The sequence below is a fragment of the Heterodontus francisci genome, chromosome 12 (genome assembly GCF_036365525.1).
Source record: "Heterodontus francisci isolate sHetFra1 chromosome 12, sHetFra1.hap1, whole genome shotgun sequence".
NCBI lineage: Eukaryota > Metazoa > Chordata > Chondrichthyes > Heterodontiformes > Heterodontidae > Heterodontus > Heterodontus francisci.
Window position 1 is genome coordinate 108,553,340 of NC_090382.1, and position 72,089 is coordinate 108,625,428.

The 72,089-nt window shown below is 44.8% G+C and overlaps 1 protein-coding gene across 1 annotated transcript; it reads right to left on the minus strand.

The window, feature by feature from the left end:
• Window positions 1-33,720: 33,720 nt before the first annotated feature.
• On the minus strand, window positions 33,721-59,146 carry LOC137375723 (protein NDNF-like). Its single transcript, XM_068043108.1, has 5 exons — window positions 59,072-59,146; window positions 58,651-58,853; window positions 54,516-54,640; window positions 34,734-35,222; window positions 33,721-34,595 (listed from the first exon to the last, which is right to left on the minus strand). Exons 1-5 carry the CDS (start codon window positions 59,144-59,146, stop codon window positions 33,721-33,723), a joined length of 1,767 nt encoding a protein of 588 aa, XP_067899209.1.
• Window positions 59,147-72,089: the final 12,943 nt, after the last annotated feature.

Here is a 72,089-nt window from a genome sequence, read left to right on the forward strand (position 1 = left end):
ATCCTCGGCATCAGGTGGCAGGACCGTATCTCCAACACAGAAGTATTCGAGGCAGCCAACATCCTCAGCATATACACCCTACTGAGCCAGCAGCGCTTGAGATGGCTTGGCCATGTGAGCCGCATGGAAGATGGCAGGATCCCCAAGGACACATTGTACAACGAGCTCGTCACTGGTATCGGACCCACCAGCCGTCCATGTCTCCACTTTAAAGATGTCTGCAAACGCGACATGAAGTCCTGTGACATTGATCACAAGTCGTGGGAGTCAATTGCCAGTGATCGCCAGAGCTGGTGGATAGCTATAAAGGCGGAGCTAAAGAGTGGCGAGTCGAAGAGACTTAGCAGTTGGCAGGAAAAAAGACAGAGGCGCAAAGGGAGAGCCAACTGTGTAACAGCCCCGACAACCAATTTTATCTGCAGTACCTGTGGAAAAGTCTGTCACTCTGGAATTGGCCTTTATAGCCACTCCAGGTGATGCTCCACAAACCACTGACCACCTGCAGGCACTTACCCATTGTCTCTCGAGACAAGGAGGCCAAAGAAGAAGAAGAAGAAACTGGATGACTTGATTCAAAACTGAGATTGGTTTGATTAGGAAGCATAACAGATTCTAATGCCTTCCCTCCTTTCTCCTCTCCACTGCTCCTCTGCACCCCATCTCTCCTCGCTTCCACCCTCTTGCTCTTCCTTCCCTTCTCTTCCTCCCTGCCTCTTTACCCCTTTTCCTCTCCCCTTTCTCCTTCCCCTCTTACAGCCCTCCATCTTCCCCCTCCCATTCTGCTTCTTCAACTCCTCATCTCTCCACCACCTCATCTCTGTTCCCTTCCATTATCCTCCCTATATCCATCTGTCCCGTTTAACCTTCCTCCTTCCTCTCTCCCCTTGAATTCTCCCCTCTTCCCTCCCCAACTGTTTGTTGGGACAGTTTAGAGGGAGCTTTACTCTATATCTAACCCCTGCTGTACCTGCCCTGGGAGTGTTTGATGGGGACAGTGCAGAGGGAGCTTTACTCTGCATCTAACCCCATGTTGTACATGTCCTGGGAGTATTTGATCGGGACAGTGTAGAGGAAGCTTTCTTTTCTTTTGGGCCTCCTTATCTCGAGAGACAATGGATACGCGCCTGGAGGTGGTCAGTGGTTTGAGAAGCAGCGCCTGGAGTAGCTATAAAGGCCAATTCTGGAGTAACAGGCTCTTCCACAGGTGCTGCAGAGAAATTTGTTTGTTGGGGCTGTTGCACAGTTGGCTCTCCCCTTGCGCCTCTGTCTTTTTTCCTGCCAACTACTAAGTCTCTTCGACTCGCCACAATTTAGCCCTGTCTTTATGGCTGCCCGCCAGGAAGCTTTACTCTGCATCTAACCCTGTGCTGTACCTGCCCTGGGAGTGTTTGATGGACACAGTGTAGAGTTGTACTCTGTGTCTAACCCGTTTTTTATTTGTATCTAATCCTGTTTGTTTTTCTAAGGTGGCCTTTATACCCCATTTGTCGAGAGGGCTTTATTCCTCAGGCCTCTGTTATGTACATTTTATAAAATAAGTTTATTAAAATTGAATAAATAAGACAAAAATTCGAATTAAAATAGTATTGTCTGTATTGATGATGCATTCCAGCCCCTGCGGTGCCCACCAGTCGCGGAAGACCTCAAGCGTACCAGCAGACACCACATGCTCCTTCTCCAGGGACATCTAGGTGCGAACGTAACCTCAGAAGAGTGACAGGCAATCAGGGTGGACAGATCCCCCGATGGCCTGCAGTCTGGACCTGTGAATTGCCACCTTGGTCAGGTCCAGGAGCGGACCGACGAGGAGATCTTCCTGTATCTGTCCCGGGAGTGTTTGATGGGGACAGTGTAGAGGGGACTTTACTCTGTATCTAACCCCGTGCTCTACCTGTCCTGGGAGTGTTTGATGGGGACAGTGTAGAGGGGACTTTACTCTGTATCTAACCCGTTGCTCTACCTGTCCTGGGAGTGTTTGATGGGGACAGTGTAGAGGGGACTTTACTCTGTATCTAACCCGTTGCTCTACCTGTCCTGGGAGTGTTTGATGGGGACAGTGTAGAGGGGACTTTACTCTGTATCTAACCCCGTGCTCTACCTGTCCTGGGAGTGTTTGATGGGGACAGTGTAGAGGGGACTTTACTCTGTATCTAACCCGTTGCTCTACCTGTCCTGGGAGTGTTTGATGGGACAGTGTAGAGGGAGCTTTACTCTGTATCTAACCCGTTGCTCTACCTGTCCTGGGAGTATTTGATGGGGACAGTGTAGAGGGAGATTTACTCTGTATCTAACCCCGTGCTCTACCTGTCCTGGGAGTATTTGATGGGGACAGTGTAGAGGGAGATTTACTCTGTATCTAACCCCGTTTTTTTTTTATTAGTCAGCTGATTGACTCTCAGTCAGCACCTTCTGTCTGCCCCCGCAAAACAAGGGCAATCACAGTGTAGAGGGAGCTTCACTCGGTATCTAACCCCGTACTGTACCTGTCCTGGGAGTGTTTGATGGGGACAGTGTAGAGGGAGCTTTACTCTGTATCTAACCCCGTGCTCTACCTGTCCTGGGAGTATTTGATGGGGACAGTGTAGAGGGAGATTTACTCTGTATCTAACCCCGTGCTCTACCTGTCCTGGGAGTATTTGATGGGGACAGTGTAGAGGGAGATTTACTCTGTATCTAACCCCGTGCTCTACCTGTCCTGGGAGTGTTTGATGGGGACAGTGTAGAGGGAGATTTACTCTGTATCTAACCCCGTGCTCTACCTGTCCTGGGAGTGTTTGATGGGGACAGTGTAGAGGGGACTTTACTCTGTATCTAACCCGTTGCTCTACCTGTCCTGGGAGTGTCTGATGGGGACAGTGTAGAGGGAGCTTTACTCTGTATCTAACCCCGTGCTCTACCTGTCCTGGGAGTGTTTGATGGGGACAGTGTAGAGGGAGCTTTACTCTGTATCTAACCCCGTGCTCTACCTGTCCTGGGAGTGTTTGATGGGGACAGTGTAGAGGGGACTTTACTCTGTATCTAACCCGTTGCTCTACCTGTCCTGGGAGTGTTTGATGGGGACAGTGTAGAGGGAGATTTACTCTGTATCTAACCCGTTGCTCTACCTGTCCTGGGAGTATTTGATGGGGACAGTGTAGAGGGGACTTTACTCTGTATCTAACCCCGTGCTCTACCTGTCCTGGGAGTGTTTGATGGGGACAGTGTAGAGGGAGATTTACTCTGTATCTAACCTCGTGCTCTACCTGTCCTGGGAGTGTTTGATGCTGACAATGGTTCCCTGGAATGTGAAAGATTTCTATTCTCCAAGACTGACAGCCCTCACTCTAATGAACACAAAGTTCAGTCCAAATATTTCTGTAATATAAATTTAAATGACCAGTTTATGTAAACCCCAATATCATGTGGAAAGGTGGACAAAAGTACAAAAGAAGAAGCAAATTTCACTGTAAAGATAATGTCAAATCCCACTTTCTCCTTTGAACAGGTTAACACCTCTTTTAAAATGGAAAGAAACTTTGTAAATGCTTGTTATATGTCTGTGTGAGGATACAACATAGAATAATAGAACCAGAGTAAAAATAGGGAACAGAAGGAGGCCATTCAGCCCATCGTGTCTGCGCATGCTGAAAAAACTAGCCACCCAATCTAATCCCACCTTCCAGCATCTGGTCTGTAGCTTTGCAGGTTACAACACTTCAGGTGCAAGTCCAGGTACCTTTTAAATGAGTTGAGGGTTTCTGCCTCCACCACTGATCTGGGCAGTGAATTTCAGACACCCACCACCCTCTGGATGAAAAAGGTTTTCCTCATGTCCCCTCTAATCCTTCTACCAATCACCTTAAATCTGTGCCGCCTGGTAAATTGACCTCTCCGCTAGGGGAAACAGGTCCTTCCTGTCTACTCTTTCTAGGCCCCTCATAATTTTGTACACCTCAATTAAGTCACCCCTCAGCTTCCTCTGTTCTAAGAAAAACAACCTTAGCCTATTCAATCTTTCCTCTTGATGCAATTTTCAAGCTCTGGCAACATTCTTGTAAATCTCCTCTCCAAAACAATTATGTCCTTCCTGTAATGTGGTGACCAGAACTGTACACAACACTCCAGCTGTGGCCTAACCAGCATTTTATACAGTTCCAGCATTACATCCCTGCTTTTGTATTCTATACCTCAGCCAATAAAGGAAAGCATTCCAAGTGCCTTCTTCACCACTCTATCTACCTGTCCTGCCACCTTCAGGGACCTGTGGACATGCACTCCAAGGTCTTTCACTTCTTCCACCCCTCTCAATATCCTCCCGTTTATTGTGTATTCCCTCGCTTTGTTTGCCCTCCCATAATGCATTACCTCACACTTCTCCGAATTGAATTCCATTTGCCACTGTTCCGCTCACTCAACCAAACCATTGATATCATTCTGGAGTCTATGGCTATCCTCTTTGCTATCAACTATACGGCCAATTTTTGTGTCATCAGCAAATTTCCCAATCATGCCTCCCACATTTAAGTCCAAATCATTAATATATACCACAAACAGCAAGGAACCCAACACTGAGCCCTGTGGAGCACCACTGGAAACAGCTTTCCATTCACAAAAACATCCGTCCACTACTACCCTTTGTTTCCTGTCATTGAGCCAATTCTGGATCCAATCTGCCACATTCCCCTCTATCCTATGGCCTTTCATTTTACTGACCAGTCTGCCATGTGGGACCTTGTCAAATGCCTCACTAAAATCCACTGCACTACCCTCATCAATCCTCCTTGTTACCTCCCCTAAAAAACTCAATCAAGTTAGTAAGACACGACCTTCCCTTAACAAATCCATGCTGACTATCCCTGATTAATCCGTGCCTTTCCAAGTTGCAGTTTATCCTGCCTCTCAGAATTGATTCTAATAATTTACCCACCTACGAGGTCAGACTGACCAGCCTATAATTATTTAGCCTCTCCCTCGCACCCTTTTTAAACAATGGTACAACGTTCGCAGATCTCCAATCGTCTGGTACCTCGCCTGTATCTAGTGAGGAGACGAAGATGATCCTCAAGCGCATTCACTATTTCCTCCCTGGCTTCCTTTAACAACCTGGGATGCAATCCGTCCGCAATTTCTAACCTGTAATTTGCAAAATGACTAAAAATTAATAAGGGTTGTGGATGATGTGATTAACAAATGATGGCTTTGCAATCCTATTTCAATGTGGTTTCCTGTACAGATGGACAATGAAAACTGCTCTCTGCTGTCCTGTCCAGTAACTGCCCAGGAATTGACAGCATGTGGTAACGGGACTGGTGGTTTGGACCGTTAGATGTTTCAGGATGATAATCAGTGTTTACAGAGGGCGGAGAATGCAATGGAATTTCGAGTTCAATCTCATGACGATATTTCAGTTCACCCAAAACCCTGCAACCTGTATCCTAACTCGTACCGTGTACTGTTCATTCATCACCCACTGTGCTCACTGACCTACATTGGCTCCCACCCAGCAACACCTCAGTTTTAAAATTCTCATCCTGTTGTTCAATTCCTTCCATAGCCTTGCACCCTCCACCTCTCTGTAACCTCCTCCAGCGATACAACCCTCCGAAATCTCTGCGTGCCTCCATCTGACCTCTTTCTCATCCTCCATTTCCTTCCCTCCACCATTGGTGGCCGTGCCTTCAACTGCCTGGGCCCTAAGCTCCAGAATTCCCTCTCTAAACCTCTCCGCCTCTCTCTCTCCTTTGCTAAGACGCTACTTAAAACCTACCTCTCAGACCAAGCTTTTGTCGTAACCTCTGTCCTAATATCTCTTTATGTGGCTTAGTGTCAAATATTATCTGATGATGCTCCGATGAAGCGCCTTGGGATGTTTTTCTATAGTAAAGGTGCTATATAAATGCAAGTTGTTGTTTTATAAGACTTGTAAGAAAAGATGCAACTAAGGTTGTCATTGGAGTCTTGTGTTGTTGATGAACGAGGAACTGCATCGATTTTTGGACTTTTACTCGTCCTTCTCTCCTCTAACATTCTCAGATTCTAATTGCACGCAAAGTGAAAATGAAATACCCGGAAATCGCTACCGACAACACCTGCTGGTTAGGCCCCATCTGGAGTATTGTGTTCATTTCTGGACCTTATAATTTAGGAAGGATGTCAAGGTCTTAGAGAGGGTGCAGGGCAGATTTACTAGAATGGTACCAGGGATGAGGGACTTCAGTTACATGGAGAGACTGGAGACGCTGGGATTGTTCTCCTTAGAGCAGAGAAGGTTATTGCTTATGTTCTTATGTTAAGGGGAGATTTAATAGAAGTGTTCAAAATTACGAGGTGATGTTGAGAGAGTAAATAAAGAGAAACTGTTTCCTGTGGCAGGAGAGTCGTTAACCAGAGGACACAGATTTAAGGTAATTGTTAAAAAAAATCCGGGGGGGGGAGATAGAGTCACAGAGTCATGGGGGGAATTTTGCGCTCTCCCCCGCGGCAAGTTTGAAGGTGGTCCATTTCAGCTCAATTAGCTGTAGATTCAGCGGGCTGTCCAGAGCAGATGCGATGTGAAGATCTTGGTGTCACTTTTTCCGGACGTCCAGACGCCCACCACCAGGATAAAATTCCCTCCACAAAAGGAGGCCACTTGGCCCATCAAATCTATGCTGGTATCTTCCTGGGTGCAAAGATACGTACCGGTCTGGCATCTTCTTTTAGTGTAACTTTAGTGTCTTCAGCCTTCCTAGACCCGAAAACAGTTTGGGATAGTCTGCTTGAAAACGACTGCTTGGCTTTGGCTATTTGATGTCATCCGCCTTTTTGAGTAGATGTAGGTCTAAGCATGCTTCTCTGCTTAACAGGGAAAATTTCTGGTTTTTCAAAATGTATAGGGTTTCCATAATCTACTTTCCTTTATATTGGAGAGTTGCTTGAAGTTTACCCTTCACCTTCAATTGAATCCCACCTGGATCATACAACTGTGTATCCGCTGGTTGTCAGTAATATCTCATCACCCATAGCTCTTGGTCTGACAGAACTGTGACACTTGCACCTGTGTCCAACTTGAAATTAGTAACATGTCCATCGACGTCTATGTCTACCATCCAAAATCCTTGACTGGGGTCATTAATTTCCCCTAGGAAGTCTCCTGGTTTATCCTCCACTGGAAGTTGTTTCACCTCATTCACCATTCTGTGTGTGAAGGCTTTTTATTTCGTAAATTTGAGAGACGAGGGCAGGAATTTTATGGCCCCAGCAACCCGCCCCCGTGGGAGCAGACTGCCATTCACATCGCCTTCCCGCTCCCGCTGCAATTTTGTGAGCAGCGGGGGAGGTGACAAATGGCTCCCCCGCCCCAGACCAATTAAGGCCCTTAAGTCGCCAATTAATTGCCACTTAAGGTACATTACCAGCGGCGGACGAGCAACTCAGCGCTTCAGGAGGCTGCTCAGTAAAACCTGGCGGCCTCCTTGTGGGTTGGGGGGTCCCTCCTGATCGAGCATATTGTGCCCTATGGAGGGCCCCACCCACAGTATAAGCCATGCCTGCTGGAGTACATTCCCTCCCCCTCAACTGACCCACCAGCCTCCCTACCTCAACAGGGCCCAGCCGATTGTCCCCAGTGAGGTCCCAACACTTACCTCAATTCCGGTGCCTCCTTCATTGCTGCTCCTCTCGCTGGGTGCAGTCCCAGCAGTGGCCACCACTCCAGGTACCGTCGGTACTTTTGCTTGCCCGATCGCTGGAGTCGTCTTGCAGGCCACCACGCTTCTGTGGTGCAGCCTGTATTTCTGTGCACTGACTCCCCGACTGTCTGCGTCAGAGCAGCTGCGGAGAGGTTCATAGCCTCTTCTGCAGGTAAGCAGTTTTTTCAGTCTTCAGGCTTTACTATACCGGCACGTATTTTTCTTTAAATTCTTTGTTTACCATTGCCACCGCTGCCACCATATTGTGTATTGTTGTCGTGTAGATCGAGTGTTGTCGAAAGAAGTCTAGGGTTCTTTGCATATATATAGATATAACTATTTACACTCTCCACAAGGCTATCTAGCCAGCAAACCTCATGCTGCTCCTCGCTTCTTCCCAGCCTAGTACCCATTTGTCTATTACATTGTCCGCACTATAGTGAGAGGGGTTTACTCTCACTGTCTCAAACATTAACCCTTTCAGGCCCTTATACAACAGAGTCAACATTATATTCATAACCAGAGTGATCACCATTCTCATTGAACACCAGACCTAGGAATTACAGTCTCCAATTTTTCTGAGCTGTCGCCTAAAGGCTTTGGTGCCTAGCCTGTGGATGAAGTCTGCACTATAATGAGCAGAATCTCGTCCTGCACAGCCTATGCAAGTCAGATCCTCAAATCACAGAAATGTTACGTACAGAAGGAGGCCATTCAGCCCATCGTGTCTGCGCTGGCTCTCTGAAAGAGCAGTTTACCTAGTGCCACTTGCAGCCTTCTCCCCGTAGCCCTGCACATTCTTCCTTTTCCAATAACAATTCAATTCCCTCTTGAATGCCTCGATAGAATCTGCCTTCACCACACTTTCAGGAAGTGTATTCCAGACCCTAACCACGCGTTGTGTGAAAAAGTTTCTCCTCGTGTCGCCTCTGGTTCCGTTGTCAATCACCTTAAATCGGTGTCCTCTGGTTCTCGATCCTGTGAATGAGAACAGTTTCTGCCTATCTACACTGACCAGATCCCTCAGGATTTTGAACACCTCAATCAAATCTCCTCACAACCTTCTCTTCTCTAAGGAGGACAACCCCAGATTCTACAATCAATCCACGTAACTGTGACGTCCCTGATCCCTGGAACCATTTCCTTAAATCTTTTCTACACCCTCGCCAATGCCTTCACATCCTTCCTAAAGTGTGGTGCCCAGAATTGGACACAGTACTCTAGTGGATGCCGAACCAGTGTGTTATAAAGGCGCGTCATAACGTCCTTGTTTTTGTACTCTATATCTCTATTTATAAAGCCTAGGATTCCACATGCCCTAGCAACCACTTTCTCAACCTGCCCTGTCACCTACAACAATTTGTGCACATATACTCCATGTCCCTCTGCCCCTCCACCCACTTTAGCATCATACCTTTTATTTTATATTGCCTTTCCTCATTCTTTCTACCAAAATGTATCACTTCACACTTCTCTGCCACTTGTCCGACCATTACACCCACCTGTCTATGTCCTCTTGAAGTCGATCACTATCCTCCTCATATTCGCAATACTTCCATGTTTTGTGTCATCTGCAAGTTTTGGAATTTTACCCTGGACCGTCTTTCTGATATCACAAACATGTACTGAACCAAGTAGCCAGACTCAAAAGAATCCACTTCCTTCGTATTGATCTAAGGCGTCAGTTTTGTTACCTCAACTCCAGATTACACCATTAATGAGCTGGTTCTTAAGAAATCTGTTTGCTTCGGGCCACATAGTCTTGGTTTTCCATCATTCTTTGCGTTTGAGCACAAGTGGAGGCACAATGAGGTAACATTTCTCTCCTTATCCCAATGAATGGAAGCCATTGAGCCATAGGTCAGTGTCTAGTGCAACTACCTTTCCATCAGAAGGATGTGAGTTCAAGTTTTACTCCAGAGGTATGAACTCAAAACCTAGGTTGACACTCCCAGTGCCACAACTGACGGAGTGCTGCACTGTCGGAGGTGCCATCTTTCAGATAAGATGTTAAAGCAAGGCCCTGCGTACCCTCCCAGGTGGCTGTAAAAGATCCCATGGCGTGAGTTTGAAGAAGAGCAGTGGAGTTCGACCTGGTGCCCGGGTCCAATATTTATTACTCGACCAACGTCACCGAAAGAGATTATCTGGTCATTGTAACATTGCTGTTTGTGGGATCTTGCTGTGCACAAATTGGCTGCCTTGCTTCCTACATTACAGCAGTGATCACACTTCTAAAAGTACTTCATTGGCTGTAAAACGTTTTGGGACGCCCTGAGGTTGTGAAAGGTGCTATAGCAATGCAAGTTCTTTATTTCTTATGGCAGCGACCCCTTCCCTTTCCTGACTTTAGAGTCAGAAGCTCAACACCAAGGCCCCAGACAGAGGGTGAGGCATCACCTGACCTGTTTGGACCAATTCCTGAAGCATCAGTCCTTAAAGACGTGAAATGTGGTGAACCAGAACAAACCAAAAAAAAAACAAATTGATATAAAGTGGTTATACGTCTTGCACACCTAACGTTTCACTCCATGAAAAGATGTGCAGTGGAGAAGGAAAGAAAAGACTTGCATTGATATAGCATCTTTCATGACCTCAGGATGCCGCAAAATGCTTTACAGCCAATGAAGTACTTTTGAACTGTAGTCACTGGCGTAATGTAGTGAACATGGCAGCTGATGTGTGCACAGCAAGATCTCACACTATCCCATAATCTGCTTTTTTTAAGTGACATTGATTGTGGGGTAAATATTGGTCAGTACACTGGGGAGAACTCCCCTGCTTTTCTTCGAAATATCGGTCATGGGATCTTTTGCTTTCACCTGAGGGGGCAGACAGGGCCTCAGTTTAACGTCTCATCTGAAAGACGGCACCTCTGACAGTGCAGCACTCCCTCAGGAATGGGTTAATTCTGGCTCAGTGATTATAGTTGAGGAGGTCAGCGACTGCTTAACTTAATATATTTTGGGTGCCAAATGATGCCAGAATTCCTTGTTTATGAATCCTCTGTTCTTCCCTCACTGGATTAACAACTCTGTACTTATTTTATTTCTGGAATTTCTCCCCTTTCATATCTGGATCCTTGTTTGTTTGTCCCAGAATAACATTTCAGGAGAACGAAACTCTAACTGGGAGTGCATCCAGCACCAATAGGTGACTGCCCTGTTAAGCCAGCCTGGAATGAATGTCAAACCTCATGCTAGAACATTCTGTGACCAGCTCAAGGTCACAAGCCACGTCTGTGCCTACACTTCAGTTCAACGGATGTTCCCTTCTACTGTTTGCGAAATTCTTTTGATCCAATTTTCTCCCTTGATGTACTGACTCATTCTGGGGTACACCACTGTCCAGATCTGTGAGCCGACAAGGTAAGCATCAGGAGAATAGTCAACAATTGAAACTGAATCCCAGTTGAGTCGGAATCCATCCCCAACTAACATTTCCGCACATTTTCCAATAAAGGTCATTGATCTGGGAGCAACGATTCGGAAATAAAAAGTTGGCATCATTGAAAGTAACCACGATTGTTATATAAACTGTTAACTGCTTCACGCGTGTTGATTAGGGAAGGAAACCTGCTGTCCTTATCCATTACTCCAGTCCCACACCAACCTTGCCAGTGATGCCCACATCAAAGAATGAAGGGAAAAATTAGACCAATTGTAGTGCTGTCTGGAAAGAACAAAGAACAGTACAGCACAGGAACAGGCCATTCGGCCCTCCAAGCCTGCGTCGATCTTTCCGGTTCCAGTTTCAAAGAAGGGTCACTGACCCGAAACGTTGGCTCTGCTTTTCTTTCCACAGATGCTGCCAGACCTGCTGAGTGAATCCGGCATTTCTTGTTGTTGTTGTTGTTGCGTCGATCTTTGATGCCTGCCGAAACTAACACCTTCTGCACTTCCGGGGACCATATCCCTCTATTCCCATCCTATTCATGTATTTGTCAAGATGCCTCTTAAACGTCTCTATGGTACCTGCTTCCACCATCTCCCCCGGCAGCAACTTCCAGGCACTCACCACCCTCTGTGTAAAGAACTTGCCTCGCACATCCCCTCTAAACTTTGCCCCTCGCACCTTAAACCTATGTCCCCTAGTAACTGACTCTTCCACCCTGGGAAAAAGCTTCTGACTATCCACTCTGTCCATGCTGCTCATAACTTTGTAAACCTCTATCATGTCGCCCCTCCACCTCCGTCGTTCCAGTGAAAACAATCCGAGTTTATCCAACCTCTCCTCATAGCTAATGCCCTCCAGACCAGGCAACATCCTGGTAAACCTCTTCTGTACCCTCTCCAAAACCTCCACGTCCTTTTGGTATTGTGGTGAGCAGAATTGCACGCAATATTCTAAGTGTGGTCTAACTAAAGTTCTGTACAGCTGCAGCATGACTTGCCAATTTTTATACTCTATGCCCCGACCAATGAAGGCAAGCATGCCGTATGCCTTCTTGACTACCTTATCCACCTGCGTTGCCACTTTCAGTGACCTGTGGACCTGTACGCCCAGATCTCTCTGCCTGTCAATACTCCGAAGGGTTCTGCCATTTACTGTATACTTCCCACCTTCATTAGACCTTCCAAAATGCATTACCTCACATTTGTCCAGATTAAACTCCACCTGCCATTTCTCCGCCCAAGTCTCCAACCGATCTATATCCTGCTGTATCCTCTGACAATCCTCATCACTATCCGCAACTCCACCAACCTTTGTGTCATCCGCAAACTTACTAATCAGACCAACTACATTTTCCTCCAAATCATTTATATATACTACAAACAGCAAAGGTCCCAGCACTGATCCCTGTGGAACACCACTAGTCACATCCCTCCATTCAGAAAAGCACCCTTCCACTGCTACCCTCTGTCTTCTATGACCGAGCCAGTTCTGTATCCATCTTGCCAGCTCCCCTCTGATCCCGTGTGACTTCACCTTTTGTATCAGTCTGCCATGAGGGACCTTGTCAAAGGCTTTACTGAAGTCCATATAGATAAAATTCCACTGCCCTTCCTTCATCAATCATCTTCGTCACTTCCTCAAAAAACTCAATCAAATTAGTAAGACACGACCTCCCCTTCACAAAACCATGCTGCCTCTCGCTAATAAGTTTGTTTGTTTCCAAATGGGAGTAAATCCTGTCCCGAAGAATCCTCTCTAATAATTTCCCTACCACTGACGTAAGGCTCACCGGCCTATAATTTCCTGGATTATCCTTGCTACCCTTCTTAAACAAAGGAACAACATTGGCTATTCTCCAGTCCTCTGGGACCTCACCTGTAGCCAATGAGGATGCAAAGATTTCTGTCAAGGCCCCAGCAATTTCTTCCCTTGCCTCCCTCAGTATTCTGGGGTAGATCCCATCAGGCCCTGGGGACTTATCTACCTTAATGCTTTGCAAGACACCCAACACCTCCTCCTTTTCGATAATGAGATGACTGAGACTATCTACACTCCCTTCCCTAGGCTCATCATCCACCAAGTCCTTCTCCTTGGTGAATACTCATGCAAAGTACTCATTTAGTACCTCGCCCATTTCCTCTGGCTCCACACTTAGATTCCCTTCTCTGTCCTTGAGTGGGCCAACCCTTTCCCTGGTTACCCTCTTGCTCTTTATATACGTATAAAAAGCCTTGGGATTTTCCTTAATCCTGTTTGCCAATGACTTTTCATGACCCCTTTTAGCCCTCCTGACTCCTTGCTTCAGTTACATTTATACATTTACATTTATATAGCACCTTTCACTACCTCAGGACATTCCAAAGTGCTTTACAGCCAATGAAGTGCTTTTTAAGTGTCGTCATTGTTGGAATGTAGAGAAACTGGGCAGTCAATTTGCACGCAGCAAGCTCCCACAAACAGCAACCAGATAATTTGTTTTTATTGATGTTGGTTAAGGGCTACGACATCGGGGAGAGCTCTCTTGTTCGAAATCGTGGTCATGGGATCTTTTACGTCCACCTGAGAGGACAGACGGGACCTTGGTGTAGTGCCTTGTCTGAAAGTCGGCACCTCCGACAATGCAGCACTCCCTCAGTACTGTGGATTGTGTACCTGTTCACATCCCGACCTTGGTCAAATTAATAAACTCAGCACAGATCTGGGCCAATCCAGATCTGTATGACTCAGTACAACACTGGACAGGTTCCTTCAGTAAGGTTAATGTTTGTACACTGTTGATTTTTGTAACCAATTTATTCTGTAATGTGACCTGATCACTAAGGGGTTGTGTCTGTGATGTTACTTGCCGTTGTAACTACGCTCCTTCATTGCCTTACTGATCTAGTGTAACAGAAATGGTTGTGGGATCATTTCTGTGTTGTTACGGCCACATGTGTGATGTGGATGGTGTCTACTGTTCAACTCCCCCATCTGACCACAGCAAGCATGTTTTGTTATTAGGATTTTACCCCTTGGTGTTTTATTTATAATTAAACTGACAGCAACAGGTTTTCTTGTAGGTTTAAAAACAGAAAATCAATTGTTTATTGATCAATGCACCCTATCCTGAAATTGTCACAACCTCATCCACTCACGCATTCACTCGCGCACACACACACACACACACACGCACAAAAGAAGGGACGGATAGTGAGGGAAAAAGTGGAAAACGATTATCAGTGGGAGTGGGGGGAGGGCATGATAAACCTGTTGAATTCTTTTGGAATTCGAGTTCTCATGGGTTCCAGGCCTGAGGTGATTGTAGATTTCTCTCTTGGTTAAACATTCAGTTGAAGATGGTGGATCACTTCTAGTTCACTGCAGAATTCTACAGCAGGGCACATGCCTTCTGGTTTGCTGGAAGCAAACTTCTGGATGTTGCTTTTCTGCTTTCTCTTTCTGCCAGTGTCTTTCTCTGGGCTGCTTTTTTTAAGATAAAGCTGTGTTATGTCTCACCTCCTGAAAGGAAACTTGATTCTGACCCTGGACTGTTGCAAGTGAAGATCCCACCATAATAAATGATAAAATTCTCTGACCTCCTCAAGGCCATGCAACAGGGCAATGCCCCAACTTTCAGTTCAACAGGATGTTCGCTTCTGGTCTTGCTTAATGTTTCTGATCCCTGTTTTCTCCCCTGAAGTGCTGGCTTGTGCTCAATATATAGTGGGCCCAATTCTAACCCATTCAAAACCCATCCAATTACACAGAGTTAAAATCAGGCCCATTTCTCAACATAACAGCAGTGTCTAAATTTCAGAATTAGAACAGTGACTACTCTTCAAAATTAATACATTGGCTGAAAACGGGGGCATCCTGAGATGAAAGGTGCGGTGGGAAAAAAAGACTTTTTTGCTTTCTCTTTTTCCTGCTTTTCTTTTAGAATGGTGGAATTATACAGCACAGAAGGAGGCCATTTGGCCCATCGTTCCTCTGCTGGCGTTCTTAAAAAGCTCTCCAATTGGTCCCACTCCCCTCAGTGGTTAACAACCTTTGGGATCTGTCTGTGGATGGTAATGGTTGTGATTCTAATGGATTCTGTGTCCCTAAGGACTCTGACCAGTGAATGGGGAGGTGTTGCTTTAAGTTGCCCCGAAATTTTGCAGGCTTGCTCATTGTCTGCTGCTTCTGGTGGAAGGTCAATGGAAAGCACCCACCTCCCCCACTCCCGAAAACCATGATGGAAACCTGGCTCAGAGTAAACCTCCAACATTGCAGCCGAAATTCCCCAAACTGATTTGCCTGGATGTGTTATTCGCAATCAGAGCCCAGGATCAGGGAGCCACCTCATAAACCTTCTCTGCTTCAGATGCCTGTGTTTTAACATAATCCAATCCAATCCAAGAAAAAAAAAATTGGATTTATATCACACCTAACACGGTCTGATGATGTCCCAAAGCGCTTTATACCCAATGAGGTACTTTTCAAGTGTAGTCACTGTTGGTAATGTAGGAAACATGCAGTCAATCTGTGCACAGTAAGCTCCCACAACAGAAATGTAACAATGACCAGATCATCTATTTTTATTTATATTTTATTCATTCATGGGATGTGGGTTTCACTGGTCAGGCCAGCATTTATTGTCCATCCCTAATTGCCCTTGAGAAGGTAGTGGTGAGCTGCCTCTTGAGCCACTGCAGTCCATGTGTTGTAGGTACACCCACAGTGCTGTTAGGAAGGGAGTTCCAGGATTTTGACCCAGTGACAGTAAAGGAACGGCCGATATAGTTCCAAGTCAGGATGGTGTGTGGCTTGGAGGGGAGCTTGCAGGTGGTGGTGTTCCCATGCATCTGCTGCCCTTGTCCTTCTAGGTGGTAGAGGTTGCGGGTTTGGAAGGTGCTGTCGAAGGAGCCTTGGTGCCTTGGTGTTAGTGTTGGTTAAGGGATTAACATTGCTCAGGACACATGAGCTGTCAGCTTGATGGGGCCAAATGGTCTTGACTCATTCCACACTTATTCTGTGAATCTGACATATTATGAAGAATAACTGGCTGCAGATTATGTTGCAAGGCAGAAAGATTTTGTGAGTTTGAAATAAGTTGATTAACAATTCAAAGCAAAGGCTTTGTGGTTGGTGACGTCATCTGAAATCCTTGGCGTGCTGCCAGTCAGGCTGTGTGTTTATAGTAAGAATGATAGCTTTAATGGTTGTATTCTGTGTTACATTACCCAGTGACTAATGCAGCAGATGCTTTGAGATCTGACCATTTTCTCTTCTCCTTCACGCCACTATACTGCACCGAAAAATAAACCGCTTTTGTTGCCTCACTGAGGAACTGTTCTGCCTTCCCTCATTAGTCATTAGTTAATGGATTAGGGATGAACGACTGCTGAAGGGATTTGCAGTTGCTAATAGTAATCTCCGACATTCCAACCTCTGTATTCACAGTCCAAGCACAGAGATCAGCCCCTGTATAATCCCCAGGTGTTGGAAGTAGCTTCACATGACTGCACTGTTTCCTGATTGTTTCTGACCCTTATATACTCTCTGCCTTTTATTTGACAGTGTATGTGCAGAGTTTAACGGGTGATCACTATACTGCTTATTCTTCAAAGTCAGCTGTGGCTGGTGGAGATTTTTACTTTAACGGGAGGATCATCACATCAGATAGTATTGAAGGATGCCATTCGGCCCATTGAGCCTATATCAGCTCCCTCAAAGAGCTATCCAATTAGTGCCACTCTCCTACTCTTTCCCGACAGTGCTGCTATTTTCTTCCTTTTTAAGTATTTATGCAATTCCTTTTTGAAAGTTGTTATTGAATCTGCTTCCAGACAGTACATTCCAGATCACAACATCTCTCTTATTAAACAGAAATCTCCTCATCACCATTTGGCTCTTCTGCAGACTGTCTTAAATCTGTGTCCTTTAGTTATTGACACTCGTGTTAATAGAAACTGTTTCTTCTTATTTCCTCTACCAATACCTCTTGCAATCTTTAACACCGCTATTAAAACTCCCCTTAGCTTTCTCTACTCTAAGAATAAACACTTCTCCAGCCATCCCACATAACTGAAGTCCCTCATTCCTGCTACAATTCTAGTAAATATCTGCACCTCCTCCAAAGACTTGACATCCTTCCTAAAGTGCGGTGCCCAGAATTGGACAATACTCCAGATGAGGTCTAACTAGTGATTTATCAAGGTTTTGCACAACTTCTTTGTTTTTGCACCCGAACCCTCTATACATAAAGGCAAGGGTCCTGAATGCTTTTTCAACAGCCTTCTCAACTTGTCTTTCCTCCGTCAAGGCTTTGTGCAAGTGAACCCCTCGGTTCCTCTGTTCCTGCAACCTTGTAAAACATTTCTGACAGACAAATAAGCTTTCTAGCTTGATTCCCATGCCAGGGTACAGAGAGCGGTATGATCTCCCCTCCCCCTCACACTCCCCATCTTCTACACTCCATAAACGTAAGCTCATCCAAAACTCTGCTACCCATTCACCCATCAACCCCTGTGCACGGTGACCTATATTAGTTCCCAGTCCAGCAATACCGTGATTTTAAAATTCTCATCCTTGTTTTCAAATCCCTACATGGTCTCATCCCCCTATATCTCTGTAACTTCTACCAACTCTTGAGATCTCTGCACTCCTCCACTTCCTGCCTCTTGTGCACCTCCGATTTCCATCTCTCTGCCATTGGGGGGGGTCATAGCTTGAGATGCCTGGGCCCTAAGCTCTGGAATTCCTAAATCTCTCTGCCACTCTACCTTTCTCTCTTCCTTTACAATGCTCCTTAAAAGCTACCACTGACCAAACTTTTGATTATCTGTCCCAATACCTCCTTACGTGGTTGGGTGTCAGATGCTTGTTTAATAGTCACTCTTGTGAAATGCCTTGGGATGGTGCATTATATTAAAGGTGCTCTATAAATGTAAGTTGTTGTTTAAACTAGTTTGGCAGGGATGGGATATATTGGGATGGGAACTTGAGCGCAGTCTTAGGACAATTTCAGGGCAGCGAACAGGACGCTGAAAATTAGTGAGTGACTCTGAAAGACAGAAGAAGCAAAGGTTAAAAAGTGTGCAGCACAGAAAATTGGCAGTGTTAACATGTATTTATTTAAATGCAAGGAGTATAGTAAATAAAGCCGATGAGCTGAGGCACAGATAGACATATGGCAACACAATATCATTGCTATAACAGAAACTTGGCTTAAAGAGGGGCAAGAATGGCAGCTCAACATCCCAGGATATAAAGTTTCCAGGTGGGATAGAGAGGGAGATAAAAAAGGAGGGGGTGTAGTATTATTAGTTAAGGAATCAATAACAGCTTGAGGAGGGATGATATGCTAAATGAATCATCAAATGAGGCCATATGGGTGAAGCTCAGAAATAAAAAAGGGGCAGCCACATTACTGGGGCTGTATTATAAACCCCAAAAATAGTGAGAGGGAGATAGAAGAACAAATATGTAGGCAAATTTCTGAGTGCAATAATAGTTGGGGATTTCAACTACCTCAATATCAACTGGGATACAAACAGTGTGAAGGGCACAGAGGGGACAAAACTGCGTTCAAAACTTTTTTAGCCAGCACATAACAAGCCCAACGAGAGGGGGCGCAATTCTAGATTTAGTCTTCGGTAATGAAGCTGGGCAAGTGGATGAAGTAACAGTGGGTGACCATTTTGGAGATAGTGATCATAATTAAGTTAGTTTTAGCATAATCATGGAAAAGGACAAAGATAAAACAGGAGTAAAGGTTCTAAATTGGGGAAAGGCAAATTTTACGAAACTGAGAGGTGACCTGGCAAAAGTAGACTGGATACAACTGCTTGAAGGAAAATCAGTGGCAAACCAGTGGGAGGTATTCAAAAGTGAGATACTACAGGCACAGTGTAGGCATGTCCCCACAAAGATAAAGGTTGGTACTGCCAAATCTAGAGCCCTCTGGTTATCCAGAAGCATACAAGGTAAGATAAAGCAGAAAAGAAAGCTTATGACGATCACAAAAATCTTAATATTTTAGAGAGCCTAGAGGAGTATAGAAAGTCATAGAGAGATACAGCACAGAAACAGGCCCTTCAGCCCATCGTGTCTGTGCCGGCCATCCAACTATTCTAATCCCATATTCCTGCACTTGGCCTGTAGCCTTGTATGCTATGGCGTTTCAAGTGCTCATCTAAATACTTTTTAAATGTTGTGAGGGTTCCTGCCTCCATCACCTCTTCAGGCAGTGAGTTCCAGATTCCAACCACCCGCTGGGTGAAAATTCTTTTCTTCAAGTCCCCCCTAAACCTCCTGCCCCTTACCCTCAATCTATGATGGATGTACTGAGGATCATCTGCAAATCCTCACTAGATACAGGTGAGGTACCAGACGATTGGAGGTCTGCGAATGTTGTACCATTGTTTAACAAGGGTATGAGGGATAGGCCAAATAATTAAGGGCCGGTCAATGGGTAAATTGTTAGAATCAATTCTGAGGGACAGGATAAACTAAATTAATTGAGTTTTTTGAGGAAGTAACAAGGAGGATTGATGAGGGTAGTGCAGCGGATGTGGTCTACATAGATTTTAGTAAGGCATTTGACAAGGTCCCACATAGCAGACTGGTCAGTAAAATGAAAGCCCATGGGATACAGGGGAATGTGGCAGGTTGGATCCAAAATTGGCTCAATGACAGGAAACAAAGGGTAGTAGTCGACGGATGCTTTTGCGAATGGAAAGCTGTTTCCAGTGGTGTTCCACAGGGCTCAGTGTTGGATCCTTTGCTGTTTGTGGTATATATTAATGATGGGACTTAAATGTGGGAGGCATGATTGGGAAACTTGCTGATGACACAAAAATTGGCTGAAAGTGAAGAGGATAGCTGTAGACTCCAGAATGATATCAATGGTTTGGTTGAGTGGGCGGAAAAGTGGCAAATGGGATTCAATCCAGAGAAGTGTGAGGTAATGCATTTGAGGAGGGCAAACAAAGCAAGGGAATACACAATAAATGGGAGGATATTGAGAGGGGTAGAAGAGAGACTTTGGAGTGCATGTCCACAGGTCCCTGAAGGTAGCAGAACAGATGAATAAAGTGGTGAAGAAGGCATATGGAATGCTTTCCTTTATTGGCCGAGGTATTGAATACAAAAGCAGGGATGTAATGCTGGAACTGTATAAAATGCTGGTTAGGCCATAGCTGAAGTATTGCGTACAGTTCTGGTCACCACATTACAGGAAGGACATAATTGCTCTGGAGAGAATACAGAGGAGATTTACAAGAATGTTATCAAGGCTTGAAAGTTGCACCAAGAGGGAAGATTGGATAGGCTAGTGTTGTTTTCCCTAGAACAGAGGAAGCTGAGGGTGAACAAAGAACAAAGAACAAAGAAAATTACAGCACAGGAACAGGCCCTTCGGCCCTCCACGCCTGCGCCGATCCAGATCCTCTATCTAAACATGACGCCTATTTTCTAAGGGTCTGTATCTCTTTACTTACTGCCCATTCATGTATCTGTCTAGATACATCTTAAAAGACGCTATCGTGCCTGCGTCTACCACCTCCGCAGGCAACGCATTCCAGGCACCCACCACCCTCTGTGTAAAGAACTTTCCACGCATATCCCCCCTAAACTTTTCCCCTTTCACTTTGAACTCGTGACTCCTAGTAATTGAATCCCCCACTCTGGGGAAAAAGCTTCTTGCTATCCAACCTGTCTATGCCTCTCATGATTTTGTACACCTCAATCAGGTCCCCCCTCAACCTCCGTCTTTCTAATGAAAATAATCCTAATCTACTCAACCTCTCTTCATAGCTGGCGCCCTCCATACCAGGCAACATCCTGGTGAACCTCCTCTGCACCCTCTCCAAAGCATCCACATCCTTTTGGTAATGTGGCGACCAGAACTGCACGCAGTATTCCAAATGTGGCCGAACCAAAGTCCTATACAACTGTAACATGACCTGCCAACTCTTGTACTCAATACCCCGTCCGATGAAGGAAAGCATGCCGTATGCCTTCTTGACCACTCTATTGACCTGCGTTGCCACCTTCAGGGAACAATGGACCTGAACACCCAAATCTCTCTGTACATCAATTTTCCCCAGGACTTTTCCATTTACTGTATAGTTCACTCTTGAATTGGATCTTCCAAAATGCATCACCTTGCATTTGCCCTGATTGAACTCCATCTGCCATTTCTCTGCCCAACTCTCCAATCTATCTATATTCTTCTGTATTCTCTGACAGTCCCCTTCACTATCTGCTACTCCACCAATCTTAGTGTCGTCTGCAAACTTGCTAATCAGACCACCTATACTTTCCTCCAAATCATTTATGTATATCACAAACAACAGTGGTCCCAGCACGGATCCCTGTGGAACACCACTGGTCACATGTCTCCATTTTGAGAAACTCCCTTCCACTGCTACTCTCTGTCTCCTGTTGCCCAGCCAGTTCTTTATCCATCTAGCTAGCACACCTTGGACACCATGCGCCTTCACCTTCTCCATCAGCCTACCATGGGGAACCTTATCAAACGCCTTACTGAAGTCCATGACTTCATGGTGACTTAATTGAGGTGTACAGAATTATGAGAGGCCTAGATAGAGTAGACAGGAAGGACCTGTTTCCCTTAGCAGAGAGGTCAATTACCAGGGGGCACAGATTTAAGGTGATTGGTAGAAGGATTAGAGAGGACATGAGGAAAAACTTTTTCATCCAGAGGGTGGTGGAATTCACTATCAGAACAGTGGTGGAGACAGAAACCCTCAACTCATTTAAAAGGTACCTGGACATGCACCTGAAGTGCTGTAACCGGCAAGGCTATGGACCAGGTGCTGGAAGGTGGGATTAGATTGAGCAGCAAGTTTGTTTGGCCGGCACGGACACGACGGGCTGAATGGCCTCCTTCTGTGCCATAATCTTTCGATGGTTCGATGGTTGTTTCCCCTCACTCCCAGTACCTGCGATGTGAGGAATTGTTCATTCAGTGCAGATGGTTGTGGTGTGCACGATTGGGGCTGTGGGAGAACAGGAGGTGAAATCAAATCCGTGAAAGGTTTTAAACTGAATAAGTTGAGTTTTTGTTGCCGGTGGGGGGAGTGGAATGGAGGCAAGAGTTCTCTTGCTAAAAGAATGGGAGAGCTCAGCAACCAGTGTTTGTGACCTGTCCTGCTGTATCATTCTCCTCACCAGTCTGCCTTCAGGCCCTTTTGAGAGACACACTTTGAACCGTGTACGCTGAAAGAGAACTGCTCACACAGGCGTGCAAATCAATCCTCAGAGTTCAGGGGCCGACGAAAGCAGCGTGAAGGAGCAACTTGTGCACCTTGTTTCACGCTTTTCCAAATAACCAAGTGTGAAGAGGAAATGAAAGCAAAGATTACCACGGCTCCCACTTAGTGCCTTTGATCTCAACTTTTCAAACTTTGTTTTGACTCCTGTGTTCAGGAAGCTGCTGAATGATTCATTCTTAACTGATGCCCAACTCTGTAACACGGAGTCAAAGTTGAACTGTTTTCATTCTCCCACATTATGAAGCTGATGGGCCTCCGCAAGAAGCAATGTTCCTGTTCTAATAGAATCGTAGAATGGTGCAGTGCTTAATGAGGCCATTCGGTCCACAGTGCCTGTGCCAGGCCTTTGAAAGAGCTATTAAATTAGTCTCACTCCTCTTGCTCTTCCCATAGTCATGCAAATTCTTCCCTTCCAGTATTTATCGAATTCCCTTTTGCAAGTTACTATTGAATCTGCTTCCACTGTCCTTTCAGGCAGTGCATTCCAGATCACAACAACTCACTGTGTAAAAAACAATCCTCATCCTCTCACCTCTGATTCTTTTGTCAATCACCTTAAATCTGTCTACTCTGATCAGCAATCTTCCTGCCTTATTTACTCTTCTGAAAGCCTTCATGATCTTGAACACTTCTATTAAATTTCCCCTTAACCTTCTCTGCTCCAAGAAGTGCCAGGTGATGCATTTTTGCAGAAGGGCTAGGGAGAGGTAAAGGTCTGCTGCCCGACCCGAACCCGACGGGACCCGACGACATGTGTCTGGTTCGGGTCGGGTCGGGTCGGGTCGGGCCCCTCTTCCGGGTCCGGCTTTTGGGCTCGGGTCGGGCCGAGTCCGAGTCGGCTGTGTCCAGGCCAGGCTGGACACACACGGTAAGTGCTCTGCTGGTAAGCATTGAAATTAAAAAACTTACCTGAGCTGGGAGTCTGGGATGAAACTGAGTCTGCGCAGTGAGCGAGTGACGTCACTATGACGTCATCGCGCATGCGCTGCAGCTTCTTGCAGGTTCGGTGTCAGGAAGGTAAGTAAAGGGACGGTCGGGTCGGGCTCTGATTGGCTCGGGTCGGGCTCGGGCTCGGGTCGGGTCGGGCTCGGGGCAAAATCGGAGGGTCTCCGGCTGGGTCGGGCTTGGGTCTGCTGTGTTTTTATCGGGTTCCGGTCGGGTTCTTTTTCCCAATCTGAGCAGGCCTTTAGGGAGAAGCAATATAGACTTAATGGTGCAGTTTTAAAGAGTGTGCAGGGACAGAGGGACCGCGGGGTGCATGTGCATTGGTCTTTGAAGGTGGCAGAACATATTGTGACAGTGGTTAGTAAAGCATATGGGATCTTGGGCTTTATATAAGTGGAGGTATTGAGTACAAAAGCAAGGAAGCTATGTTGAGCCTTCATACAGCTCTGGTTCGCCCCAACTGGAGTATTGTGTCCAGTTCTGGTCACTGCACTTTAGGAAGGATGTGAGGGTCCTTGAGAGGATGCAGAGGAGTTTTACCAGAGTGGTTCCAGGGATGAGGGATTTTAGTTACAAGGTTAGGTTGGAAAAGCTGGGGTTGTTCTCCCTGGAGCAAAGGAGATTGAGGGGAGATTTGATAGAGGTGTACAAGATTATGACAGGTAGACAAAGAAAAGCTGTTCCCAGTAGCTGATAGTAGACGGACTAGATGGCACAGATTGAAGGTTTTGGTTAAGAGATGGGGTGTGAGGAAGAACTTTCTTACGCAGTGGGTGGTAATGACCTGGAACTCGCTGCTTACGAGAGTGGTGAAGACAATCAATGATTTCAAAAGGAAATAATTGGATGGGCACGAAGGAAGTAAATTTACAGGGCTATGGGGATAGAACAGGGGAACTGGACTGACTGCATTGCTCTACGTAGAGCTGGCATGGACTCGATGGGCGAATGACCTCCTTCTGTGCTGTAAATGACTTTATAACCTTCCATTCCTTTCTTCCTTGTGTGGTTATTGAGTTTCTGATTGTCCTTCCACCCAGTATCCAGCCGTGATCTGATAGAATGGTGGTATTACAGGTTCGAGGACAGCAGAATGGACCACACCTGGTCAAATGATTGTGGCTCAGTGGACGACAGCCTTGCCCTCGTGTCAGAAGGTTGTGTTTCCAGTCCCACTGCAGAGATTTGAGCACAATAATCTGGGCTGGCAGTACTGAGGGAGTGCTGCACTGTTGGGAGGTGCCGTCTGTGATATTGGGGCATTATGTTTTAAAGAAAGAGGGATGGTATATATTGTTATAATCAGAGCAAAATACTGCAGATGCTGGAAATCTGAAATAAAAACAAGAAATGCTTGGAAATGCTCAGCAGGTCTGGCAGCATCTGTGTTATACTCTCTGTAAAGTGCTAGGAAAGAATTGTTATGTGTAAGTGTTCAGTGAGGCCACATTCACGTCTGCACTGGAGAGTCATGTGATGTGTAACTGGTAACCAGTCTCAAGCAGTCTTACACCAGGCAGCATGATGGCTGAATGAATAAACAAAGACTCCAGCCTTTCCAAGTTTAAAGTGTGAAAACAACCAGAAAATGTAACACCGTCTTTCACATGAGGCCCTGTCTGTCCTCCCAGGTGGATGTGAAAAATCTCATGGCATTAATTGAAGAACATCAGGGGAATTCTGGCCAATATTTATCCCTCAATCAATCTCATGCAAACTGTTTATCTGGTCACCATCACATTGTTGTGTGTAGGAGCTTGTTGTGCATGAATTAGGTGCTATATTTTCTATATTACAGCAGTAACAGCATTTCAACAGTACTTCATTGGCTGTGGAGAGCCTTTGGGACGTCCTGAGATCGTGAAAGGCGCTATAAAAATGCAAGCCTTTGTCCATGGTAAAGAAGCGATAGGATGGCTCAGGAGGGTACATGAACATGTCGTTACTGAGCACGCCCAGTGCAGAGTTAGCTTCAGCTGCTGTTGGGCTCAGTACCCTGCTATCCCCCTATCCCCCTATCCCCATCAAGGGAGAGGAAAAGAATTTCAGGTGTAACCCTCTTTAACCCTTTAAGCGTAACAGAAAGGGCGAAGTGAAGGTCTGTCTGGGATGGGCCCAGGTTTTAGAATATTCTGTTGAGACACGTACCATCACTCAGATCAAATGCTCCCCCCCCCCCCCCCCATCTATGGTAGAACAGCCAGAAAACATTCACCGTCTCGGTTCCTGGGTGAGGTATCACATGGCACCCAGAGATGTGGAACTATCCACCAAGACACCTCACAGGAGCGTAATCAAAACAAATTTGATGTGGAGTCACATAAGGAGATATTAGGACGGGTGACCAAAAGCTCAGTCAATGAGGAACGTTTTAAGGAGCTTTATAATTGCAGAGCGAGAAGCAGCTGAGAGCTGATATAACGATCCTGTGAAACAGGCCCCCCGCCATCCAACACCGCCCCCCCCCCCAAGCACCCCCCCACTCCCCCCCGCCAGCGTGAAACAGCCAAGAGCTGCAACAGATGTAACACAGAGAGATGAAAAAGGGTTTTATTTTAAGGAACATCAAAATGTCATTTGCTGGAAGGTGCTCAGAAATCAAAAGGTACTGACGGAAGAAATTGGCCAGAGACCAGAGTGTGTGAGTCATCATCACATCTCCCCTTGGAACAAGACTGCCCCTGTCTCCCTCCAAGCAAAGCAATCTCTTTTCCGTGTGACAGGCCAAGGTGTTTTAAAGGCCAGTTTAAAAAGGCTCCAAAATTTAAGGAGCCTGACTTTAAAAGGAAAACATCAGCCTCAGCCCATATTAATTCTCTCGTACTATAATCACTTCATAAATCTCCAAGGTACTCAGGAAAAGAAACACAGAAATGTGGGGCTGCTTGGGATTGTTTGCATATTATTTAGAGGGAAGCTAAGATTCCGTGAGTAAATGGCCTGGCTTCTCATCTGTGGTTTTCTCTCAGTCAGAGCTAGCTTTGTGCCAAACCCAACCATGACTGGTGGGTGCGGGGGCTCCTAATTCACTTGCACACAACCCAGGGTAGGTGGGGAGCACTCTTGCTTCTGAGCTGGAAGCTCATGAGTTCAAGTCCTGCTCTGCAGACCTGAGCACAAAATTTAGTTTGCCCCTCCCCAGTGCCAGTACTTAGGACCCAGCAAGATCCCACAAAATGCAATGTGATAAGTTGCCATATTATTTACTGTAGGTGTATGTTGAGGGATTAACGTTGGCTGGGACATCAAGGGAGAACTCCTCGCTCTCCTTTGAAATAGTGCCATGGGATCTTTTACTCACTTTTGAGAGGGCAAGTGAGGCTTTGGTTTTAATGCCTCATCTGAAATGCAGCATAGAGGTGATCAAAGTGGTGAAAGATTTTGGTAGAGTAAATAAGAAGAAATTGCTTCCAGTGGCAGTAAGTTCGGTAATCAGAGGACACAGATTTAAAATAATTGACAGAAAAACCAGAGGGGAGTTGAGGAGAAATATTTATATGCAGCGAGTTGTTGCAATCTGGAATGCTCTGCCTGAAAGGGCAGTGGAAACAGATTGTATAGGAACTTTCCAAATGGAATTGGATAAATACTTGGAAAGGAAAAAATTTACGAGCAATGGGGAACGAGTGGGGGAGTGGGATTAATTGGACAGCTCTTTCAAAGGGCCAGCGCAGACACAATGGGCCAAATAGCCTCTTTCTGCAATAGTATGATTCAACAATTCTATGACTGTGAGTGTGTCTGGCTCCGTGTACAGTGATCTCACGCATGGACTGATTATGTTAGCATGTTAATTGAAACTGAACGTATGACTGTGTGTCATTTTGTGACTCATTAACTCCCAATCACTCTCTGGTGTTTGGAGATTTCACTACTGTTTACATTTCACAGAAAGCTGCACTTTCCACTCAAATATTGACTGGTGTAGTCACAGAATTTAACTATTTTCATGGAATCATCGTTTGCAATTTGGCCTTGAAATGGTTCCTTGGCCTCCTTGTTCCCCAACTCCTTCACCTCGCCCAGACATTGAGCGTGGCTCGCAGCCTCTACTCTTCCAAATTCCCTTCCCTTCCTCCCCTCCCTCTCAGCCCGCTGTGCCCAGCACTCCAGAATCCTCCACCTAATCGCCCTGTGCTCGTCCCAGCTTCCAAAAGCCTCCTCAAACGAGGTTCAAGGGGGTGGATGTGGGGAAATTGTTCTCCACTTGTGAGGTGAGTCCAGGCTGAATGAGTTTTGAGGAAAGCGTGTAGGGGAGTGGAGGTGGATTTCATTGGATAACTCTTACAAAGAGCCAGCACTGGCACGATGGCCCGAAGGGCCTCTTTCTGTGCTGCATCATTCAACGAGTTTTGAGTTTACATCTGGAATACTGCAGTTTAGAAAGGATACATTGTCCTTGAGAGATGTGTCCTGCAACTCCATCAGAATGTTGCTCGGGCTCCAAGCATTAATATCATGAGAAGGGATTACATGAACCTGGCTTGTATTCCCTGGAATTTAATAGGTTAAGGGGCGATTTCAGTATGTTGAACTTGTATAGAGCCACAGCTGGAAAACTGTGAACACTTCTGGTCTCCATAATATTAAAAGGATATAGAGGCACTGGAGAAGGGTGCAAAAAGATTTACCAGAACTGAGAGGCTATACCTATTCAGGGAAGACTGAATAGGCTGGGGTTCTTTTCTCTAGTAAAGAGAAGGCTGATGGATGACCTGATAGAGGTCTTTACGATTATGGTTACTAGATTTGTTAGGGTAAATGTAGAGAAGATGTTTCACTTGCAGGCATGACCAGAATTAGGAGCCATAATATAAGATAGTTACTAATAAATCCAAATGGGAATTCAGGAGAAACTTATTTACCCAGAGAGAGATTAACTCATTAACACAGGGATTGATTCGGGTAAATAACACAGTTGCACTTAAGGGGATGTTAGATAAGCACGTGAAGGAGAAAGGTGTTCGGGATAGGTAGGAGATGATAGGGATGGTTTCACCTTTTTCACCTCTCAGCTGACCAAAGACAGCATTTTTTTTTTCTTAAAAGTATTTTAACCCTGAAAGTTTTTAATGCTTGGCAAACAGAAAAATGACAGGTTTTCCAGTAAATTAAAAAAAAATGTTTATCATACAATACCCGAAAAATATACGCAACTGCACCCACTCTCACATGCATACAGATACACACACACACAAGAAGAGGTAGCGATGAAAGGATAACGTGTTAGGGTCTAATGGTTTTTAAAAGTGTTCACTGTAAAACTTACTTGAAGAAAAGAAGAATCTCAGAAGGTTGTTGTCGTCTCCTCTGATTATCTCTGTTACTGTTCAGTTGTAAAAGCCTGGTTCACTTTCTCTCAGGTAGGGAGATTATGAGCTTAGGCCAGCTCTGGTCACTGCCTATATGTGTTTTTTTTAAAGTTCGTTATATAGTTTACAATCTTTTCCTGCGTGAACGTGACAAAGCAATAGAAGGATATTTTCCTAAGGATGAAGTAAGGTGGGAGGAGGCTTGTGTGCAGCACAAACACTAGCATGGACCAGTTGGGCTGAATGGCCTGTTCCTCTGCTGTAAATACTTTGTGATTGAGGCTTTTAGAATTTTGTAAAGAATTGGGGGTAGGGTTGGGGTGTCTCAGACAAGGGGAAATAACATTAAAAACAGAGCCAGGTTATCCAGGAGAGCAGTTTGGAAACATTTCTTCAAACAAAACAGAGTAGAAATGTGGAACTCTCTGCCACAAAAATCAGACGTGCTAACTCAATTAACATGTTTAAAAAATCTGAGATCGACAAGTTTTTTGCGAGCCAGGGATATAAAAGGCTATGGATTCAAAGCAGGTGGATGGATCTCATTGAATTGGTGGAACAGGCTCAAGGGGCTGAATGGCCTTCTCCTCTTCCTATGTAACAAGTTCAAGGGGCTGAATGGCCTTCTCCTCTTCCTATGTAACAAGTTCAAGGGGCTGAATGGCCTCCTCCTGTTCTTGTGTTTTCAATCACAGTCACCGAGTAAAACAAGATCACTGTTTTTATTTGATGTAAACTAACACAAGGTGATTAACTTGTCCGTTAGAATCCAAATGGAGCTGTGGCTAATTAGTTGAGAGTTTTAATGCGTCATTGGAGGTCCTCAGTATCTATTGCATTTGTTTGAAGTGAAGGATGAAAAATCATATAAAAGTCAAATCATCACTGGTCGGCTGTAGTAAGTCTGCCTTCGGGCCTAAGTCAGTGCTTCTAATTGAAACCGGGCCTCGTGGAAGTGGCTTAGAGGCAGGCATGCACAGTGTCAACTTGATTACCAGTGAATGTTTAGAGACTCGGGAGATCTGTGACTGAGTTTTGCCTTCCTAGTACCGTCCCAGAACAAGGAGATGTCACTTGGCAGGTGTCAGCTGTGCCTTAGTGGGTTCACTTTCCTCTGAGTTGGAGGGATGTGAGTTTGAGCCCCACTGTAGGAACTTGAGCTTGTAATCCGGATGGATTCTCCCAATGCAGACCAATATTTATCCCTCAACCAACATCACGGAAAAGCAGATTATATTGTCACTTATCTCATTGTTGCTTGTGGAAATTTGCAGTGTGTAAATTGGCTGCTGTAATTCTTGCATTAAAACAATAACCATGCTTCAAAAATAAAGTACCACATAGGCTGCAAAGCACCTTGGGACAGCCTGAGGACGTTAAATGCAAATTTGTTCTTTAGTGATCTGTAAACTGAAGTACGGATCAAAACTGTCACAACACTGATTTTAAGTTGCGGGGGTGGGGGGGTGCAAAGGCCCATCTAATGAGGGGTTGATCTTCTCCTGGCGCCAGGTAACAGGGTGATATCAAGTGTGCCCCCTCCAATTCAATGCATTAATCCTTCTCCAGGCCTCTGTCAAACGATCCAAGGCAGGAGCAGTGGAACTTGGAATCCAGTCCCACCGATGTCTCAACTAACTTGGAGCAGTAGAGGTTAAACTGGTTGGTGGGGAGAAAACCATCAGATGGAAGAACATTCAATGCAAGAATTCTTAGGTGCAGGAGAATAGTTATTAAGTTCAACAAACTCCTTTGACAGCACCTCCCAAACGCGCGACCTCTACCACCTGGAAGGACAAGGGCAGCAGATGTATGGGAACAGCACCACCTGCAAGTTCCCCTCCAAGTCAGACACCGTCCTCACTTGGAACTATATCACCGTTCCTTCTTTGTCACTCAGTCAAAATCCTGGAACTCCCTTCCTAACAGCACTGTGGGTGTACCTACCCCACATGGACTGTAGCAGTTCAAGAAGGTGGCTCAGCACCACCTTCTCAAGGGCAATTATCGATGGGTAATAAATGCTGTCCTAGCCAGCAATGCCCACATCCTGAGAATTAATTTATAAAAATAAAAAGCCTGGTCGCCTATTTGATTGACCTTGACTCACCTTCTCACAATATGGTCCATGTAGTGTGTCTATTGAACACTCTGTCTGCTTCAATATCCTTCCCCAGCTCCTTACTCCATAAACCCTATTACCTTTTGGATCCAAAGGTTCCCCCTGACAATCTTCCTTATCCTTTAGGTTATTGGAATGTCTTGTATATCAGCTGAGTGCACACAGTAGGAAATCATGCACCGAGCCTGTGATTTTCCTCTCCTTCTCTCTCGCTCTCTCAGTCCCTCTCTCCATGCCTCAACACGATCTCTCTATTTTTCTCTGCCTCCTCATGGATTATCTCCTTTCTTCCAGTTCACCCATGTTGGTGGGGCAAAATCAATTTGTCTCTCTCTTCTCCTCTTGCCCCTGATTCAGAAGGTTTTGGGTTCAAGCCATACTCCAGAGACTTGGGCCCATAATCTAGGCTGATGATCCCAGTGCCAGCACTGAGGGAGTGCTGCACTGCCAGAGGTGCTGTCTTTTGGACGAGACATTAAACTGACCGCCCTCTCAGGTGGGTGTAAAAGATCCCATGGCCACTATTTCAAATAAGATCAAAGGACCTCTCCCTGGTGTCCAGGGCCCTCAACTACCATCACACAAATAGATTCACTGGTATTATTACATTGCTGTTTTTGGCAGCTTGCTGTGTGCAAATTGGCTGCTGCATTTCCTCCATTACAACAGTGACTTCATGTCAGCAAAATACTTCATTGGTTGTAAAGCACTTTGGGATGTCCTGCCATAGAAATGCAAGTTCTTTCTATGTTCTAACCACTGTGTCAATGCTAGTGAACAGAGATGCTGCTGACCACTGACCAGAGAGCGAGGTAATGCTGGCAGTATAGCTCAGATCAGCAGGTTTCCTTTCCAATTCAAAGAGATGTCAGTCTCATGTGGTGTAACTTAATCCTTAAACAGACTATCGCGGGTAATTACTGGAGACACAATCATCAACACAGCAGCTGATACAGCAAAATACTTTATTTAAATAGACCTTCAGTTCGCAAAACGTCTACAGAAGTGAGGAATGGATGCTTTAATTAACCTTGGTCAGACCCCACTGGAGTAACTGTGTTCAGTTCTGGGTCCTGCATCTCAGAAAGGGGTAGACTGGCCTTGGAGGGGGTGCAGCACTGATTCACCAGAATGGTATCAGGGTTAAATGATGAGGATAGGTTGCATAGACTAGGCTTGTGTTCCCTTTAGTGTAGAAGGTTAAGGGTGATCTAATTGAGGTGTTTAAGACGATTAAAGGATTAGATAGGGTAGATAAAGGGAAACTATATATCCAGAACAAGGGATTAAAATTAGAGCCAGGCCGTGCAGGGGTGATGTGAGGAAGTACCTGTTCACACAAAGGGTAGTGAAAATCTGGAACGCTCTCCCCAGTAAGCAGTGGATGTTGGGGTTCAAGACTTTCGGAGATCAATAGATTCTTGTTGGGTCGGAGTATCAGCGGATATGGAGCTAAGGTGGGTAAATGGAGCTGAGATGCATATCAGTCATGATCTAATTGAATGATGGAACAGGCTCGAGGGGCTGAATGGCCTCGTCCTGTTCCCACGTTCATATATTTCCCAATTAAATGCAAGTGGACATGGAAAGCTTTTTAAAAAAGGGACAATATTTTTTGATGGCCCTATGTTGCCTTTAGCTTTGTGGAGGAGATTAAACTTTAGTGCGTTTGCTGGTCTCAGCCAAATTGGGCTAAGATTGTCCTACCCATGAGCTAGGAAGGGAGATCAGCCAGAGTTCCTGCCCCTAATTGCTGTCCTGTGACTCTCTCCATGCAGCCCCCACGCCCTTAGGCACCAGATGAGGGCAGGATCAGGCTCTGATGCCCTGCACAGTCAAATAGCTTGCCGAAACTCTTTGCCTGGGGCTCACAGACAAAGTGTGGCACCGGTATCATAATGAGCAGCATTCGCCCATGTCCGTCCAAGAGTGTAAGGCGAAATAGTGGCTTTGACATTTGAGAACATTAAAAAAAATATTTGATAATTTACAGGCATCATGACATGGAATTTACAGCACCAAAACAGGCCATTCGGCTCAACTGGTCCATGCCAGCGTTTATGCTCCACAAGTCTCCTACCACTTTACTTCCTCCCACCCCATCAGTAATATCCTTCTATTCTTTTCTCCCTTGTGTTTATCCATCTTTCCCTAAAGTGTGTCAATACTATTCACCTCTACTTCTCCCTGTGGTAGTGAGTTCCACATTCTCACCACTCTCTGGGTAAGGAAGTTTCTCCTGAATTCCCTATTATATTTATTAGTGACTATCTTATATTTATGGCCCCTAGTTCTGGTCTCCCCCCACAAGTGCAAACATCTTCTTGACGTCTACCTATCAAATTCTTACATAATTTTAAAAACCTCTCTCAGGTCACTCTTCAGCCTTCTCATTTATAGAGACAAAAGCCCTAGCCTGTTTAATCTTTCCTGATAGTTACAGCCTCTCAGTTTTGGTAGTCAGAGACAAGCCGTGAAGGAAAACCTCACATCTCAGTCCAAACAAAAAGCAATTCATTTCTTCTTTGGAGGCCAGTGGTGGCAGTGAACCAGATCCAAAGACACACACAAAAGCAGAGTAATATTCACAATGCAATATCAACTCATATTGTACTGAATGCCAAAATGTAGTCCTTTTAAATTAATTGCGCCGTCTATCTATTCTCTGTAAGTTCTTCACAAAATGAAATAGGTAATGGTTAAACACACCTCACTGGATCAGAAATGCTGTGCTGTCTGAGGTTTCTCTGTTCGTGTGAGTGAGAGGGTTGGTTACATTCACATAACTTCACGACCCTAACGTGTCTCAATATTTGCCTCTCCTTTTCCCACTTGAGAATCCTTAGGTGATGTAGCTTGAAGTGAAAAGTCACCACCCGAACATTGAAGAGAGCGGGAGAGTAGACAAGATAAACCAGAAGCCAGGTGACCTCACCTCTACCCCACTGGTCCTCAAAGCTAGGGGTGGGAAATCCCTGGAGGAAGAAAAGATTGAGTGAGGTGCAGAGGTGAAGACTTCATAAACTCACACTTCAACATGTCTTCCTCGTTCTAACTATCTTGCTCTGGTACTTCACTGAATTTTCCCCCGGGCCTATCACATAGACATCGAGCTGGTAGGTTTTCCCAGGCTCCAGACTTTCAATGCGTTCTGTCTTCACAGCCTTCTGAGGGGTTGAACCACGGAAATACTGACAACTCACCTTCTCCGACTTGCTCCTTGTCGTTGGGTCAAGGCAATAATTTTGCAGTTCTTTGGGCTTCTCCTTTCCTGCCACCAGCTTTCTGTAGATGCAATATTTGTTCATCTCCTGCGTAGCAAGCCAGGCGACAGTCAAGGAAGAGCAGGTACGCAGTCTGTCAAAGACTTTGAGCCGAGTGTCACTGGGGAGGGCTGGGAATGGCTGCTTGTTGGGGTGAGTGGTGATGTGAACTTTCAACAAGGCCCGCCTTCCTTTACTAGCTACTAGACGGAGCAGATATCTCGCTTTGGGCTTGCCGATGAATTGAAAATGCTCGACTCCCTCGACATTCTGGGATGTCACCAACTTTCTGTTCTGCCTGATCTGGACATGGACCAACTGGTAGCAGGACTGAAGGGAGACCGTAACCAAACGGTGAGAGGAAACTGGCTTGAACCGTAGCGTTTTGGAACCGCCACGCTTGATAAAGATCTCCGTCACCCTTCCACCTTTCAGTTCCATCACTTTTTGCTTCAGCTTCGCCTTTGTTTTAACAAACGTCCCGATGTAGGCCGAGCTCACATTGGTTAGCAGGTTCAAAACAAAGACGTCAAAGTAGTACTGGGTATTGGGTTTTAGACGAGACACAGTGAACATGTTCTTGGTCCCAGTGCAGGTTTTCTGAATGTCCGCCAGGTGACCGACTGAAAGTTTTGTAGACCGACGTCCAACAGTTGGGTATTTGAGGAGCATGTCTCCGAAAGACCAAACGGTTGACTGGCCAATCATGCTGTTTCTTCGAGGTCTCCCATTTTGACCATCTCTAAAAGGTTGTCCTCCAAATTCCAGGTTGGGAATGTACCTGCCAATAGGAGGGTGATTGACCATATCATCAAGGCGTGGAGACTTTGACATCCTCCAATCCAACTCCGACTGCCGCACCTTTTTGAAAAGATCGCTCTCTTTAAGTTTAGCCTCAATGGCACACAGGCTTTTATAGTTATGTTTCTTATTGATGACCACACAGTACTGTGCGGGCTGGTGGAACTGCGAGATAGCCGGACTTGGCTTCCACACAAGGGAAACACTAGTGTGTCCTACAAACGTCACGTCTAGGCGAGAGTCGCTGGGCAGTTTGGGGTACGGTTGATCAGATTCTGGGGTGGTTGTGGCGTAGATGTTGAAAATGGTGTCCTTCTCGATCGAGATGAGTTCCAGTCTGTAGATACCGGCTGGGCTATCAACAATATCATAAGATTCAACATCATTACCTTGATAATGAAACAGTTCTGCATTTTGTCCACAAGTGGTCTCCTTGGGGTCCTTCTGTAAATTAAGAGGCTCCAATTCACCTGTTAAAAGAAAAAATAATCAGGCTGTAAGAATACATCAGCTGTGGCCCAGTTATTGGGACTCTCGCCTGAGTCATGAAGGTTGTGGCTTCTAGTCCCACTCCTATACTTGTGCACAAAAATCTAGGTTGACCCTCCCAGTGCAGGACTGAGAGAGTGCTGCACTGTTGGAGGAGCCATCATTTAGATGAAGTGTTAAACCAAGGTCCCGTGTGTTGTCTCCAGAGGATGCAAAAGAAGAGCACGGGAGTTCTTCCCAGTGTGCTGGACAAGTCATATTGCATTTTGTGGGAGCTTGCTGTGTGCAAATTGGCCGCTGCATTTCCTGCATTACAACAGGGACTACACTTCAACAGTACTTCTTGGCTGTAAAGTGCTTTGGGATGTCCTGAAAGGTGCTATGTAAATTCAGATCATTCTAACATAAGGAATGGGAGTAGAAGTTAGCCATACAGCCTCGTGAGCCCTTTCCATCATTCAATAAGATCATGGCTAATCTTACAGTCACAGATCAACTCCACTTTCCTGCCTGATTTCCATACCCTTTGATGTTGGCAAATAATGTTGCGAATGAACCTGCAACCATGGCATTATTAACAGCACACTATAAACAACTGAGCTAACTAGGCGGGGTATCTGCAACCTCTTCTATTCCAGTCGATTCGATTGACAAAAGCAATGACGTCCTCAGAGACTCATAGTTGCTGTATTTAGGAATGATTTTTGTAGGAAATAGTCGCACCACCAAGTTTGAAAAGAATAGAGGGGGTGAGGCAAATCAATAAGAAAGGATTAAGGAATGCCAAGTTTGGGTTTGAAGGAACTGCTCTTCCAAACTCTTGGCCATGTTGTCTAACCTGAGAACAATGGGTCACATGTTGGACTCTGATCCTTGCCAATCTGCCTCTCAAAGCCCAGCTAAACTCAGCTCTATTTGTATTCATATTGTTCAATCGCTGACTAGAATTTTGTGATTGTGGAGTTTTGGAAAAGGCTTTTGTTTTTAGGCACTACTGCCTCATAGGAACAGAAAGATGCCATTCAGCCCTTCGAGCCTGTTCCGCCATTCAATGAGATCATGGTTGATCAATGACCTAACTCTATATACCAACCTTTGCCCCATATCCCTTAATACTCTTCATTAGCATAAATCTTTCAATCTCAGATTTAAAATTAGCCATTGATCGAGCATCAATTGGCATTTGCGGAAGAGAATTCCAAACTTTGATCACCCTTTGTGTGAAGCAGTGTTTCTTAATTAGGTTTTGGCTCTAATATTTAGACGAAGCTCCCTAGTCCTAGACTCCCCTATCAGAAAAAATACTTTCCCTCCATCTACCCTATCTGTTGCCCTTAATAACTTGAAAATTTCAATCAAGCCACCCCTTCACATTCTACTGAGTCCGAGAGGGAATACAACCCTCGTTTGTATAATCCCTCCTTGCAGCTTAACCCATTGAATCCAGGTATCATTTGAGTAAATCTACGCTGTGCTTCCTCCAAGGCCTAAATTCGAACACTGATTGGGAACTTACGGGAGCAATAGCAAATTTCATTTACATTGGAAAAGCCGCAGATGTTCTTCTTAAAGCTAAACATAGGAAATAGCAGCAGGAGTAGGCCATTCTGCCCTTGGATCCTGCTCTGCCATTCAACTAGATCATTGCTGAACTTCTACCTCAACTCCATTTTCCTGCACTATCCCCATATCCATTCATATCTCTAATATCTAGAAATCTATCAATCTCTGTCTTGAACATACTCAATGACTCAGCCTCCACTAACCTCTGGGGTAGAGAACTCCACAGATTCACCACCCTTTGAGTGAAGAAATTCTCCGTCATCTCAGTCCTAAATGGCCTACACCTTATTCTGAGACTAGTTCTAGACTCACCAGCCAGGGGAAACATCCTTCCTGCATCAATCCTGTTGAGCCCTGGAAGAATTTTGTATATTTGAATGCGATCACTTCTCATTCTTCTAAACTCTAGAGAAGACAGACCCAACCTCCTCAATCCCTCCTCAGTACAATCCCGCCATCCCAGGAAACAGTCTGGCGAACTTTCGTTGCACTCCTTCTATGGCAAGTATATCCTTCCTTAGGTAAGGAGACCAAAATTGTACACAATACTCCAGGTGTGGTCTCACCAAGGCTCTATACAATTGCAGCAAGATTTCTTTACTCCTGTACTCAAATCCTCTTGCAATAAAGGTCAATATACCATCTGCCTTCCTAATTGCTTGCTGCACCTGCATGTTAGCTTTCAGTGACTTATGAACAAGGACACCCATGTCCCTTTGGACATCAACACTTGGGAACAATTTCTCACCATTTAGGAAATACTCTGTATTTCTGTTTTTCCTACCAAAGTGGATAACTTCACATTTTTCCATATTATATTCCATCTGCCATGATCTTGTCCACTCACTTAGCCTGTCTACATCCTCTTGAAGCCTCTTCGCATCCTCCTCACAACTCACATTCCCACCTAGTTTTGTGTCATCAGCAAACTTGGAAATATTACATTTGGTCCCCACATCCAAATCATTGATATAGATTGTGAAGAGGTGGGGCCCAAGCACTGATCCTTATGCTACCCCACTAGTCACTGCCTGCCATCCTGAGAATGACCCATTTATTCCTACTCTCTATTTTCTGTCTGTTAACCAATTCTCCATTCATACCAGTATATTACCCCCAATTCCATGTGCTGTAATTTTGATTACTGACCCCCTGTGTGGGACCTTATCAAAAGCCTTCTGAAAATACAAATACACTACATTCACTGGTTCCCCCTTATCTATTTTGCTAGTTACATCTTCAAAAAACTCCAACAGGTTTGTCAAAAATGATTTCCCATTCATAAATCCATGTTGACTCTTCCCAATCCTACTATTATTTTCTAAGTGTTCAGTTATCACATCCTTTATAATGGATTCTAGTATTTTCCCTACTACTGGTGTCAGGCTAACAGATCTATAGTTCCCCATTTTCTCTCTCCCTCCTTTCTTAAATAGTGGGGTTAACTTGCTACCTTCCAATCTTCAGGAACTGTTCCAGAATCTAAAGAATTTTGGAAGTTGATCACCATTATCTCAACAGCCACCTCTTTCAATACTCTGGGATGTAGATCATCAAGTCCAGGGGATTTTTTTTTTAATTCATTCATGGGATGTGGGCATCACAGGCTATGCCAGCATTTATTGTCCATCCCTAATTGCCCTTGAGAAGGTGGTGGTGAGCTGCCTTCTTGAACCGTTGCAGTCCATGTGAGGTAGGTATACCCACAGTGCTGTTAGGAAGGGAGTTCCAGGATTTTGACCCAGCAATTTATCAACTTTCAGTCCCATTAATTTCTCCAGTACTACTTTCTTACTAATACTAATTACTTTCAGTTCCTCATTCTCACCAGCACCTTTAGGAGAAAGTGGTGGCATAATGGTAAATGACTAGATTAATAACCCCAAGCCCCAGGCTAATGCTCTGCTCATGGCAGCTGCTGGAATTTGAATTCAATGAATAAATAATCGGGAATTAAAAGCTAGTCTAGTGGTGAATATGAAACCATTGTCGATTGCTGTAAAAACCTATCTGGTTCTTTTTTTTTATTCATTCATGGGATGTGGGCGTTGCTGGCCAGGCCAGCATTTATTACCCGCCCCTAATTGCCCTTGAGAAGGTGGTGGTGAGCTGCCTTCTTGAACCGCTGCAGTCCATATAGGGTAGGTACACCCACAGTGCTGTTAGGAAGGGAGTTACAGGATTTTGACCCAGCAACAGTGAAAGAACAGCGATATAGTTCCAAGTCAGGATGGTGTGTGACTTGGAGGGGAACTTGCTGGTGGTGGTGTTCCCATGCATTTGCTGCCCTTATCCTTCTAGTTGGTAGATGTCGCGGGTTTGGAAGGTGCTGTCTAAGGAGCCTTGGTGTATTGCTGCAGTGCATCTTGTAGATGGTACACACTGCTGCTACTGTGCGTCGGTGGTGGAGGGAGTGAATGTTTGTAGATGGGGTGCCAATCAAGCGGGCTGCTTTGTCCTGGATGGTGTCAAGCTTCTTGAGTGTTGTTGGAGCTGCACCCATCCAGGCAAGTGGAGAGGATTCCATCACACTCCTGACTTGTGCCTTGTAGATGGTGGACAGGCTTTGGGGAGTCAGGAGGTGAGTTACTCGCCTCAGGATTCCTAGCCTCTGACCTGCTCTTGTAGCCACGGTATTTATATGGCTACTCCAGTTCAGTTTCTGGTCAATGGTAGCCCTTAGGATGTTGATATCTATGTTGATATCTAATGTACTCGAGGGAAGGAAATCTTCTGTCCTTACTTGGTCTGGCCTACACATGACTCCAGACTCACAGCGATGGGGTTGACCCTTAAAGACCCTCTAGCAAGCCACTTGCTTGTATCAAGCTGCTACAAAATCTAAGAAGAGGGATGAAACTAGATGGACCACCTGGCATCAACCTTGGCAGCAGAAATGACAACGGCAAACCCGGCCCTGTTAACCCTGCAAAGTTCTCCTTACTGACATCTGGGGGCTTTGTGCTAAAATCGGGAGAGCTGTCCCACAGGCTAGTCAAGCGACAGCCTGACAGAATTATACCTTGCAAGCAATGTCCCAGACATCACCATCCTTGGGTATGTCCTGTCCCACTAGTAGGACAGACCCAGTAGAGGTGGCAGCACAGTGGTGTACAGGCAGGAGCAAGTTGCATGGGAGGTTCTCACCATCAACTCCGGACCCCATGAAGTCTCATGGCACGTGGCCAAACATAGAGTCAATGAGTTATACAGCACAGAAACAGGCCCTTCTGCCCATCGTGTCTTTGCCAGCCATCCAGCACCCAACTATTCTAATCCCATATTCCTGCACTTGGCCCGTAGCCTTGTATGTTATGGCATTTCAAGTACTCATCTAAATACTTCTCAAATGTTGTGAGGGTTCCTGCCTCCACCACCTCTTCAGGCAGTGCGTTCCAGATTCCAACCACCCGCTGGGTGAAAATATTTTTCCTCAAATCCCCTCTAAACCTCCTGCCCCTTACCTTAAATCTATGCCCCCTGGGTCTTGACACCTCCACTAAGGGAAAAAGTTTCTTCCTATCTAACCTATCAATGCCCCTCATAATCATGTACGTCAATCATGGCCCCCTCAGCCTTCTCTGCTCCAAGGAAGGCAACCCTAGCCTTTTCAGTCTCTCTTCATAGCTGAAATGCTCCAGCCCAGGCAACATCCTGGTGAGTCTCCTCTGCACCCTCTCCAATGCAATCACATCCTTCCTATAGTGTGGTGACCAGAACTGTACACAGTACTCCAGCTGTGGCCTAACTAGCGTTTTACACAGCTCCATCATAACCTCCCTGCTCTTATATTCTATGCCTAGGCTAATAAAGGCAAATATCCCTTCACATATGCCTTCCTAACCACCTTATCTACCTGTGCTGCCGCCTTCAGTGATCTATGGACAAAAACACCAAGGTCCCTCTGACCTTCTGTACTTCCTAGGGTCCTACCATCCATTGTATATTCCCTTGCCTTGTTAGTCCTCCCAAAATGCATCACCTCACACTTCTCAGGATTAAATTCCATTTGCCACTGCTCCAACCATCTTACCAGCCCATCTATATCGTCCTGTAATCTAAGGCTTTCCTCCTCACTATTTACAACACCACCGATTTTCGTGTTATCTGCGAACATGGGCAAGGAAACCTCCTGCTAATTACCACCTCCCCCCCCACCCCTCGTCTTGGCTGAGAGAACCATAGAAAAGTGAAAGCACAGAAACAGGCCATTCAGCCCATCGTGTATGCACCAGCTGAAAAAGAAACTAGCTGTTTCCAGCACCTGGTCCATACCCTTGCCGCTTACAGCACTTCAGGAACAGATCCAGGTACCTTTTAAATGAGTTGAGGATTTCTGCACCCACCACCGATCTGGACAGCGAATTCACCCTCTGGGTGAAAAAGTTTTTCCTCATGTCCCCTCTAATCCTTCTACCAGTCACCTTAATTTGGTGCCACCTGGTAATTGACCTCTCCGCTAGGGGAAGCAGGTCCTTCCTGTATTAAAAGCAAAATACTGCGGATGCTGGAAATCTGAAACAAAAACAAGAAATGCTGGAATCACTCAGCAGGTCTGGCAGCATCTGTGGAAAGAGAAGCAGAGTTAACGTTTCGGGTCAGTGACCCTTCTTCGGAACCCTTCCGAAGAAGGGTCACTGACCCGAAACGTTAACTCTGCTTCTCTTTCCACAGATGCTGCCAGACCTGCTGAGTGATTCCAGCATTTCTTGTTTTTGTTCCTTCCTGTATTACTCTATCTAGGCCCCTCATAATTTTGTACACCTCAATCCTCCTCTGTTCTAAGGAAAATAACCCTAGTCGATCCGATCTTTCCTCATAGCTGCAATTTTCAAGCCCTGGCAACATTCTTGTAAATCTCCTCTGTCCTCTCTTCAGAGCAATTATGTCCTTCCTGTAATGTGGTGACCTGAACTGTGTGCAATATTCCAGCTGTGGCCGAACCAGCGTTTTATACAGTTCCAGCATTACATCCCTGCTTTTATATTCTATACCTCGGCCACTGCCCTCAAGGCTCCTTTACAATAGATTATTAATTAGTCCTTTCTCATTGCACAATACCAGCTCTAAAAGAGCCTGTTCTCTAGTTGGTTCCTCAACATTCTCTTCTCGAAAAGCATCTCATATACAGGTTAAGGGGAGATTTAATGGAGGAGTTTAAAACTATGAGGGGTTTGTTCAGCAAGTTGGGACAGCTCTTTCAAAGAACTGGTAGAGGCAGGATGGGCTGAATGGTCTTGTTTTATGCTGTAAAATTCTGATTCGAAATCACTGAAGTGATGTGAACCCACGTCTCAGAGATGAGAGTGCTGCTCACCGAGTCAAAAGGAGACGGAACTGGATGTTAATCCACTGCAGCCCATTCATGCCACTCCCCATTCATTAAATTGACTAATATCATCTCAAATTAAATCAGACCTGCAGAAGCCCAAGGTGAATCATGCATCTCCTCACCCGGACAAAGAATATGTGCATCAGTTAACAAGATAGGGAGGTGCACTGCCTTTGTCAAAACAAGAATGATGTATTCCTCGAATCACTTATTATAAATTAATGTAACTTGACCTCTCTACTGGAATGGAGCAAGAGCTGATTACAAGAGACTCTATTGGGCCAATAAAAACATTTTGCAGCTGTCTATGTGTTACCTGGTTGCCATAGTATCCTTTTGACATTTCAAGTTGTAAATGGATTATGGGCTCCCTGCCATTAAGTCTCTCCGACAACTGCAGGACCCAAACCTTCGATTTCACCGAGAGATTTCAGCTCAAGTGGATATCGATTAAATGGGATATAAAAGACTTGTCAAGCAATTAATCACTATCAGTTTGTAAAATATCAGCTATTTGATCCTCAGATGACGGTGGCATTATGTCATTGTATTGCAACAGAAGAATGTAAGTTTTTGTGTTCGCCTGTCCCTTGCTGTCTCCTCTTTGGTTGGTTTGGAAATCCCCACACTTTCAGCTGTGATATGGGCACAAGATAATGATTTAATAAATGCAAAATACTGCAGATGCTGGAAATCTGAAATAAAAACAAGAAATGCTGGAACCACTCAGCAGGTCTGGCAGCATCTGTGGAGAGGGAAGCAGAGTTAACGTTTTGGGTCAGTGACCCTTCTTCGGAACTGGCAACAGATAATGATTTAAATTGTTATTTTCACATTTTTAATGGATTTGCAGCTTTTGAAACCCAACATTGCAATCTGCTGATGTAGAGTTGGTATGAGGGAAGGTTTCAGTTTTCTCTTTTAGTCGAAGCACTTACAAAAGAAACCTAACTTTCAAAAAGCTGTGAGAAAAACAACCTAAATGACACTTTTTTGTATTATTGGTATAAATCGAAAAGGGGCATTTGTGTTTCTTCAGCAAATTTCACTGAGTCCCAGAGTCACTCAATCCCAGTGTCACTCAATCCCAGTGTCACTCAATCCCAGAGTCACTCAATCCCAGTGACATTCAGTCCCAGAGTCACTCAAACCCAGTGTCACTCAATCCCAGTGACACTCACCCCCAGTGTCACTCACCCCAGTGTTACTCATTCCCAGAGTCACTCAATCCAGAGTCACTCAATCCCAGTGACTCTCAATCCCAGAGTCACTCAGACTCAGTGATACTCAATTCCAGTGTCACTCAGTCCTAGTGCCTCAATCCTAGAGTCATTCGATCTCAGTATCATTCAATCTCAGTGTCACTCAATCCCAGAGCCACTCACCCCAGAGTCACTCACCCCAGTGACACTCAATCCCAGTGTCTCTCAGTCCCAGTGTCACTCAATCCCAGTGACACTCAATCCCAGTGTCAATCAATCACAGTGTCTCTCAGTCCCAGTGTCTCTCAATCCCGGTGTCACTCAATCCCAGTGACAATCACCCAGTGTCACTCAATCCCAGTGACACACAATCCCAGTGTCTCTCAATCCCAGTGACACTCAATCCCTGTGTTAAATGTGAGGTTATCCACTTTGGTAGCAAAAACAGGAAGGCAGATTATTATCTGAACGGCTATAAACTGAGAGAGGGAATATGCAGCTGGACCTGGGTGTTCTCGTACACCAGTCACTGAAGGTAAGCATGCAGGTGCAATTGGCGGTAAAAAAGGCAAATGGTATGTTGGCCTTCATGGTGAGAGGATTCGAGTACAGGAGCAGGGATGTCTTGTTGCAATTATACAGGGCCTTGGTGAGGCCACACCTGGAATATTGTGCGCTGTTTTCGTCTCCTTATCTGAGGGAGTGCAGTGAAGGTTTAAAGGCCAAAACATTTAATGTTTTCAAGAAGGAGTTGGACATAGCTCTTGGGGCGAAAGGGATCAAAGGATATGGGGGGAAAGCGGGAACAGGTTACTGAGTTGGATGAGCAGCCATGATCATAATAAATGGCGGAGCAGGCTCGAAGGGCCGAATGGCCTACTCCTGCTCCTATTTTCTATGTTTCACTCAATGCCAGTGTCACTCAACACAGTGGTACTCAGTCTCAGTGTAATTCAATCATAAGAACATAAGAAATAGCAGCAGGGGTAGACCATTCAGGCCCTCCAGTCTACTCTGTCTTTCAATATCGTGGCTGATCTTCTTCGTCAACTCCTCTTTCCTGCCAACTCCCCAGACCCCTTGATTTTACTGAAAGATCAAAATCTATCTAACCCAGTCCGGAATATATTTAACGATGAAGCATCCACAACCCTCTGGGGTAGACAATTCCAAAGATTCACAACCCTTTCAGTGAAGAAGTTTCTCCTCATCTCAGTCCTAAATGATCGACCCCTTATCCTGAGACTGTGCCCCCTTGTTCTAGATTCTCCAGCCAAGGAAAACAATCTCTCAGTGTCTACCCTGTCCAGCCACTTCAGAATCTTGGTATGTTTCAATGAGATCACCTCTCATTCTTCTAAAGAGTTTAGACCCAATTTACTCAGCCTCTCTTCCCAGGGACCAATTAGTGAACCTGCACAGTACGCCTCCAATGCAAGTATATCCTTTCTTAAGTATCAAGAGCAAAACTGCACACAGTACGCCAGGTGTGGTCTCACCAAAGCCTTCCTTATTCTTGTACTCCAATCCCCTTGCAATAAAGGCCAACACAGTGGCGCAGTGGTTAGCACTACAGCCTCACAGCTCCAGCAACCTGGGTTGTGTTATGGGTACTGCCTGTGCGGAGTTTGCAAGTTCTCCCTGTGACCGCTTGGGTTTCCACTGGGTGCTCAAGTATCCTCCCACAGCCAAAGACTTGCAGGTTGATAGGTAAATTGGCCCTAGTGTAGGTCAGTGTTAGGAGAATGGTGGGGATGTGGTCGGGAATATGGGATTAATGTAGGGTTAGTATAAATGGGTGGTTGTTGGTTGGCACAGACTCAGTGGGCCGAAGGGCCTGTTTCAGTGCTGTATCTATAAATAAATAGCATTTGCCTTCCTAATTGCTTGCTGTACCTGCATCCATGCTCCTTGTATAAGTTCTCCAAAGTCTCTCTGAACATGTACATTTACAAGTTTCACACCTTTTAAATAATATTCTGCTTTTCTATTATTATTACCAAAGTGAATAACCACACACTTCCCCACATTATTCTCCAACTGCCACCTTGTTGCCCACTCACGTAACCTGTCTATATCTCTTTGCAGCCTCATTGTGTCCTCTTCACAGTTTACATTCCACCTTGCTTTGTATCATCAGCAAACGTAGATACATTACTCTCAGTCTCTTAGTCTAAATCATTAATATAGATTGTAAATAGCTGAGGCCCCAGCACTGAACCTTGCGGCACTCCACTAGTTACAACCTGCCAACTTGAAAATGCCCTGTTTATCCCTACTCTTTGCTTCCTGTCCCTTTACCCACCCTCCATTCATGCTAATATATTACTCCCAACTCCATGAGCCCTTATCTTGCATATTAACCTTTTGTGTGGCACCTTATTGAACACCTGTTGGAAATCTAAGCATCCTACATCTTCTGGTTCCCCTATGTCTACCATGCCCTGTATCCTCAAAAAACTTCAATAAATTTGTCAAGCACGTTTTCCCTTTGGTAAAACCACGTTGACTCTGATCATACTGTGACTTTCTAAGTGCATTGTTCAGACTTCATTAATAATGGATTCCAGTATTTTCCTGACAACTGACATCAAGCTAACTGGCCTGTAGTTTCCTGTTTTCTCTTTCCCTCCTTTCTCGAATAGCAGTGTTATATTTACTAATTGTCAATCTGATTTGATTGTTCTAGAATCTAGGGAATTTTGGAAAATCATAAGCAGTGCTTCTACCTCTTTTAGAACCCGAGAATGCAGGCCCTGGGGATTTGATGACTCTTAGCCCCTTAAGTTTCTCAAATATTTTTTCCCTGCTGATGTTAATAACTTTAAGTTCCTCACACTCATTAGCCCCTTCGTGGCCCTCTATTTATGGTACGTAATTTGCATCTTCTGCTGTGAAGATAGACACAAAATATTTGTTTATTGTCTCTGCCATTTCCTCATTCCCCATGATAATTTCTTTTGCCTCTGCCTCTAAGGGACCAAGATTTACTTTAGCTACTCTCCTTTTTATACACATTATAAGCTGTTGAGAATACTGAGATTCAGGCTACGAGGCTAGATGGGATTGAGGTTCACAAGGAGGAGGTGTTAGCAATTTTGGAAAGTGTGAAAATAGATAAGTCCCCTGGGCCAGATGGGATTTATCCTAGGATTCTCTGGGAAGCTAGGGAGGAGATTGCAGAGCCTTTGTCCTTGATCTTTATGTCGTCATTGTCGACAGGAATAGTGCCGGAAGACTGGAGGATTGCAAATGTTGTCCCCTTGTTCAAGAAGGGGAGTAGAGACAGCCCTGGTAATTATAGACCTGTGAGCCTCACTTCGGTTGTGGGTAAAATGTTGGAAAAGGTTATAAGAGACAGGATTTATAATCATCTTGAAAAGAATAAGTACATTAGAGATAGTCAGCACGGTTTTGTGACGGGTAGGTCGTGCCTCACAAACCTTATTGAGTTTTTCGAGAAGGTGACCAAACAGGTGGATGAGGGTAAAGCAGTGGATGTGGTGTATATGGATTTCAGTAAGGCGTTTGATAAGGTTCCCCACGGTAGGCTATTGCAGAAAATACGGAAGTATGGGGTTGAAGGTGATTTAGAGCTTTGGATCAGAAATTGGCTAGCTGAAAGAAGACAGAGGGTGGTGGTTGATGGCAAATGTTCATCCTGGAGTTTAGTTACTAGTGGTGTACCGCAAGGATCTGTTTTGGGGCCATTGCTGTTTGTCATTTTTATAAATGACCTGGAAGAGGGTGTAGAAGGGTGGGTTAGTAAATTTGCAGATGACACTAAGGTCGGTGGAGTTGTGGATAGTGCCGAAGGATGTTGTAGGGTACAGAGAGACATAGATAGGCTGCAGAGCTGGGCTGAGAGATGGCAAATGGAGTTTAATGCGGAAAAGTGTGAGGTGATTCACTTTGGAAGGGGTAACAGGAATGCAGAGTACTGGGCTAATGGGAAGATTCTTGTTAGTGTAGATGAGCAGAGAGATCTTGGTGTCCAGGTGCATAAATCCCTGAAGGTTGCTAACCAGGTTAATAGGGCTGTCAAGAAGGCATATGGTGTGTTAGCTTTTATTAGTAGGGGGGTCGAGTTTCGGAGCCACGAGGTCATGCTGCAGCTGTACAAGACTCTGGTGAGACCGCACCTGGAGTATTGCGTGCAGTTCTGGTCACCGCATTATAGAAAGGATGTGGAAGCTATGGAAAGGGTGCAGAGGAGATTTACTAGGATGTTGCCTGGTATGGAGGGAAGGTCTTACGAGGAAAGGCTGAGGGACTTGAGGTTGTTTTCGTTGGAGAGAAGGAGGAGGAGAGGTGACTTAATAGAGACATATAAGATAATCAGAGGGTTAGATAGGGTGGATAGTGAGCGTCTTTTTCCTCGGATGGTGATGGCAAACACGAGGGGACATAGCTTCAAGTTGAGGGGTGATAGATATAGGACAGATGTGAGAGGTAGTTTCTTTACTCAGAGAGTAGTAAGGGCGTGGAATGCCCTGCCTGCAGCAGTAGTAGATTCACCAACTTTAAGGGCATTTAAGTGGACATTGGATAGACACATGGATGAAAATGGAATAGTGTAGGTCAGATGGTTTCACAGCTCGGCGCAACATCGAGGGCCGAAGGGCCTGTACTGCGCTGTAATATTCTAATCTAATCTAAAGCTGCTTCTTTTAATCCATGGCTATCTGTAATTGCTCCAACAAATCACAGATGGATCTTTCTTGCTGAGTTTTTGCTTTTTCAATGGAATGTATTTTTGTTGAAATATTTGAATAATTTAAAAAAATGTTTCCCACTGTTTATTTATCACCATATTTTTTAGTATATTTACCCAATCAACTTTAGTCAGCCCTTCCCTCATACCTACGTAATTGGCTTTATATAAATATTGGTAAATGGCTGTTTTTCAGACTGGAGGAAGGTATACAGTGGGGTTCCCCAGGGATCGGTATTATGAGCACTGCTTTTCTTGACATATATTAATGACCTAGACTTGGGTGCGCAGGGCTCAACTTCAAAATTTGCAGATGACACAAAACTTGGAAACCAGGCTGGTGGAATGGGCGACCATCTGGCAGATTAAATTTAACACAGAGAAGTGTGAAGTGGGGCATTTTGGAAAAAGATCAGGGAGAAGCAATATAAAATAAAGGGTACAATTCTAAAGTGGGTGCAGGAGCAGAGGGACCTGGGGTTATATGTGCACAAATCATTGAAGGTGATACAGTAGGTTAACAGAGTGGTTAGTAAAGCATATGGGATCCTGGGCATTATAAGTATAGGCATAGAGTACAAAAACACAGAAGTCATGATGAACCTTTATAAAACACTGGTTCGGCCTCAACTGGAGTATTGCGTCCAACTTTGGACGCCCACATTTTCAGAAGGATGTGAAGGCATTAGCGAAGATGCAGAAAAGATTTACGAGAGTGGGTCTAGGAATGAGGGACATCAGTTACGTGGATAGATTGGAGAGGCTGGGACTGTTCTCCTTAGAAAGGAGAAGGTAGAGAGGACATTTGATAATGGGGTTCAAAATCATGAGAGGTCTGGACAGAGTAGATCAGGAAGAAACTGTCCCCATTGGTGAAAGAGTCCAGAACCAGAGGACACAGATTTAAGGTGATTGCAAAAGAGCCAAAGGCAACATGAGGAAAAAAATTTTTACGCTGTGAGTGGTTAGGATCTGATTGGACTGCCTGAGAGTGTGGTGGAGGCAGATTCAATCATGGCTTTCAAAAGGGAATTGAATAATTATCTGAAGAGAGAAAATTTGCAGGGCTATGGGAAAAGGGTGGGGGTGTGGGACAAGCTGAGTTGCTCTTGCAGAGAACTGGCATGGACATGACGGGTGAATGGCCTCCTTCTGTGCTGTAAGCAATCTTATTCCGAATCTTCACCCATACTGATTCTACTTCCTGATCTCTGAGCCACTGTACTTATGTTGTTCTATATTATCAGGGATTCTCCTCTTCCTTTTCCATTCTGTCTGTCTTTTTGAAATGTTGTGGACCCTGGAATATTTATTTCCCAACCTTGGTCGCCTTGCAACCATGTCTCTGTAATGGTGATTATATCAAACCCATTTATCTCTATTTGTGCTCTATCTCACTGTGAATGCTTTGTGCATTCAGATAAAGTGCCTTTAATTGTATTTTTTTACTATTATCCTTTGCATGGACCTTATTTGCTGATGCCCTATTACCGTTAAACTCTTGTCGCTTCCTGCCTCACTCTGCTTGTCTTTACCCAAATTCGTACACTGCTCTATTGCCTCAATTTTTCTCTTTAGATTTCTTAATTTCCCTTCGCCTGACCCCTCTCCCGGTCTTTTAGTTCAAATCCCTGCCCACAGCCCTAGTTATATGATTTACCAGGACACTGATCCCAGCTCAGTTTAAGTGGAGCGCATTCCAATGGAACAGCTCCCTATTTCCAGAGCACTGGTGCCAGTGCCCCATGAATCGAAACCTCTTCTTCCCATTAGCCACGCATTTAATTCTCTTATCTGCTTGACTCTGTGCCAATTGATGCGTGGCTCAGGTAACAATCCAGAGATTATTACCTTTGAGGTTCTGCATTTCAGTTTTCATCCTAACTCCTCAAACTCTCTCATTTCTAGTTCTACCTACGTTGTTGGTACCTAGGTAGACCATGATGACTGGATTCTCCCCCTCGCCCTCATCTGCAGCTGCGAGGAGATGTCTTTAACCATGGCACCGCGCAGACAACACAACCTGTGGAGCTCCCGGTCACGGCAGCAGAGAACAGTATCTATCATCCTGATTATATTGTCCCCTATCACTACCACACTCCTTTTCAATCCTCCCACTTGATTGGGCTTCTGTGCTCCTGTGCAGTATGCCTATCCACCCTGCATCCTTGTTCTCATCCTCACAGGTGGCATGTACCTCGTACCTGTTGATCAAAGTCAAGGGCTGAGGCTCCTCCATCACTGCATCCTGGATCCCCTTACCCGCCTGACTCAGAGCCACATCCTCCTGTCCCTGGCCATTAATGAGCTCTAAAGTTCTATTTAATATAAGCGATATGACTACCGCCTGGAACAAAGTGTCCGGGTAACTCTCCCCCTCCCTGATGTCCTGTAATATTTGCAGCTCGGACTCCAGCTCAACAAATCTGAGCTGAAGTTGCTCAAGCTGCAGACACTAACCACAGATATGGTTGTCTGGGATCGCAGTGCTCTCCACAAACTCCCATCTGTTGCAGTTTCAACACAACACCTGCCCTGTCATGTCTGTCTAACCTTATGTATTTATTCATTTGATTAGTTAACTTGATAGAAATTTAGTAGAGTAATAGCATGTTACAGTCTCCTAGCTTAGAGATAAAAGAGAAACAGTCACCAGCCATGGGAGATAAAAGGAAAAGAATATAAAGCAGTATCTCCTTCCCCCTCTGCACCGAATTCCCAGCTTAGCACTCTGTTTATGAAGCATTACTTTTACGATCACTCTGTGCTTCGCACTCTCAGTCCCAGTGCCACTCAATCCCAGTGCCACTCAACCCCAATGTCAATCAATCCCAGTATCATTCAGTTCCACTGCCACTTAGATCAAGAGTCACTCCATTCCACTGCCACTCAGTTCCAGTGTCACTCAATCCCAGTGCCACTCCATCTCAGTATCACTCATAAGAACATAAGAAATAGGAGCAGGAGTTGGCCATTCGGCCCCTCAAGCCAGCCCCACCATTCAATAAGATCAGGGCTGATCTGCCCCAGACCTCAACTCCTCTTTCATGCCAGCTCCTCTTAGCCCTCAACTCCCCGAGATTTCAAAAATCTATCTACCTCCTCTTTAAATACTTTCAGTGATCTAGCCTCCACAACTCCCTGGGGTAGAAAATTCCAGACATTCACTACTCTCTGAGAGAAGAAATTCCTTTGCATCTCAGTTTTAAATGAGTGTCCCCTTATTCTGTAACTATGTCCCCTAGTTTGAGATTCCCCCACTAGTGGAAACATCTTCCAACATCTACCCTGTCAAGCCCCCTCAGAATCTTGTACGTTTCAATAAGATCACCCCTCATTCTTCTAAACTCTAATGAACAAAGGCCTAACCTTGTTAACCATTCTTGATAAGTCAACCCCTTCATCCCAGGAATCAGCCTAGTGAATCTCTTTTGAACTGCCTCCAATGCCAGTATATCCTTTCTTAAATATGGGGACCAAAACTGTACACAGTACTCACCAACACCTTGTACAGTTGTAACAAGACTTCCCTATTTTTAAACTCCCACCCCCCAGCAATAAAGACCAAAATTCTATTTGCCTTCTTAATTACTTGCTGCACTTGCATGCTAACTTTTTGTGTTTCATGCACAAGAACACCCAGATTCCTCTGTGCTGCACTTTTTTGAAGTCTCTCTCCATTTAAATAATAGTCTGCCTTTTGATTCTTCCTACTAAAGTGCATGACCTCATACTTTCCTACATTAAACTCCATCTGCCAGGTTTTTGCCCACTCACTCAACCTATCTATATCCCCTTGCAGATTCCTTATGTCCTCATCACAACATGCCCTCCCACCTATTTTTGTATTGTTATCAAATTTGGATATATTACACTCTGCCCACGCCTTCAAGTCATTAATATAGATAGTAAATAATTGAGAACCCTAGGAAAGATCCTTGTGGCACCCCACTAGCTACGTCTTTCCAACCTGAAAAAGACCCATTAATCCCAACTCTCTGTATTCTGTGAGTTAACCAATCCGCAATCCATGCTAATACATTACCCTCAATTCCGTAAGCTCCTATCATGTGCTATAATCTCAGTTCTACTGCCACTCAGATCCAGAGTCACTTCATCCCAGTACCACTCAATCTCAGTGTCACTCAATCCCAGTATCACTCAGCTCCACTGTCACTCAGATCCAGAGTCAATCCATCCCAGTGTTACCCAATCCTAGTGTCACCTGTCAGGGTCCTGTAGTTTTTTTTGGAATATGCGGTTTGCCTTTAAGGCTTGCAAGAGATCAGTATTGCTTTAAGAGCCGGCAAGCCTTAGGAGTTATAGGAAGGTGCATTTTCGTTGCCTTAGAAACAGCCATTTGGAGACTGCGATTCAAAGGGTGCAATCTCAATACCATGGAAACAGCCACTGGGAGTGAGTCTGATGCGATACATTTGTTACAATTCGGTTTGAACTGGCAGTTAGTAAGACAGTTTGAACAGACAGACAGACACAGAGGACATAGCTGTGATGAACACACCTGAAAAGAGCTCTCAACCGTTTAAACTGAAGGAATCGGATTTTAGTCTGTTTTAATTATTTTCTCTCAAAATTCTAAAACATCAAGCCAAGACAGAGATCCTCTGGTAATTTAAATCGAAGAAGGGAAGTTATACTGTAACAATCTTTTATCCCTCAAAAACTCTAAAGTCAGATTAATTCTGTCGAAAGTGTTCGCAAGTTGTTAATTGTTGAAATTCATTGCCGAAGAAGGAAGCATCACTTACTGCTGCAGTTAGACTACGGACTGTTCTACGCGGAAGAACTTTTTCCCCACTGGACTTCGAGCAACATCCTATGAGGACTTTGAGTAACATTGGACTGTAAATTTGCAAGGACTCTAATTTTTTCTATTTTAAATGTTGTTTATATCTTCATAGTGTTTAAGAATTTAGTTCTTCTAATTAAAGAGTTAATTTGTTGATTTAAAGACACCTGGTTTGGTTAGCCTCATTCGAGGGTTAATAGATGGTATAATTTGGCTGGGTCTTTCTTTCATTTGGAAAGTTTTTAAGTGATATGTTAGCCGATCTGTGGAACGACAGGATTGAATTAACTGTGCGTTGGACCCACCACAATCAGAATTGTATATTTTGATTGGGGGCTTTGACAGGAGCGGTCGGTCGTAATACACTCAGTTGCAGTGTCACTCAGATCCAGTGTCTCTCAGTCCCAGTGTCACTCAGACTCAGTGCTTCTCAGATCCAGTGTCACTCAGTCTCAATGTCACTCACTGCATTAACTCAGAAAAAAAAGTCCTGTGGGCAACGAAAATACTAGTTTTGACTGGATCTGAGTACAAATCATTTGCCACTAATTTCATTCCACCTCATACCCCACCTACTTCCACCTCTATAACATTGCCTCTGTCCCTGCCTCAGCTTATCTACTGCTGAAACCCTCATCCATGCCTTTGTTATCTCCAGACTTGACCATCCCGATGCTCTCCTGCCTTTCACCCTCCATTTATGTGAGCTCATTCAAAATTCTACTGACCGTATCTGAACTCCCACCAAGTCATGTTCACCCGTCACCCCTGTGCTTACGGTCCAACATTGGCTCCCAATTTGGCAACACCTTGGTTTTAAAATTCTCATCCTATTGTTTAAATCCCTCCAGGCCTCACTGCTCCCTAATGGCCTCCAGACCCACAACCCTCCAAGATATCTGTGTGTCTTTGATTCTGGCCTCTTGGTCTTGCCCAACTTTAATTGCTTCACCATTGGTGGCTATGCCTTCAGCTGTCCAGGCTGTAGCCTTTGGAATTCCCTTCCTAAACCTCTCCACCCTCCTGTAAGATGCTCCTTAAGTCCTGCTCTGGAGCCTCAGTCCAGATTTTCTGTTCATGTCTCTGGAGTGGGACTTGAACCCACAATCTTCTGACTAAGGGGTGAGTGTATTACCCACTGAGACATGGCCGACAGTCCTTTGAGAACATCCATTGATAAGGACAGAGAATGGATTTGTGAAATGAAGGCTCTCTTGTTTATGACTTTGTTAGCCTGAAGTCTGATTCAAAGACAGCACATTAATCACATTGAGTGTTGGCACTTCAATCGAATACACCAACAACAGCTTGCATTTATATAGCAGCGTTAACATAGTTAATATCCCAAGGTACTTCCCAGGCATGATTATCAAACAAAATTTGACATCGAGCCACTTAAGGCAATATTCGATGACCAAAAGCTTGGCCGAAGAGAGAGTTTAAGGAGAGTCTTAAAGGAAGAACGTGAGGTGGAGAGGTTCAGGGAGGGAATTCCAGAGATTAGGGCCCAGGCAGCTGAAGGCACGGCCACCAGTGGTGGAGCGATGAAAATCAGGGATGTGCCGGAGACCAGAATTAAAGAGTTGTAGGGAGGGAGAAGGTTACAGAGACCCAGGGAGATTGAAATTCAGCTATCATCGGTCTTTCACTCACCTGATCCATCTCCACTGGATTGGTCCTGTAGCTCCTGCAGTGTCAGGGTCCATTGTAATGGAGTGTCACAGGGCGTGACCCTCACTGCGACAGGAGAGCTGTCCTCCTCCACTATGAAGTAGTATCTTCAGAGAACAAAACAACATTAAGCAGGAAAAACTGCTACAATTCTTTTCACATGTGTGGTGAGTAACCCCACTGTACTTGGACAAACCCTCTGTTTGAAGTCTAACCAGCCATATCAATCGCCCCTCCAGATCCTTCTTCCCCTTCACTTCCCTCTGACCCCACCCCTTCTGATCTGACCCCTTGCCGTTTATTCACTATACCCTCTGACCTCCCCCTCTCTGATGCTGATCCGTTCTGTACTCAGCAAGGACTCAGTTTTATCCCCTTACGCCCCCACCTCAATGAATTTCGTGCTCGGCATGATGTTGAGCTCTTCTTCCGTCGCCACCGCCTCCGGACTCACTTCATTGACCAGGAGTCCTTGCCCCGATCAGCAGACCCATTCACCCGCCTCCAGCATTTTCCCTTGACCTGGACCCCTCCTCCTGGCCTCTTACCTGTTCTTGATCTTTTCATTGAAAACTGTCGGCGAGACTTTGGTCATCTCAATTTCTCTGCCCCCCTCACTCACTCTAACCTGTCTCCCTCTGAACTTGCCGCACTCCGTACTCTCAGGTCTAACCCCGACATTGTCAACAAACATGCAGACAAGGGTGGTGCTGTTGTTGTCTGGCTTACCGACCTCTACCTTACAGAGGCTCAGTGCCAACTCTCAGACACTTCTTCCTACTTCCCCTTGGACCATGACTCCACCACTGAACATCAAGCTACTGTCCACAGGACTGTCACTGACCTCATCTCCTCTGGAGATCTTCCCACTACAGCTTCCAACCTCAAAGTCCCGCAACCCCGGACAGCCCGCTTCTACCTCCTTCCCAAAATCCACAAACAGGACTGTCCCGACAGACCCATTGTGTCAGCCTGCTCATGCCCCACTGAACCTATTTCTTCCTATCTTGACTCTATTTTTTTTCCGCTGGTCCAGTCTCTTCCCACCTACATCCGCAACTCTTCTGACGCCCTATGTCATTTTGAAAATTTCAGGTTTCCTGGTCCCAAACGCCTCCTCTTCACTATGGACGTCCAATCTCTCTACACCTCCATTCCCCCACCAGGACGGTTTGAGGGCTCTCCGCTTCTTCCTTGAACAGAGGCCCAACCAGTCCCCAGTCCACCACCACCCTCCTCCGCCGGCTGAACTTGTTCTCACATTGAACAACTTCTCCTTCAACTCCATTCACTTCCTTTAAGTAAAAGGTGTCACTATGGGTACCCACATGGGTCCTAGTTATGCCTGTCTTTTTGTGGGATATGTTGAACATTTCTTTGTTCCAGTCCTACTCAGGCCCCCTCCGTTAACTCTTTTTCCGGTACATTGATGACTGTATCGGTGCCGTTTCCTGCTCCCGCCCGGAACTAGAAAACTTTATCAACTTTGCTTCCAATTTCCACCCTTCTCTCACCTTTACATGGTCCATCTCTGACACTTCCCTTCCTCGACTTCTCTGTCTCCATCTTTATGGATAGGCTGTCTACTAATATTCATTGTAAGCCCACCGACTCCCACAGCTACCTCGACGACACTTCTTCACACCCTGCCTCCTGTAAGGACTCCATTCCATTCTCACAGTTTCTCTGTCTCCGACGCATCTGCTCTGATGATGCTACATTCCATGACAGCACTTCTGATATGTCTTCCTTTTTCCTCAACCGAGGATTCCGCCTCACTGTGGTTAACAGGACCCTTAAGCCTGCCCAGCCCATTTCCCGCACCTCTACCCTCACCCCTTCCCCTCCCTACCAGAACCGCAACAGTGTTCCCCTTGTCCTCACTTTCCACCCCACCAGCCTCCAGATCCAAAGGATCATCCTCCACCATTTCTGCCACCTCCAGCGTGATGCCACTACCAAACGCATCTTCACCTCCCTTCCCCTGTCTGAAGGAATTGTTCCCTCTGCGACACCCTGGTCCACTCCTCCATTACCCCCACCACCTAGTCCCCTTCCCATGGCACCTTCCCCTGCAATCGCAGGAGTTGCAATACCTGCCATTTACCTCCTCTCTCCTCACTATCCAAGGCCCCAAACACTCCTTTCTGGTGAAGCAGCAATTTACTTGTACTTCTTTCAATGTAGTATACTGTATTTGCTGCTCACAGTGTGGTCTCCTCTACATTGGGGAGACCAAACGCAGACTGGGTGACCGCTTTGTGGAACACCTCCACTCAGTCCGTATTTATGACCCCGAGCTTCCAGTTGCTTGCCATTTCAACACACCTCCCTGCTCTCATAGTCACAATCTCCATCCTGGGATTGCTGCAGTGTTCCAGCGAACATCAACGCAAGCTCGAGGAACAGCATCTCATTTACCGATTAGGCACACTACAGCCTGCCGGACTGAACATTGAGTTCAATCATTTCAGAGCATGATGGGCCCCCCATTTTACTTTTATCTTTAGTTCCTTTTTCTTTTTCCTTTTTTTTGTGTTTATTTTATTTTAGTTTGTTCAGTTTGTTTCTACTGTGCCTACCCACTGTTTCTGTTTTTTTCATGCTTGTGCTTGTGGCTGTTCAGTTTTCTGTCCATCAACACCCTATCTGTACTAATGCTTTGTCTTTCAGCACATCATTAGCATTTGTTTGCCTTTCTTGCCCCACCCCTGCTTTACTTGCTTAAAATCTTTTACATTTTTGATACCTGCAAGTTCTGAAGAAGGGTCACTGACCTGAAACGTTAACTCTGCTTCTCTCTCCACAGATGCTGCCAGACCTGCTGAGTATTTCCAGCACTTTTCTGTTTTTATTTCAGCCACATCAATTACTTATTTATATACAAACTGACCCAAAGTCATCTCTGGATAGTGAGCAGAGGGAGGGAGGTCTGGGAGGAGAATGTGGGCAGGGGTCTAGATGGAAAGCAAGGGAGGGTCTGGATGAAGTGTGCAGGAGCCCTCGGGGGGGGAGAGAGGGAAGAGGGTGGGTCTGGATGGAGAGTGGGGGGTGGGGGGGGGGTGGGGTTGCCTCGATGGAGAGTGGGGATTGGGCCCTTGGGGGAGATTGAGGTGGGTGGGTGTGAATTGAATGTGCAGGCGCGTCTGGCACTCTGATTCATTGTACCTGATAAATTCATGTCAGAATTCCAAACTTTAGTAAAAGAGAAGTGTAAAGCTTGGCACCAAAAAGGTGCTGATGTTTGTCAATTAAATATCCATGTACACCTGAATTGTGGGTGAGGTATTTTTTTCCTCAGTTAGCGTCTGCTGTGGCTAAAACAGTGTTTCGGTAGAACTAGGGCCCAGTGAACAAATCCTATTGGACAGTTCTGTCGTAAGAAGTTGTTCTTTTTCATTTCCAGCTGATAGAACTCCTGTTAATTTTACATTGGTTTCCCATTGTCTTAAGCCCTGTCTCCTTTATCCTCCCCCTTCCTTGCCCCTCATCCCTGTCCCCGGCTCCACCAACCAGTTTTGAACTTAACAAAAAGAGGTATCTCTATCTATTTCTTACGCCAATATATCAGAACGGTTCCAGGGAAGAGGGGCTTTAGTTATGTGGACAGACTGGAGAAGGTGGGATTTTTCCCCTTTGAGCAGAGAAGGTTAAGAGGAGATTTAATAGAAGTGTTCAAAATTATGAAGGGTTTTGATAGAGTAAATCAGGAGAAACTGCTTCCTCTGGGTTGTTTACATGAAGACACAGATTTAAGAAAATTGGCAAAAGGACCAGAGGGGAGATGAGGAGAATTTTTTTATGCAGTGAATTGTTGTGATGTGGAATGCGCTGCCTGAAAGGGCAGTGGAAGCAGATTCAATAATAACTTCCAGAAGGGAATTGGATAAATACTTGAAAAGAATTTTTTTTTTGCAGGGCTAGAGGGAAAGAGCAGGAGCAGTGGAACTAATTGGATAGCTTTACCAAAGAGCCAGTACAGGCACAATGGGCTGAATGGTCTCCTTCTGTGCTGTGTGATTCTATATCATGAGATTCGGTTGGATTGCAGTCTTAGGTTACACACAGACCAGCCTCTGATCCCCAACGAACAGCAACAGTCCTGTCTCTTAATTACCTCTTTGGCGTATCTTTCTTGAGAAACCCAGTGATTTCAGCTCCATTTGGGATGGCTGTCAGGTCCTGGGGTGTGAGCTGATTGTAGAGAGCTTGTACAAGGTCCAGATCTCTGCCTGGTAGCTTCTGTGCTGGGCAAGCGAGGCTGACAAGCAGCACATACAGGAGGTTCCTGCAGGTTGTAGACATCATGTTCCACAAACTCTTCCTCATTGGATGACAAAAGATTAGTCAATCAGTCATCGTAACATCTAAAATTCCTTTACCAAGAAAATATACACAGACACGCTATACTTTATTGATGATTTTTCTCCAGACCAGCCCCTGACTTGTTGAGTTACAGCAGAATTTAAAATTCTCACCCTCCTGTTCAAATCCCTCCATGGCCTTGCATCCCTCTTTATCTCTGATCCTCCTCCAACCTTTGACCCTTTGAGATCTCTGCGCTCCTCCAATTCTGGCCTCTCGTGCACCACTGATTTTAATTGCTCCACCATTGGCGGCCGTGCCTTTAGCTGCCTGGGCCCTAAGCTCTGGAATTCCCTCTCTAAACCGCTCCACCTCTCTTTCCTCCTTTAAGATCCTGCTTAAGGTTTACCTCTTTGACCAAACTTTTGGCGTTTTGTACAAACGTATCATTATTCAAGTACTCTACGCCCCTATTTATAAAACGCAAAAGTTTTATTTTCCTGCATTCACCCTGTCAGGGACTTTTACATTTTAATTCCTGGGTCTCTGTTTTCCACAACCTTCAGTATCTTCCCAATAAGTCTACACTCACATTCTTTGTTTTTTTTTTCCCTCCCAAAATATACTTCCTCATACCTATCCGCACTAAACTGCATCTGCAGCCTGTCTGCCCATTCATTCATTCATTTCACTAAACTCTCTGTGTCTGCCTGAAGGCACTTTCACTGCCTGACAAGTGCCCCACTTTAGTATCATCAGTAAAATTTGATATTGTGCTCCCTATACCTAAGCCCAAATCATCTTCAAGATTATTACACCACCTTCTTATGAATACCATTGCCTTGATTGAGATATGTGAGCCTGGAGATCAAACCCAGGCTTTTCCTGGTTTCAAAGGCATGGTTTAACACCATATTTATGCACCGAGTTATGTAGTTATGTTTTGCTGAACTAGTAATTCACTGGGTAGAATCGCATAGTGGATACGATACTGGACTACAAGCCCAGAGATCATGAGGCTTTTTTTACTCATTCATGGGATGTGGGCATCGATGGCAAGGACAGCATTTATTGCCCACCCATAATTGCCCCTGAGAAGGTGGTGGTAAACCGCCGTCTTGTACCACTGCAGTCCGTGTGATGTAGGTATACTCACAGTGCTGTTAGGGACAGAGTTCCAGGATTTTGGCCCAGCGACAGTGAAGGAATGGCGATATAGTTCCAAGTCGGGATGGTGTGTGATTTGGAGCTTGCAGGTGGTGGCGTTTGAAAAATCCAGATATAGCACATCTACTGGCTCCCCTTTATCTACCCTGATAGTGACATCCTCAAGAAACTCTAATATATTTGTCAAACACGATTTCCCTTTCGTGAAACCATGTTGACTCCGCCTAATGATAATATGATTTTCTAAGTGTCCTGTTACCACTTCCTTAATATTCCAGCTTTTTCCCAATGACTGACATTAGTCTAACTGTCCTGTAGTTCCTTATATTCTCAGTCCCTCCTTTCTTGAACAGTGGTGTTACACTTGCTAGCTTCCAATCCACTGGGACCATTCCAGAACCAAGAGAATTTTGTATCCACTATCTCTGCAGTCACCTCTTTTATAACACAAGGATGTAAGCCATCAGATCGAGGGATTTGTCAGCTTTCAGTCCCATTATTTTCTCTAGTAATTTTTCTTTACTGACATCAATTACTTTAGGGTCCTATCTTTCATTAGACTCTCAGTTCCCTACTATGTCCGGTAAGAGTCTTGTGTCTTCTACTGTGAAGACAGGCACAAAATATTTGTTTAATGTCTCTGCTATTTCCTTATTCCCCATTATAATTTCTCCTGTCTCAGCCTCTAAGGGCCTCACATTTATTTTCACTTATATCTTCCTTTTTAAGTACATGTAGAAGCTCATTTTTATATTGCTGTCTAGTTTATTCATGTTCTGTTTTCTTCCTCTTAATCAATTTCTTGGTCATCCTTTGCTGGTATCTAAAGCTCTCCTAAGCCTCAGGCTTACTGCTCATCTTGCCAATATGAAACACATCTTCTTTTAATTTAACACTATTCTGCCCCTGAAATAAAAACCAAAAATGCTGGAAATACTCAGCAGATCTGTGGAGAGAGAAACAGAGTTAATGGGGAGAATGATCCCCATAGGGGTCGGGATGGCTCCCCGATTCATTCCTGCCTCCGGGGGGCACTTCCCAGGGGCAGACTGGGGACACAGTCAGGAATGTGACCCAACTCGGAAAATAGCAGCCAGTGTTTCAGATCAATTTAATTGAACGACAGAACAGGAGGGCTGATCGTTTCTCTATGCTCCTATATAATAAAAGAAGCATTTTTTAAAAAATTCATTCTCGGGATGTGGGCATTGCTGGCAAGACTGAGTGCCTACCATTTCAGAGGGCATTTAGGAGTCAGCAAATTGCTGTGGTCTGAAGTCACATGTAGGCCAGACCAGGTAAGGACGGCAGATTTCCTTCTCTAAAGGACGTTAGTGAACCAGATGGATTTTTTAAAACAATAATTCAGTTGTTGCATGGATACCATTACTGAGACTAGCTCTTTATTGCAGATTTATTGTTCTTTGTTATGTACAACTGCACCTTATTTCTGTGGCTGATTGTTATCGAATTAACCTGAACAGTAATGTCAGTAGCAGATGTAAGCATTTTAGTGCATTTCCAGTGGAATATTTCTCAATAGATGCAGGCTTCGTCATCAATCCTCGTTTCCCAACTGCAGTGCACAGTGCTGTCGGAGGCTTTATCTATAGAACAAAGCCACTCTATTCGTGCAGACATGTTCTATCATGTTCCTTCAATGCATCAGTCACAGTGTGGCGAGCCCTGCCACTGTGTAACAAAGCCCTGCTATTCTCAGCAACTGCTGGAAAAGGCCACAAGCTTTATTATGGTGGCCCTCATTCAACAAAGGGCAATGAAAGACACTTCAAAGACGAGTTTGACAACTTGACGCCGGGTGGATTTGGGAAACAAACAACCCACTATCGGATGGGCACTTGAGCACAATAAACCTACAGGGCTACGTGGATGGAGCTGCGGAATGGGACTGATTGGATTCCTCTGCAGGGAGCTGGCATGGACTCAATGGGCCGAATGTCCTCTTTCTGTGCCGTTATGACCCTATTCACTTCTCACATCTTCCCGAGGCCTGGTTTTTTAATGTTTTGCTTCCAGGTTCAGCTCGTGTTGATCTGAGCCAGGGCCTCACATCAGTGGGTCTCTGTGCCTCTGTAATGGAGAAAATCGACCTGGGCATTTACTACTGATCACGACTGATGAGTGAGTGAGTGCCTATAATAATACGTGTGTGCGTGTATGTGGGGTTGTGTGAGTGAGTGTGTAAAAAAGACTTGCATTTCTGTAGCGCCTTTCACGACCACAGGATGACCCAAAGTGCTTTACAACCAATGAAGTGTAGTCACTGTTGTAATATAGGAAACAAAGCAGCCAATTTGCACACAGCAAGCTCCCACACGCAGCACTGCGATAATGACCAGATAATGTGTTTCTAAGGGACAAATATTGGCCAGAACACCAGGGAGAACTACTATGCTCTTCTTCAAGATAGTATCATGGGATTTTTTACATTCACTGGAGTGGGACTTGAGCCCACAGCCTTCTAACTGAGATTGAAGAGTGCTCCCAACTGAGCCACAGAGCTTTGGTACGAACTTGCATGTATATGTGAGTGTGCAAGTGAGAGTGTGCGAGCAAGCTCCTGACAACTTCCCAACATAGCATCCAATTGGTTCTTAAATGATTCCTGGGATCTTGCCTGCACTACAGAATTTAGGAGCTTGCTCCAAGTGTTGATCAATCCTGGTGTGAAGAAGAACTTCCTGACATCAGTTCTACAATTCCCAAGTACTGATTTGAACCTGTTTCCCTGAGTTAGTGTAAACTATGCAAGAGTAGGAACGGATTGGATATGCTTTTCCTAGAGTCTGGTGAGGCTCCTGAATGCATTGGCAGCTTGTGTGGTGGATGTCGACTCTCTGCACGCCTTCATGAGGGAATGTGACACTTGGGCTGTGTGATCTCCTGGACTGGTCTGATCGCCTGAGGGGTCAGAGAGGGATTTTACAGAGTATTTTGTTCATCCGTGTTTTGTTTCCCTTTTTTTAAACCTCTGCCAGGAGATTGCATGGCTGTGGGGAGGAGGAAGGAATGTTTAGTTATGAAGCTGTGGCCATCCTGGTGTGAGGCCAGCCTGGTTGATCAGCCCATCAATATGTTCTCATATTCTAAAGAGTGTGCAGAAACAGAGGGACCTGGGGGTTCATGTGCATCGATCTTTGAAGGCGGCAGGACATATTGAGAGAGAGGTTAGTAAAGCATATGGGACCTTGGGCTTCATAAATCGAGGTATTGAGTACAAAAGCAGAGAAGTTATGCTGAACCTTTATAAAGCTCTGGTTAGGTCACAACTAGAGTATTGGGACTAGTTCTGGTCAGCAAACTTTAGGAAAGATGTGAGGGTCCTTGAGAGGGTGCAGAGGAGATTTACCAGAATGGTTCCAGGGATGAGGGATTTTAGTTACAAGGTTAGGTTGGAGAACCTGGGGTTGTTCTCCTTGGAGCAAAGGGGATTGAAGGAAGATTTGATAGCAGTGTACACAATTATGACAGGTTTTAATGAGGTAGACAATGAAAAGCTGTTCCCATTAGCTGATAGTACAAGGATTAGAGGACACAGATTTAAGGTTTTCAGCAAGAGAAGCAAGCGGGATGTGAGGAAGAACTTTCTTATGCTGCCTGCGGTGGAAGCAGAGACAGTGAATGATTTCAAAAGGAAATTGGATGGGCACTCGAGGGAAATAAACTTGCAGGGCTATAGGGATAGACTGGGAGAATGGGACTAATTGGATTGCTCTAAAGTGAACCAACAGGACTCGATGGGCTGAATGGCCTCCTTCTGTACTGTAATGACTCTATGTTCAACTGTTACAACCAGGTGAGAAATGGGTCTAAAGGGTTTCCTCTCAGCCGTTTCCTGGTTTGACAGTAAAAGGGTTTAATTTTTTAAAAACACCGTGTTTTTAGCTTCCCCTTCAGTGAATCCTTGTTCACTGCTCTCCAATTATAATGGCAAAGAGATCAACCAGACAGGTTTTCTTAGATTTAAACAAGAAAGGTGTAAGTTTATTAACCTTAAAACTCTAATTAGGTTAAAACTACTAAAAATACGTGACTAAACCACACTTGCATGCATACGCAATAAACACACACAGATAGAAACAGAAAAGGAGAAAGAATAAAAGGGGAAGGTTTGAAGCAATAGCTGGGGTTCATTTACTGTCTTTGAGTTCGATGTAGAATCTTTGATTGCAGTTAAATCTCGCTGTTTCATTGGGGCCCAGTGTATGCTTTCAAACTTGTTTCGATGTAGGAGTCTTCTCTCCCGAGGTTTAAGTGGCTCCAGTGGATCTGGAAATTCGTGAGAGAGAGAGACCTTCCTTCTCTTTTGTCTTAAAAGCAGTCTCTGTCTTCAAACTGTCCTCTGAGCAGAATTCAAACCTCCAAGATGGCCAGCAAGTTAGTCATGTGACTAAGTTTATTCAACAAATTCTCCTGCATTTTTTGTGGATTCTCTATCTTAGCAGACACCATCAGTGGATGGAATGCTGGCTTGTTACACATTCAATGTCTGGTGATCAAAATGCATTTGGGTTAATTAGATCAGGGAGCAGTTCCATTGTCTCTTCAGGCAACTGTCTCTTAGTATGTAAATATTCCCAGCCACTGCTGTTATCTCTTTAAACAAGTCATCTTTTCAGTCCAGCAACTGTTTAAAATTAGTGTTCATATGACAAAATTAATATGCCTCATTCCTGGCAGGTGGGGTCTTCATGACACCTCCACACCCAGCGGAATGAAATGCAATTTTTTTGATGAGCATTTCATTAAAAAAGAATAGAGAAGCGTAAGTACAGGAAAACACGCATGCATCTCTCTCATTCATTCTATAGGTATATCAGGAATAAAAGAATGACTAGAGTTAGATTAGGGCCAATCAAGGATAGTAGTGGGAAGTTGTGTGTGGAATCAGAGGAGATAGGGGAAGTGTTAAATGAATATTTTGCGTCAGTATTTACAGTAGAGAAAGAAAATGTTGTCGAGGAGAATACTGAGATTCAGGCTACTAGGCTAGATGGGATTGAGGTTCACAAGGAGGAGGTGTTATCAATTTTGGAAAGTGTGAAAATAGATAAGTCCCCTGGGCCAGATGGGATTTATCCTAGGATTCTCTGGGAAGCTAGGGAGCAGATTGCAGAGCCTTTGTCCTTGATCTTTATGTCGTCATTGTCGCCAGGAATAGTGCCGGAAGACTGGAGGATAGCAAATGTTGTACCCTTGTTCAAGAAGGGGAGTAGAGACAGCCCTGGTAATTATAGACCTGTGAGCCTTACTTCGGTTGTGGGTAAAATGTTGGAAAAGGTTAAAAGAGATAGGATTTATAATCATCTTGAAAAGAATAAGTTCATTATCGATAGTCAGCACGGTTTTGTGACGGGTAGGTCGTGCCTCACAAACCTTATTGAGTTTTTCGAGAAGGTGACCAAACAGGTGGATGAGTGTAAAGCAGTGGATGTGGTGTATATGGATTTCAGTAAGGCGTTTGATAAGGTTCCCCACGGTAGACTATTGCAGAAAATACGGAAGTATGGTGTTGAAGGTGATTTAGAGCTTTGGATCAGAAATTGGCTAGCTGAAAGAAGACAGAGGGTGGTGGTTGATGGCAAATGTTCATCCTGGAGTTTAGTTACTAGTGGTGTACCGCAAGGATCTGTTTTGGGGCAACTGCTGTTTGTCATTTTTATAAATGACCTGGAAGAGGGTGTAGAAGGGTGGGTTAGTAAATTTGCGGATGACACTAAGGTCGGTGGAGTTGTGGATAGTGCCGAAGGATGTTGTAGGGTACAGAGGGACATAGATAGGCTGCAGAGCTGGGCTGAGAGATGGCAAATGGAGTTTAATGCGGAAAAGTGTGAGGTGATTCACTTTGGAAGGAGTAACAGGAATGCAGAGTACTGGGCTAATGGGAAGATTCTTGGTAGTGTAGATGAACAGAGAGATCTTGGTGTCCAGGTACATAAATCCCTGAAGGTTGCTACCCAGGTTAATAGGGCTGTTAAGAAGGCATATGGTGTGTTAGCTTTTATTAGTAGGGGGATCGAGTTTCGGAGCCACGAGGTCATGCTGCAGCTGTACAAAACTCTGGTGAGACCGCACCTGGAGTATTGCGTGCAGTTCTGGTCACCGCATTATAGGAAGGATGTGGAAGCGATGGAAAGGGTGCAGAGGAGATTTACTAGGATGTTGCCTGGTATGGAGGGAAGGTCTTACGAGGAAAGGCTAAGGGACTTGAGGTTGTTTTCGTTGGAGAGAAGGAGGAGGAGAGGTGACTTAATAGAGACATATAAGATAATCAGAGGGTTAGATAGGGCGGATAGTGAGAGTCTTTTTCCTCGGATGGTGATGGCAAACACGAGGGGACATAGCTTTAAGTTGAGGGGTGATAGATATAGGACAGATGTCAGAGGTAGATTCTTTACTCAGAGAGTAGTAGGGGCGTGGAACGCCCTGCCTGCAACAGTAGTAGACTCGCCAACTTTAAGGGCATTTAAGTGGTCATTGGATAGACATATGGATGAAAATGGAATAGTGTAGGTCAGATGGTTTCACAGGTCGGCGCAACATCGAGGGCCGAAGGGCCTGTACTGCGCTGTAATGTTCTAATTCTAATTCATTCCCATTCATTCAAAAATCCTGAAAATTGTTACTGCCTATCTTTTCTTGGTAGCAGTACTGCTTTAAACTGTCCTTTTTGGCATCCCAATAAACATATGACTTTTGGGGAGGTTTTTCAGTTTGCACATTTCCATGATTGTCTAGGGTGTCTTTGTTCCTGTTGAGGTTGTCAGGGGGAAGGTTAGATTTAATTAGCCCTAAGTTGGAGTTCTACTCATGGGTGTCAGCAGTAGGTGGATCCATTCTGAACTCTCTTTCAGTGCTTTGATGAGTCACGCAAGGGTTTTTCACCTTAGGGTATGGTTAGTTCTCTTTTCTCTAGACTGTGATTCCTTGCTAATCTTCCCTTTGTCCTCTGGGACACTTCTGCTTGCAGATATTTGTCCAGATTCGACTGCACTCCCCTATGGCACTTTGACTAGGTGAGGCATTACCCTTACGGTTACTCTACCCTCTTGAGAACTTTCTTTGTCTCTGCAGGTTCCTGTAAATGCTGTTGGCAACACTGGTGGGGTGCTTCTAGTATCTGCTGGTTTGATCATGGTCCCATTCACTACACATTCAGGGAAATTGCAGGGGACTGTCTCCTGCCACTGCCCTGTCTCCCTGACCTCTTTCATTACAGGGGAAGCTACCACCTTTGCCCCCGGCAGATCATTACCTAGGAGCAGGTCAACCCCGTCCATGGGCAAACTGGGGACAATCCCTGCAGATACTGGTCCCGAAACTAGGTTACATTCCAAGTGTACCTGGTGTAAATGTGCAGGTATACACTGCCCTCCAATACCATTCACCACTTTTCTGGTCTTTACTGCACTCTCTGGGAGAAAGGTCAGGCCTTTTCCCAGTAAAAGGGATCTGTTGGCCCCTGTGTCCCTGAGGATTACTATGGGCTTGCTTACCCTACTTTAGGGGTATGGGTCACTCTCCCTTCAGACACAAAATCATGATAGCCTTCAGGAATCCTATTACATTTTCCTGCACCTACAGCAGTATGTTTCCTGAGCCTTACGACTGCTGCAGTTGAAGCCACAGCTTGTTCAGCTGTGCTTTCCATGATGGTCCCGTCTTCACTGAGCAGGTGTGCCCTGATTACCCCTACAGGCTTTCCCTGTAGTTCCCAACAGTCGGCTCTCAGATGACCTGCTTTATTACAAAGGAAGCACACAGGTCTCTGGGTCTCTTTCCTACTTATTGTGCTATCCTTTTTGGCTGGAGGAGGGTCCCCTGTGTCTCCTGCTTTTCTTTCTCTCCTTGGACTGTTTGGGATTCTATCACCTTCCCACCCTTTGTCTTTTTCAGATTTATGGAGATGACTAGGAAAGGTTTTCCCTGGGGAACCAACTTATAGATGAGACAAACTCATCAGCCAGTACTGCAGCTTGCCAGGCTCTTCTGTTCCTTTACATGTGTCTTTATGAAGAGTGAGAGAGAGTTTTTAAATTCCTCAAGCAAAATTACTTCTCTGAGATTTTCATAGCTGGGCTGCTCTTTAAGAGCCCTCAGCCACAGGTCAAAAAGCCAGCTGCTTACTTCTCTCAAACTCCAAATAAGTTTGATCAGCTTGCTTCCTGAGGGTTTGAAACTTCTGGCGATAGGCTTCCAGTACTAACTCATATGCCCCGAGGATAGCATCTATTGTCAGTTCATAATTGGATGTCATGTAGGCCCCCACCTGCCAAGAATGAGGCATATTAATTTCGTCACATGGGCATTAAATTTCAAATTGTTGCTGGGAAGAAGAGAAAGTCTGTTACAAGGACTGCCAGACCTTGGCTGGAAAAATACAGTTACATACTAACAGACATTGAAGGCAGGAAGCGCATTGCATTCCCTGCTAAGAAGAAACAATACACAGAGCCAAGACGTGGTCAGACCAGTTAGTCTCATGACTAACCTGCTTGGCAACCTGGGTTGAACCGAGAGCCTGCAGAAAGCAGAATGCTCCGAGACTGAAGAAGATCTCCTGTCTGTCTGTCTGCTCCCATCTCTTTCACATGGACTCCAAATCCACTGAAGACACATGAACCCCAACAGAGAAAGGTCTCCTACAGCAAAGAGGGTTTATGAAGAATACTGGGCCCCAACGAAAAGCAAGATCTACCGACAATCAAGGAATCTACAGTGAGCTCGAAGAACAATAACAACAACTCTTCAGATATTGCCTCCAACTTTTCCACTTTATTTCTTCTGTTTTCTTTTCTATCTCTATTTGCATGTGTGTATCGCATGTGCATGCTGGTGTGGATGCGTCGTGTATCCTTAGGCGTCAACCGAATTAGAGTTTATGTTTAATAAATTTCAATGTTTCTTCTTTAAACCTAAGAGAGCCTGTTTTTGTTGGTTTTTTGGCCTTCTAATTGGAAAGTGGTGAACAAGGATTCACCAAGGGGGAGCTAAAAACACCATGTATTTAAAAATAAACCTTGTTACACCAAGACCAGGTGAAGGCTGAAAGGGAATCCTAGACCTCTTTCTTACCTGATCGTAACATGGATGAACTATCATCTGGCAACAGGGAATAAACCTCATGGGCTTTTCCTATTAACTTGCTTTGTAGCAGGAGAGTCCAGGCCTCAGATGGCCACTTTAACTGCATTGCAAGCTTATCAAAAGACACAAAAAATTCTTCCACATCTCCTTCATTGAATTTTGGAATGAATTGGGAAAATTTTAACAATTCTGTACCCAGTTCTGAATTACACTCCTTCATATTGGCCATGCTTTTACTGGGATTAGTCTGTCGCCCTGTAGTTAACTCAGACTGCCTCAGCTCTCTCTCTTCGCATTCCTTCTGGAATCTTCTTTCTCTTTCTCTCTCCTTTTCTCTCTCTTCTCTCTCTTTTTCTTTCTCCTCTCTCTCTCTCTCTCTCTCTTTCTCTTTCCCTGTCTTCTAATTCAAGTTTCCTTCGTTCCAATTCTATCTTTGCTAACAGCACCCTGTCGGAGTCGATTTCAAATCCTGTTTCTGCTTCTTCAGATTCAACACAAAAATGGTTGACCACTAGCCTTAAGAGTTCAGACTTCCTAGCCTGGCCACGTACAGTGATCCCACACTGCTCAGCCATTTTCCTCAACTCCTCCATAGACAGTACTTTTAACTTATCCCATGTTACTTCACCCTGGCTTGGGGAGTTACTGGCTTCCGTCGCAGACATGTTAGTATTCAAGCACACACAACCACAAGCAAACCTGTATTGAAATCTTTTACTTTTTTAATTGGGATCAATTTGACTTCCCACTTCCAATTTCTCATTTGTCTCTGTGTCCAATCCGGACGCTAGCCCTCAAATTTCTGTTACGACCAGGTGAGAAATGGGTTTAAGGGGATCCCTCTCAGCCTTTTCCTGGTTTGACCATAACAGGGTTTAATTTTTTAAAAACACTGCGTTTTTAGCTTCCCCTCCGTGAATCCTTGTTCACTGCTCTCCAATTGTAAGGCAAAGAAATCAACCAGGCAGGTTTTCTTAGATTTAAACAAGAAAGGTGTAGGTTTAGTAACCTTAAATCTCTAATTCGGTTCAAACTACTAAAAAGTACGCAACATGACCACACTAGTATGCATACATGATAAACACCCACACAGATAGAGACAGAAAAGGAGAAAGAATAAAGGGGAAAAGTTTGAAGCAATAGCTGGGGTTCATTTACTGTCCTTTGAGTTCGATGTAGAGTCTTTGATTGCAGTTAAATCTTGCTGTTTCGTTGGGGCCCAGTGCATGCTTTCAAACTTGTTTCGATGTAGGAGTCTCCCTCTTGAGGTTTAAGTGGCTTCAGTGGATCTGGAAATTCATGAGAGAGAGACAGCCAGGGAGAGAGACCATCCTTCTCTTTTGTCTTCAAAGCAGTCTCTGTCTTCAAACTGTCCTCTGAGCAGAATTCAAACCTCCAAGTTGGCCAGCAGGTTAGTCATGTGACTGAGTTTTTTCAACAAACTCTCCTATGTTTTTTGTGGATTCTCTATGTTAGCAGACACCCTCAGTGAGGTGGGTGGGGGTGGATGGAATGCTGGCTTGTTACACATTCAATGTCTGGTGATCAAAATCCATTTGGGTTAATTGGATGAGGGAACAGTTCCATTGTCTCTCCAGGCAACTGTCTCTTGGTATGCAAATGTTCCCAGCCACTGCTGTTATCTCTTTAAACAATTCATCTTTTCAGTCCAGCAATAGTTTAAAATTAATGTCCATATGACAAAATTAATATGCCTCATTCTTTGCAGGTGGGGTCTTCATGACATCAACTGATGCAGTTTAGTTTAAACATTATATTCCAGGAGAACCTTTTGTGTCCCCTTAACTACCTTACATCCATCTATAAGATCATCACTTACATCACTTCTGTCCAGTGTTATGAACTGTGGACTTTGTAACATGATTATGTTTTAAAAACTGTGATTTTTAATGTCATTTAAGGTGGAGTTAGAGAAGTCAGGTGACCTCACATCAACTCTGCTTAAAATCAAGACAGGAATCTTGGTTACCAAGACAACAAAGAACCCAGATCAAAGACCTTTTTGAAAAGCAGAGACTGAAGGGGTATAACCTCTGACAGACAATGGGTTTCACCCCCTCAGACTTTCAGATCTTAAACAAGTAGTCAGTGATTCTAAGAATGCAAATATGCATGGCAGCTGCTAACACCAGGGAACAATGTCCTGGACAATGTTTCTTACGCAATCAACATCACTGAAACAGATTATCTGGTCAATATCACAGTGCTGTTTGTGGGATCTTGCTGTGTACAAATTAGCTTCAATCTGTGACCGTTCTAACTGCTACCTACTAAGCCACGGCAGACACAGGAAATTGTGGGGAGAATTGCATTCTTTAGCCTGGTGGTACCTCCATGAGACCGTTAATGTTAAAATACGAGATCTGAACTCCCCAGACCAACTTAAAGAAGTACATAACAAGATTTCACATTTTAAGACTTTTATTACAGCAACTAAACTAAAAGAAATCCCCATTAACTAAAATAGTACTTTGTAAGTAGCTGATATTGCAGAGAAAGGAGTTTTCTTCACTTACTAAAACACTTGAAAATCTCACACACACTTATACATTAATCAGTACACCTTGATGGCAAAATCGTTGCAGCTAAAAGTGCCAAACACCTCCCAGTTGCAGTGGGTTGGATCTCCCAGTCCTTCTGCACAACTTACTGCTCCTCCTAACTTAGTGTTATCAGCAAACTTGAATATAAAAAGAAAGAACTTATATTTCTATCGTGCCTTTTGTGAACACAGGACATTGCAAAGTGCTTTGCAGCCAAGGAATTACTTCTAAGGAGCGCTCGCTGTTGTTATGTTGGCAATGTGCGCACAGCAAGTCCCAGAAGCAGAAAAGTGATAATGATCAGATAATCTGTTTTAGTGATCTTGATTGAGGGATAAATATTGACCAGGACACTGGGGAGGACTCCCCTGCTCTTCTTCAAAATAGTGGCCTTGGGATCTTTTTATGTCCA

What these genes read in the sequence shown, in the direction of transcription:
- LOC137375723 (XM_068043108.1), bottom strand. Translation starts at nt 59,146, where the DNA reads ATGGTGGAGCAATTAAAATCAGTGGTGCACGAGAGGCCAGAATTGGAG. An exon ending in GAGATCTCAAAGGGTCAAAG is followed by an intron (nt 58,854 to 59,071) that starts GTTGGAGGAGGA and finishes CCAATGAGGAAG; the next exon opens with AGTTTGTGGAACATGATGTC. An exon ending in CAATCACCCTCCTATTGGCA is followed by an intron (nt 34,596 to 34,733) that starts GGTACATTCCCA and finishes CAACTGTTGGAC; the next exon opens with GTCGGTCTACAAAACTTTCA.